This window comes from Physella acuta, unplaced genomic scaffold (assembly GCF_028476545.2).
Source record: "Physella acuta isolate Inbredline_101_S28 unplaced genomic scaffold, ASM2847654v3 ptg000516l, whole genome shotgun sequence".
In the NCBI taxonomy this organism is placed as follows: domain Eukaryota; kingdom Metazoa; phylum Mollusca; class Gastropoda; family Physidae; genus Physella; species Physella acuta.
This window is the reverse complement of record NW_026732035.1, coordinates 810425-882424: the sequence shown is the minus strand read 5'-3', so window position 1 is coordinate 882424 and position 72000 is coordinate 810425. Positions and strand designations below refer to the sequence as shown.

Sequence of the window (72000 nt, the reverse complement as noted above, 5' to 3'; positions counted from 1 at the left end):
TGTCGTGAACCAGACATTGGGCTAGAGATGACGATGTACTCTTGACGTCTGACCCAGCATTCAGCTTGAAATAATTTGATGTCGTCTGCTCCATTAGCACGTGCCTACAGGGTAAACAAGCGAGTGGAGCTGAGCTAAACAGGAGCTAAATTAAAGAGTTATTTGGTGCACTCAAAATATTATTTTACATCCGTGGTCCCAGTTCTGGGACTTAGAAAGTTGTTTTAGGTCGCCATCATGGCTGGTAATTTGTCGTCCAACATGCAAACTCTCGCGATATTAGTCGTCTAACATGCCAACTCGCGATATTAGTCGTCTAACATGCCAACTCGCGATATTAGTCGTCTAACATGCCAACTCGCGATATTTGTCGTCTAACATGCCAACTCGCGATATTTGTCGTCTAACATGCCAACTCGCGATATTTGTCGTCTAACATGCCAACTCGCGATATTTGTCGTCTAACATGCCAACTCGCGATATTAGTCGTCACACATACAAACTTTCGCGATATTGGATGAACATTTCCAGGCTAATGAACTTTTCGAATTAAAAACAAAATGAAATAAAAATCAAAATAACGCGAGAATGATTTTGTTGATGGATGGAGAATTTTTCTAGAGTTTTCTAAACAGAGTTGTAAACGTTAACGTTTCTTTTTAAAAATACAACAGTTTCCTGTGTCGCGCATTAAAGAGTGCTTGACAAAAGTTCAAGTTAAAAAAAAAAATTAAAAAATTGAAAATGTTATTTAACCAGAAATTTTCTGCAGAGCGGAAAACCAAAACCTTTAACATAACCTGGTTTAGGATTAGGGCTGGGTTTGTGGGTGAACGGGAAAAAAGCCACAGGAAAAAAAATATACAAAAAAGTCAGTTTTTTTACTAGGAAAAAAAAAATCACATATTAAAAATTTTATCGGGAAAAGTCACAAAAATAAAGTCACTGAACAAAAGTCACAAAAATCTTCTAAGAAATATTTTGATTTCATTGTTGAGAAATTTCAAAATTTAGGATATTTATAAATGTGGGTGGGTTATTTGTGCTAGGATATTAATAACGAGCCGACCCGCTAATTAGTTGTTGTTTTTTCTACTTTTCAGTTATTCATAATTTGTGAATTCGACACTACCAACGCTGCCACTGAAAATATTTCTTTAAAACACTGTAAGTAGCTCGTTAAGGACGATAACCCCCCCCCTCCTTCCCCCCACCCTCCGTTAAAGTAAACTCCACTTATTTACCCCCCTCCCCTACGTTTAAAATCGTTTCAAACTAAATTATCTGCCCCTAATAGTCGTCACTAAACCCGGCTCTGTTTGTAAACATTTAGAGTGAACCACAGCTCACCAGACCATGTAGGGGTGGGGGTGGTAGGAAGCGCGTTTACAGCTTGTTTTCTAGCGTCTCCCAGAAGAGAATTATATATATATAGATATTATAACGATAATAAGTAAAAATACTATAAGATAATTTACAAAACAACCTACAATCGGGTTGGTGTGTAGCTTATGGTTTCGTAATGCTGATAAAAGTTGGTTTGGATTAGAATTAATGCGTGTGCGATGGTCAAGCCTGTGTGTGGGTTAGGTTATGAATTAACCCAATGCTCCCCAACACTCAATGGCTCCTGTACCACGTCTGTTAATGTATTGGAATAAAAAAAATCACGTCGAAACAGTTTTAGGACAAAAAATTGTATAAAATGTTTGGAAAGTTTTAGTTTAGGTCTTGTTTAGTAATACGAGCTTCCACGAGTGTAGGACATGTTTTAATCTCCTGGGTGTTTTAACTAAGTTCCAACTAAAGCCTCAACTATCATACATACATACATACATACATACAAACAAACATACATACATACATACATAAATACATATCGAATCCTCTTTTGGGTATATTTTTATGAGCCTTTTTCTTGCAACGCTTACATCTTAACTTGGTGACGGCGGGGGTGTGGGGGGGGGGGGGGGCAGGGCGATATCTGATCTACTTCTCTTTGAATCTTGGTTAGTAAAAGATCTTTGTGAGCCAGGTTTGTGTGGAAGTGTGGTTGTGTGTGTATTGTGGTGGGGGGGGGGGGTGAGTGAGGCCATATCCTATGTCCCTGTGTCTGTAGCCTACCAGGGACCTCCAGAAGATTCTGGTTCGCTTTGAACTGGTCACGGTCAGGCTCCGACACCAATCGCCATCTCCCATTATCCATGCTGACCCGTACATGTCCGGCTACATGCAGGCACAGGGTGGGGGGTGGGGGATCGGTTGATGGATTGGACGAGACTTGTGTACAGCAGGGGATGCGGCACATGGGTCATGGGTCAGATAAACTGGACGAGGGTCATTTAGACGGGTCACGGACCATTCAAATCATCATCATCATCATCATCATGATCATCATCATCACCACCACCATCATTTCATTAAACCCCCTAATGAGGTCATTGGCACACCACAGCTGACCTTATGATGTATACAGTTTGTGATAAAATACAACAGTTATATCGTATATTTCTTATATTCTATTATCCTGTTATTTCAGACTGCACTTTTGATAAGTCGGAATATAGTTTTTTTATAATGAAAATTTGATTTAATCGAAATTTTCAGCGACACAAAAAAAAAAAAAAAAATCTCGAAGAATTAAAAAAATCACAAGATAATAAAATCAAATCACAAATAATAAAAAAAAACATCACAAAGTAATTAAAAATAAATAAATCACAAAGTAATAAAAAAAACACCAAAAACACCACAAAGTAATAAAAAAAAATCAAAACACCTCAAAGTAATAAAAAAACCCACCAAAACATCACAAAGTAATAAAAAAACACCAAAACATCACAAAGTAATAAAAAAACACCAAAACACCTCAAAGTAATAAAAAACCCACCAAAACATCACAAAGTAATAAAAGAAACCACCAAAACATCACAAAGTAATAAAAAACCCACCAAAACACCACAAAGTAATAAAAGAAACCACCAAAACATCACAAAGTAATAAAAAAAACCCACCAAAACATCACAAAGTAAATGTTTACCCTGAAGGTGGACTAGAGGTCTCTGATTGGGGGCTTGTTATATTTGAACATGTGACCAGGTTTTCAGATTTTTAATTAAATTTTAATTGGCAAAAATATCTCCACTCGTTACATTACAAAGGTTTCTTCTTCCTGTTCGCTGGGAATTAGTTGAACTTTACCAGAAACAGATTTTTTGTATTGACAGCGAGAAAGTAGAAAAAAAAATTTGAAACCGTCGACTCGTTAAGAAAGTTGGGGAGAGTTGGGGAAATGAAAAGATTACCGACAACTCTTGCCGCATGTCGGGATTCCCACTGGCTGGGAGACTTAACGCCCCTGGCGGTTCCTACGGAAGTCCTAACAAAGATGTTTCCGTTACCCTCCACCGCACCCCACGGGCTACACGACACCCCACCCTAATTATAGTCTACACCCCGCTTCACCCCACCCCATTTAAAGCCTACACTCCTCCCACACCAACCTATATCTGACCATGCCTAGACTTTCCACCCAACCTACAACCTACACCCCACCCCACGCCGACCTATATCCACCTTCCCACTAAAAGCCTGTAACTGACCGTGCCTAGACTTTCCACCCAACATACAACCTACATCCCACCCCACCTAACCTACAGCTTAAACCCACCCCACCCCGACAACAGACACCCCCTCCCCACCTTACTTTAATATTTGTACAAAAACCCTAACTAAATGAAATAAACCAAATCCCATTTACATTTGGAAGAAAAACGAAAAAAAAAACGCGCGCAAAAACAGTGTCAAGAATTTGTGAAAACTGCTCACAACAAAGCGTCAGTTGAAAGTTCAAATGTTACATGGACAAAACCAGTAGGCCAACATAACTATAGTAGGCTTTAGTGGGCTTACAAGGCCAACATAACTATAGTAGGCTTTTGTGGGCTTACAAGGCCAACATAACTATAGTAGACTTTAGTGGGCTTACAAGGCCAACATAACTATAGTAGACTTTAGTGGGCTTACAAGGCCAACATAACTATAGTAGGCTTTTGTGGGCTTACAAGGCCAACATAACTATAGTAGACTTTAGTGGGCTTACAAGGCCAACATAACTATAGTAGGCTTGTAGTCGGCCATCTCTACCCTGAGATTTACTGTGTGATCCATCATCAGAGAGATTACACGACACCCAAGTTATGGATTTGAAGATCGCGATCTAACCCTTTCTAGTCAGTTCCACAGCTTAAGAGAGACTTTTTTGAACGCTTTTAGCACTCAGTACCACGATAGAAAGTCCAATATCTCACGTAAGTACACAATTTTAAAAGCTAAGAGCTAACACTTTTTAATATTTTAAAGTTTCACAGTAAACGTAGTCGAAAGCTAACAGAATTTTTTTTAAACAAAAGCTTTTTAGCTCATCAAACTTGTGATATATTATAAGTTGGTTCTATTTATGGATAGTGGCAGAGTAAAAGGTTTTAATAATTGCGAGGTTCGTCTAAATTCATCGCTGATTGGTCAGAATTCCCCACAATTTTGGTGTAATTTTATATCTAGAGCGCTAACATTTATTTCAAGAATGTAGCTCTAAAAGTAGATATTTTAAGAAAATCATTAAAGATATCTGAAATAAAACACAAACCGCCTTTTTAAAAAGCCGTATTTAGAGAATAGAATTCGACTTTCAGATGACCTCAGATGCTATACACAATACTGAATATATATATATATATATATATATATATATATATATATATATATATATATATATATATATATATATATATATATATATATATATAAATATATAAATATATATATATATATATATATATATATATATGAGTGTGTTGTGTGTGTGTGTGTATGTAAATATATGAGTGTGTAAGTATGTGTGTGTGTAATAGATGACAATAATGTCATTAATGATGTCAACATCCTACTAAAACCCCCACATACAACATCAATGACAACGACAGACAACTCGCGTGACCAAACATCTCACACAATCACAGCCGCTCTAAGAGTGGCGTCATTAGGATCAGTGGTGCTCAAAAGTTTGTGTTTTGGATTAGCACAACTGTCAACAAACTCCTTAGTATCCAGACGAGGTCATTGTTTTCTTCACTTGTTTTTTAATACCATGTTTGAGAGGAAAGTCTGGGGTCATAGTTAGAGTTATCCAAGGTTTTAAAGGCTAAAGTTAATACTGGCACTCAAAGTGCGATGTGAAACCTGGTGACCTTTTGGTACAAACTTGTGACCTTAAGACCTATAAATAAACTTACGACCTTTAGACCTATGTACAAACTTGCGACATTTAGACCTAGGTACAAACTTGTGACATTTAGACCTAGGTACAAACTTGTGACCTTTAGACCTAGGTACAAACTTGTGACCTTAAGGTACAAACTTGTGACCTTTAGACCTAGGTACAAACTTGTGACCTTTAGACCTAGGTACAAACTTGTGACCTTTAGACCTAGGTACAAACTTGTGACCTTAAGGTACAAACTTGTGACCTTTAGACCTAGGTACAAACTTGTGACCTTTAGACCTAAGTACAAACTTGTGACCTTTAGACCTAAGTACAAACTTGTGACCTTTAGGCCTAAGTACAAACTTGTGACCTTTAGACCTAGGTACAAACTTGTGACCTTTAGACCTAAGTACAAACTTGTGACCTTTAGAACTAACTACAAACTTGTGAGCTTTAGAACTAGGTACAAATTTGTGACCTTTAGACCTAGGTACAAACTTGTGACCTTTAGACCTAGGTACAAACTTGTGACCTTTAGACCTAGGTACAAACTTGTGACCTCTAGGTACAAACTTGTGACCTTTAGGTACAAACTTGTGACCTTTAGGTACAAACTTGTGACCTTTAGACCTAGGTACAAACGTGTGACCTTTAGACCTAAGTACAAACTTGTTACCTTTAGATCTAGACACACCACTTATCTTAAGAGCTATTTCTGGATGTCTATAACCCAGTTTACAGAGGTGAAGTTACTGTATAATGTACAACAAAATAGCATATAACCCACCATATTGTGTTAGTCAACACAAAATAACATATAACCCTCTATATCATATGTTAGTTAACAAAAACAACATATAACCCTCTATATCATATATCAGTCAACAAAAATAACATATAACCCTTTATATCATTTGCTAGTCAACAAAACATAACATATAACCCTCTATATCATGTTAGTCAACAAAAATAACATGTAAATGCTGTGCAACGAATATAACATAATATGTGGTATTGTAAAATCAAACACAAAGTTACCTTTCTGTGAGAAAAAAATCCCCACACAATTTAACTCATAGAACAAAGCTTCACTTGGAATTAGACAAAACTTTTTTAACTTGATGTGAATCGCGTCCAAACGGGCAGTAAGCAAATAATTCAAAATGAATTGCTCATGGTATATTCTGATAGTCCTGTTGGAGACGAGAACACTACCGTTGTGGCATGTCTGCCACTCAACTTTGGCTTGATGGCGAGCGCTCTGTCCTGGCCACAGCTACGTCACCGAGAGGGGAGCTGACTCGCTCGCTGGGGCCTCGTTTCCACATGGTCAAGATGGAGTCGTGGTTTGTTTGGTGGCTGTGAGCAACTCTCTCGCTGTTTGTTGGTCGGTCGGTCAGCTAGAAGTGGCTTTTTGACACGTCATCAAACGGTTAGGGTTATAGGTTTGCGGGTTAGGTCATTGTTCAGGTTAAAAACTCGACAGTTTGGAGTAGATCTTGGACGGTAAAAGTAAAGAATCCTCTCCAGACCTAGCGATCAGTTGGGCAGATGAAGTAGAGTTCATGTTTCTTGACCTCGGTATATAAATGGATAACGCGGTCAGCACTTTGCCTAGCTACTTTACCTAACATGAATTAGGTACCCATCAGAGCTGAGTGGACTCAGGGACGCTCTACTGCTTAGGCCACAGCGTCCCATATACGTGAAGTAGGTTGAGGGTTACATAACTTGCTGTTAGGGTTTTAAGGCTAGAGAGTACTAGAAATATCGGGTGTGTTTGGATGTAAAATCTTTCCCAGCGACACCAAATTTTTCCAGTAAAACTTGGCTTGGAATCCATTGTGTTGCTGACTTTGAACAGACGACAAGATGGCTAATGCTCTCACAGGGGGCGGGGACTTCCGGTTACTCTCCAGGTATCCATTGATCCACAGGTGTCCATTGATCCAGTTTATTCTGATGGAGTAGAGTTTCCTTGATGGGCTAGCGATGTACCTAACGACCAGAAACTTTTTTCTGTATCAGTATGTGGGTGTATGTGTTTGGGTACATTTTAATCGTAACATCTTGTATGTACACGTATGTGAGTCTATGTGTTTGGGTACATTTTAATCGTAACATCTTGTATGTACACGTATGTGAGTCTATGTGTTTGGGTACATTTTAATCGTAACATCTTGTATGTACACGTATGTGAGTCTATGTGTTTGGGTACATTTTAATCGTAACATCTTGTATGTACACGTATGTGAGTCTATGTGTTTGGGTACATTTTAATCGTAACATCTTGTATGTACACGTATGTGAGTCTATGTGTTTGGGTACATTTTAATCGTAACATCTTGTATGTACACGTATGTGAGTCTATGTGTTTGGGTACATTTTAATCGTAACATCTTGTATGTACACGTATGTGAGTCTATGTGTTTGGGTACATTTTAATCGTAACATCTTGTATGTACACGTATGTGAGTCTATGTGTTTGGGTACATTTTAATCGTAACATCTTGTATGTACACGTATGTGAGTCTATGTGTTTGGGTACATTTTAATCGTAACATCTTGTATGTACACGTATGTGAGTCTATGTGTTTGGGTACATTTTAATCGTAACATCTTGTATGTACACGTATGTGAGTCTATGTGTTTGGGTACATTTTAATCGTAACATCTTGTATGTACACGTATGTGAGTCTATGTGTTTGGGTACATTTTAATCGTAACATCTTGTATGTACACGTATGTGAGTCTATGTGTTTGGGTACATTTTAATCGTAACATCTTGTATGTACACGTATGTGAGTCTATGTGTTTGGGTACATTTTAATCGTAACATCTTGTATGTACACGTATGTGAGTCTATGTGTTTGGGTACATTTTAATCGTAACATCTTGTATGTACACGTATGTGAGTCTATGTGTTTGGGTACATTTTAATCGTAACATCTTGTATGTACACGTATGTGAGTCTATGTGTTTGGGTACATTTTAATCGTAACATCTTGTATGTACACGTATGTGAGTCTATGTGTTTGGGTACATTTTAATCGTAACATCTTGTATGTACACGTATGTGAGTCTATGTGTTTGGGTACATTTTAATCGTAACATCTTGTATGTACACGTATGTGAGTCTATGTGTTTGGGTACATTTTAATCGTAACATCTTGTATGTACACGTATGTGAGTCTATGTGTTTGGGTACATTTTAATCGTAACATCTTGTATGTACACGTATGTGAGTCTATGTGTTTGGGTACATTTTAATCGTAACATCTTGTATGTACACGTATGTGAGTCTATGTGTTTGGGTACATTTTAATCGTAACATCTTGTATGTACACGTATGTGAGTCTATGTGTTTGGGTACATTTTAATCGTAACATCTTGTATGTACACGTATGTGAGTCTATGTGTTTGGGTACATTTTAATCGTAACATCTTGTATGTACACGTATGTGAGTCTATGTGTTTGGGTACATTTTAATCGTAACATCTTGTATGTACACGTATGTGAGTCTATGTGTTTGGGTACATTTTAATCGTAACATCTTGTATGTACACGTATGTGAGTCTATGTGTTTGGGTACATTTTAATCGTAACATCTTGTATGTACACGTATGTGAGTCTATGTGTTTGGGTACATTTTAATCGTAACATCTTGTATGTACACGTATGTGAGTCTATGTGTTTGGGTACATTTTAATCGTAACATCTTGTATGTACACGTATGTGAGTCTATGTGTTTGGGTACATTTTAATCGTAACATCTTGTATGTACACGTATGTGAGTCTATGTGTTTGGGTACATTTTGAAGGTAACTTTTATGTAAACTATGCTAGCTTCAAAGTAATATTCATATGTTAGCATGTATTATTTTGTAATACTAATACAAGCTGTATTTAATGCATGGCCTGCTACTTGAAATACATGCAGAGTTATGTCCCTGGAAACCATGGCCAGTTACCTCCCATTGCCAGTTACCCCCCCCCCCCCCCATGGCCAGTTACCCCCATTGCCAGTTACCTCCCATTGCCAGTTACCCCCCCCCCCCACCCACCCATGGCCAGTTACCCCCATTGCCAGTTAACCCCCCCCCCCATACCAGAACCATGCCGTCTGCTCCAACAACCTACAGACGACAGCAACCATCGGAGCTCCATTTAATACGCCCCCAAAGACAAACTTGCGTGTGAGTGAGTTTACGGGGTGAGGGGGAGGATGGAAAGGGGGGGGGGTTAATGTAGCCAGCACTTGGCGAGACGAGGCTTACACTCTGACATCTGATCACGTGGTCTGTTTGATCACGCCATACCCTCGTCATCGGTGGTGAGTGGGGGGGAGGGGGTCGGGGGACTTGAACACAATTAGTTATATTTTACAGACAGAAGGCAGAAACTACTGTCCTCCTATACGGCCATTTTTTTTTTTGACGGTCAGAATTTTTTTAAAATGATGCTGTGCTCAATTACCTGGGGTGTTGTCACTTGTTGGTGGTGACGCAGTGTCGGGTCATTTTATTACGTCATGTCTGGTCATCACATTACGTCATGTCTGGTCTCTACAATGACCCTCTACCCTAAAATGACCCTCTACCCTAAAATGACCCTCTACCCTAAAATGACCCTACCCTAAAATGACCCTCTACCCTAAAATGACCATCTACGCTAAAATGACCCTCTACCCTAAAATGACCCTCTACCCTAAAATGACCCTCTACCCTAAAATGACCCTCTCCTCAACAATGACCCTCTACCCTAAAATGACCCTCTACCCTAAAATGACCCTCTACCCTAAAATGACCCTCTACCCTAAAATGACCCTCTACCCTAAAATGACCCTCTACCCTAAAATGACCCTCTACCCTAAAATGACCCTCTACCCTAAAATGACCCTCTACCCTAAAATGACCCTCTACCCTAAAATGACCCTCTACCCTAAAATGACCCTCTACCCTAAAATGACCCTCTACCCTAAAATGACCCTCTACCCTAAAATGACCCTCTACCCTAAAATGACCCTCTCCTCAACAATGACCCTCTCCCCTCTATAAATCCGCTTCTTTATGTTATCTTCCAAGACTCTAATTCTAGAGACCCGCAACAATTAGATGCCAAAAGCTGTACACGTCTCAAATTACCTGAAGATAATGAGACATGATTTGATATCGATCGGATTTTCTCTAGGTATCGATTGAGTTAAGACCGCGCTAATTACCCTCCACATCCTGATTGGCTAGATTGTTACAGCGCCAAAATGTGAAACGAATTAACAGATGTCGTCTGCTTCTAGAGAAGTGAAATAATTATGACAAGAAAATTAAACTTTACGCTTATTTTTCGACACGAAAATTTCCTAAAATAAAAAACATAATTTTGACGTTTAGGGTAGATAGATGTGAGAGAAAGTACACGAAGTTACTGAAGGTGTGGGGGTAGGGTGTGGGGGTAGGGTGTGGGGGTAAGGTGTGTGGGGGTAGGGTGTGGGGGTAGGGTGTGTGGGGGTAGGGGGTGTGGGGGGTAGGTGGTAGGGGTAGACATTTTAAATAAATATTTCAAATTAAGGGGGGGGGGGGGTCGTGTGTCAGAACGTCAGACGATATTTTATAACGGATGTTCTTGTATCAATATATAACAAATTCTAATTTTTACTGGGCAGTAGATAGAAAACTTACGAAAAGTATTTCACATTTTTATGTAACCATGACAATATGTAGTTTGCGGGAAAATCTAGATATATAAACCCCTAATAAAATAATGTATGCCCTGAAATCTGCCTCACCTACACCAAGTCACTAGCGAACCCGTCATTCCACTAGAGGTCTGTCTCTAGACACGAAATGTTTCACCACATCTGAGGCGCCATCGGTGGATGTAGATATCCTTTGTTTAGGGGGGTGGGGGAGAGGGCATCACATCCATCCCTCACACACATCCATCACACACATCCATCACACACATCCATCACACACATCCATCACACACATCCATCACACACATCCATCACACACATCCATCACACACATCCATTACACACATCCATCACACGAATAAATCACACACATCCATCACACACATCCATCACACACATCCATCACACACATCCATCACACGAATAAATCACACACATCCATCACACACATCCATCACACACATCCATCACACACATCCATCCATCACACACAACCATCACACACAACCATCACACACATCCATCACACACATCCATCACACACATCCATCACACACACACATCCATCACACACATCCATCACACACATCCATCACACACATCCATCACACACATCCATCACACACATCCATCACACACAACCATTACACACATCCATCACACACACATCCATCACACACATCCATCACACACATCCATCACACACATCCATCGCACACATCCATCACACGAATAAATCACACACATCCATCACACACACACAACCATCACACACATCCATCATACACATCCATCACACACATCCATCACACACATCCATCACACGAATAAATCACACACATCCATCACACACACATCCATCACACACATCCAACACACACATCCATCACACGAATAAATCACACACATCCATCACACACATCCATCACACACATCCATCACACACATCCATCACACACATCCATCACACGAATAAATCACACACATCCATCACACACACATAACCATCACACACATCCATCATACACATCCATCACACACATCCATCACACACATCCATCACACACACATAACCATCACACACATCCATCATACACATCCATCACACACATCCATCACACACATCCATCACACACATCCATCACACACATCCATCACACACTTCCATCACACACATCCATCACACACTTCCATCACACACATCCATCACACACATCCATCACACACACACATCCATCACACACATCCATCACACACATCCATCACACACATCCATCACACACATCCATCACACACATCCATCACACACATCCTTCGCACACATCCATCACACGAATAAATCACACACATCCATCACACACACACAACCATCACACACATCCATCATACACATCCATCACACACATCCATCACACACATCCATCACACGAATAAATCACACACATCCATCACACACACATCCATCACACACATCCAACACACACATCCATCACACGAATAAATCACACACATCCATCACACACATCCATCACACACATCCATCACACACATCCATCACACACATCCATCACACGAATAAATCACACACATCCATCACACACACACAACCATCACACACATCCATCATACACATCCATCACACACATCCATCACACACATCCATCACACGAATAAATCACACACATCCATCACACACACACAACCATCACACACATCCATCATACACATCCATCACACACATCCATCACACACATCCATCACACACATCCATCACACACATCCATCACACACTTCCATCACACACATCCATCACACACTTCCATCACACACATCCATCACACACATCCATCACACACAACCATTACACACATCCATCACACACACATCCATCACACACATCCATCACACACACATCCATCACACACATCCATCCATCACACACATCCATCACACACATCCATCACACACATCCATCACACACATCCATCACACGAATAAATCACACACATCCATCATACACATCCATCACACACATCCATCACACACATCCATCACACGAATAAATCACACACATCCATCACACACATCCATCACACACATCCATCACACACAACCATTACACACATCCATCACACACACATCCATCACACACATCCATCACACACATCCATCACACACATCCATCACACACAAACATTACACACATCCATCACACACACATCCATCACACACATCCATCACACACATCCATCACACACATCCATCACACACAAACATTACACACATCCATCACACACACATCCATCACACACATCCATCACACACATCCATCACACACATCCATCACACACATCCATCACACACATCCATCACACACATCCATCACACACATCCATCACACACATCCATCACACACACATCCATCACACACATCCATCACACACATCCATCATACACATCCATCACACACATCCATCACACACATCCATCACACACATCCATCACACACATCCATCACACACAAACATCACACACATCCATTACACACATCCATCACACACACATCCATTACACACATCCATCACACACACATCCATTACACACATCCATCACACACATCCATCACACGAATAAATCACACACATCCATCACACACATCCATCACACACATCCATCACACACATCCATCCATCACACACATCCATCACACACATCCATCATACACATCCATCACACACATCCATCACACACATCCATCACACACATCCATCACACACATCCATCACACACAACCATCACACACATCCATCACACACATCCATCACACACATCCCTCTCACACATCCATCACACACATCCATCACACACATCCATCACACACATCCATCACACACATCCATCACACACATCCATCACACACATCCATCACACACATCCATCACACACATCCATCACACACATCCATCACACGAATAAATCACACACATCCATCACACACTTCCATCACACACATCCATCACACACATCCATCACACACAAACATTACACACATCCATCACACACACATCCATCACACACATCCATCACACACATCCATCATACACATCCATCCCTCACACATATCCATCACACACATCCATCACACACAACCATCACACACATCCATCACACACATCCATCACACACATCCATCACACACATCCATCACACACATCCATCACACACATCCATCACACACATCCATCACACACAACCATCACACACTTCCATCACACACATCCATCACACACATCCATCACACACATCCATCACACACAACCATCACACACATCCATCACACACATCCATCACACACATCCATCACACACATCCATCACACACAACCGTCACACACAACCATCACACACATCTATTACACACATCCATCACACACATCCATCACACACATCCATTACACACATCCATCACACACATCCATCACACACATCCATCACACCCATCTATCATAAACATCCATCACACACATCCATCCATCACACACATCCATCACACACATCCATCACACACAACCATCACACACATCCTTAAAACACACACATCCATCACACACATCCATCACACACATCCATCACACACATCCATCACACACACATCCATCACACACATCCATCACACACATCCATCACACACATCCATCACACACATCCATCACACACACATCCATCACACACATCCATCACACACATCCATCACACACATCCATCACACACATCCATCACACACATCCATCCATCACACACATCTATCACACACATCCATCACACACATCCATCACACACACATCCATCACACACATCCATCACACACATCCATCACACACATCCGTCACACACATCCATCACACACATCCATCACACACATCCATCACACACATCCATCACACACATCCATCACACACATCCATCACACACATCCATCACACACATCCATCACACACATCCATCACACACATCCATCACACACATCTATTACACACATCCATCACACACATCCATCACACACATCCATCACACACATCCCTCACACACATCCATCACACACATCCATCACACACATCCATCACACATCCATCACACACATCCATCACACACATCCCTCACACACATCCATCACACACATCCATCACACACATCCATCACACACATCCATCACACACATCCCTCACACACATCCATCACACACATCCATCACACACATCCCTCACACACATCCATCACACACATCCATCACACACATCTATCATAAACATCCATCACACACATCTATTACACACATCCATCACACACATCCATCACACACATCCATCACACACACATCCATCACACACATCCATCACACACATCCATCACACACATCTATTACACACATCCATCACACACATCCATCACACACATCCATCACACACATCCATCACACACAACCATCACACACATCCATCACACACATCTATTACACACATCTATCATAAACATCCATCACACACATCTATTACACACATCCATCACACACATCCATCACACACATCCATCACACACATCCATCACACACACACATCCATCACACACATCTATTACACACATCCATCACACACATCCATCACACACATCCATCACACACACATCCATCACACACATCCATCACACACATCCATCACACACATCCATCACACACATCCATCACACACATCCATCACACACATCCATCACACACATCCATCACACATCCATCACACACATCCATCACACACATCCATCACACACATCCATCACACACATCCATCACACACATCCATCACACACATCCATCACACACATCCATCACACATCCATCACACACATCCATCACACACATCCATCACACACATCCATCACACACATCCATCACACACATCCATCACACACAACCATCACACACATCCATCACACACATCTATTACACACATCTATCATAAACATCCATCACACACATCTATTACACACATCCATCACACACATCCATCACACACATCCATCACACACATCCATCACACACACACATTCATCACACACATCCATCACACACATCCATCACACACATCCATCACACACATCCATCACACACATCCATCACACACATCCATCACACACATCCATCACACACATCCATCACACACATCCATCACACACATCCATCACACACATCCATCACACACATCTATTACACACATCCATCACACACATCTATTACACACATCCATCACACACATCCATCACACACACATCCATCACACACATCCATCACACACATCCATCACACACATCCATCACACACATCCATCACACACATCCATCACACACATCCATCACACACATCCATCACACACATCAACCACACACATCCATCACACACATCCATCATACACATCCATCACACACATCCATCACACACATCCATCACACACATCCATCACACACATCCATCACACACATCCATCACACACATCCATCACACACATCCATCACACACATCCATCACACACATCCATCACACACACATCCATCACACACATCCATCACACACATCCATCCCTCACACATATCCATCACACACATCCATCACACACATCCATCACACACATCCATCACACACATCCATCACACACATCCATCACACACATCCATCACACACATCCATCACACACATCCATCACACACATCCATCACACACATCCATCACACACACATCCATCACACACATCCATCACACACATCCATCCCTCACACATATCCATCACACATATCCATCACACACATCCATCACACACATCCATCACACACATCCATCACACACATCCATCACACACATCCATCACACACATCCATCACACACATCCATCACACACATCCATCACACACATCCATCACACACATCCCTCTCACACACATCCATCACACACATCCATCACACACAACCATCATACACATCCATCACACACATCCATCACACACATCCATCACACACATCCATCACACACATCCATCACACACATCTATTACACACATCCATCACACACATCTATCACACACATCCATCACACACATCTGTCACACACATCTATTACACACATCTATCATAAACATCCATCACACACATCCATCACACACATCCATCACACACATCCATCACACACATCTATTACACACATCCATCACACACATCCATCACACACATCCATCACACACAACCATCACACACATCCATCACACACATCTATTACACACATCTATCATAAACATCCATCACACACATCTATTACACACATCCATCACACACATCCATCACACACATCCATCACACACACATCCATCACACACATCCATCACACACATCCATCACACACATCCATCACACACATCCATCACACACATCCATCACACACATCCATCACACACATCCATCACACACATCCATCACACATCCATCACACACATCCATCACACACATCCATCACACACATCCATCACACACATCCATCACACACATCCATCACACACATCCATCACACACATCCATCACACACATCCATCACACACATCTATTACACACATCCATCACACACATCCATCACACACAACCATCACACACATCCATCACACACATCTATTACACACATCTATCATAAACATCCATCACACACATCTATTACACACATCCATCACACACATCCATCACACACATCCATCACACACATCCATCACACACAACCATCATACACATCCATCACACACATCCATCACACACATCCATCACATTTAAGAAACTGTTCCTCTCTTTCCAATGGACGCGAGCGAGAAAACTCTCAAAGGTATTTGAGAGGCCCATTAATTAATTTAAAAATCATGCACGGCGTAGTTACAATTAATATGGTTATAAAATATTTTCGGTACCTAAATAAAAAAAAAAGAAAAAACAATTTGGTTTTCACGTGTAATGGCGACATAAACAATGGCGTCCTGCTATTCAATAGGCTGCCATAAATTTTATTGTACACATTGTAAGCTAAAAAAAAATTAGGTCATGGGGTTTAAATTTGCATTTCATTTAAAAACTTGATCAGCAAAGCTTTGTAAACAAATAATTATCGATCACGGAGTTCCTGTACAGCCAATCAATATTTGTCTTACGAAAGTAAAACATCCGGTTATAACTTAGGCTTGATAAAAATAAGTAGAAATGTAGCCTTAAACTCAACAAATTATTTTCAAGTTCTCTGGATTTGCAACTTATAAAATATAAAATTTCTAAATTAATTTTAGGTTTAAGTTTTTAATTTTTATTATTTTTACGATCTAAATCTGAAAAGCACGTTTTTATTCCATGTCAACAACATTATGGAAGGATTCTTGTCAACTCGCTGGTGTCCATTGACGAAACGACCTCACAACTATAATTACATTATCATTAATTAAAATTACGTCATACAAAAACATTAGCATATCAGCGCACAAACATTCGTTCTATCTCGTCCTCTGCTGGAATCAGAGAAATCCAAGTTGTACAGCATGCTAGTTGTTTGTTGTATGTGTCTGAATTATGTGTGTTGCGATTGTATCCTGCTGCTCCACCAAAATGTTGCGTTGGTGAGGGGGTTGAACTACCTGGTTCGCGAGCATATCAGACACCATAGACAGTCATTGTGCCATTACATATCCAGACGAGACAGGTGACAATTTATTGACAAGATGAATATAGGTTTTCTCTTCTGATATTTATTCTGGTACTGGAGTCATATGCACCCTTTCACCAAGACGATAAAAACAAGACTAACTCACACACAATACACAGCAACAAGTCTCCACACAAAACGTCACTATCACACTATACGCGTCACATCTTCATTCGTTCAACATGCATGCGCACCAATTTCCATTCGTACCAACCTGTATTGAGAACATGCATCAGAACAATGTGTTTGTTGTATGTGTTTGTTGTTGTGTTTAAGGATGTTTTTGATGTTGTTTTTAAGTGATGTATGTTTGATAGATATTTGGGTTCTGAATGGTATAATGTGTAACCCTACGATACGCGTTTCACGGAAAAATATGAATTTGTTGCTTTAAATATGTAATCGATTGAATTCACTCCTTCTTTTATGTAAAACGAAGCCATCTTTGTTTATTAAATTTGGAGTTTATAAAAAAAAAATGATCAGGGGAGAAAATCTAGAAATATTTTCCTGCGACACATCCTGTCTCGTATTTCAAGTCCGAATACATTTATCTTGCTAGTTCATCTCTAGTTTCTAGATGTATCCTGTGTCTAGTTTTTATCATGTGTCTAGTTTTGATGCAGTGTAAACAATACTTACACAATACAGATGAAAACTGACCTCTCTCGACGGTTTCATTACAAAGCTGGACATATGAGCAGAGTTTCTTCCAGGCATCTCTTCGGGGGGGGGGGGGGGGGGGGGGGCGAAGAAAGTCTACCCCTCCCAGAACGAAATAGAATTTATATAGAAAACCTATACTTTTACCAGTGTCCGCCCCCCCCCCCCGGAAAATGTTGACCGCCCCTCCCGAAAATATCAAGGCCCCCCCCCACCCCGAGAAAGTCTGGAAGAAACACTGCATATGAGGTGTGTGCAGGGCAACATACATCTCATACTAGAACATAAAGATCCCAGTTTGAGAACCGCTGACTATAAGAAATGACCACTGTCGGAAACAGCCTACACCCACAATAAAACAGCCACACACACACACACACACACACCACCTGTACACATTTTATGAAGTGTCTGGCCTGTGTTTACAAGTTGCAAGTTTTCAAGCTGTTCATTAACCTGTTCATTAACCTGTTTATTAGATTTTAATTGCTTAGTTTTATCCAGCAATAAACGTATCAATTAAATTAGCATCGCTTTTTTAAAATTTAGACCTACATCCTCCCCCTTTTTCCAACATCCTCCTCTCCCCTACACCACCCCACACCACCCTACTCCCCCTACTCCCCTTCTCCAGTCGCCCCAGCCACCAACTTTAAGTCATGCCCAAACCCTCCACATCCACCCTTGTCTGAGACCAACTTGAGCGAGTTCTCTCAAACCAGATCTAACTAGTCAAATAAAAGAAGACATTTTCAGACACCTGACTAGAAGCAGCCCCCCCCCCCCCACTGGAGGAAGCTTCCAGTAATTACCGTTTTAATTCGACAGACTCTCCCACGTGTCGCTAGTGTCTTGTGCATGGGGTCTATGACGTCAGTCGTCTACCCCCACAACCCCCCCCCCCCTAGACAATACACAACAGGGAGTAAATTGGTTGACCTTGACCTATGCGACGGTCGCTAACAAGACGACCAGCAGAGGGCGCTGTTCCGCCAGTCACACGCGCCCCCGTGGGGGATCTGGGTTGTACCTAATCACCATGGCAACGCTTCGCATGTCCCCTGGAAAAGCAGAAAAAAATATTTGTCACGAGTTTTATGTAACGCAAGACAGCTGCTGTCCTTATGCAACAAGTTATATAATCATATGAAAAAACAACTTTTTTTTGTAATTACAAAAATGTACATCAGAAAAATTCGTTCAGCTCAGGGCCATGAGAAGTGCATAGAATAATATCAACTTTTACCTTTATTACGTAAGCTGGATTTTTTAAAGTCGTACTATATATATATATATATATATATATATATATATATATATATATATATATATATATATATATATATATATATATATATATATATATATATATATATATATATATATATATATATATAATCAGCGGTACTTAACCTGGGTTCAATGGAACCCCCAGGGGTTTGGTGAGTCATACTCTGGGGTTCGGCGGAGGTCAAGACACACCCAACTCATACGATTCACGATCGGATTTTGTCAGCACGGTCTATAATCTATAAAGAAGGGTTCGGTGAATGCGCATATGAAACAGGTTGGGTTTAATCCCGTGGCGCCCCATGTTACAAGCTATGACGTACATTTCGGGGCCTTTTGTTGCGGCTCAGTCAGCCTACGTTTTTTATCCGCCTCTAACAATAGCATGTATAGAGCATAGTGCATGTCTATTACGTTTGAGATGGGAGTGTGAAATATTAGGCTAGTCATCTTTAAATGATGAACAGAGCACCTAACGGAGGTTTTTGTGAATGGTGACCGGAGCAACAATAAACAGAAAGAAAACATTTTGTTGCGACCTGGTCGATTTCAGTCACCGTGTCAAACGTGTGTTGATGTACTTACCTGAATGAGTCGAGTTTACCTGCACTGGTTCTACAGAAAATTGGATTAAAATATGACACTCGATATACATCACAATTTATTTGCAGAAATAAGATTAAAGTAGGAGTTGACAATCTAAAAGAAATAAAATGTGGGCGAAACAATAGATATTAGGAACGAAAGTGCATGGGTCAGCTTGATGCAACTTATCACACATTTTCCGACCCCCGGAAATTTCAGTTCGCCCCCCCCCCAACCCGCGGTGAATGTTTGAAAGAAACACGACACGCAACACACACTGCCCTTAACTTATTAACAGAAACTCTACCTTCCAACAAACCTCAGTCTCTCAGTTCTTCACTGTGTCACTCTCTCCCTCTGCCTCTCTTGGTTGTCTCTCCCCCTCTCCCGACACATCATGACACACCACTTGTGTCATGACAGACCAGCACTCATCTTCTGTCATGTCATATTTCTTCAACTCTAACGCATAAATCGTGTCTTCCTAATAACATTTTTTTTTCTTCTCATAATCGAAAAATAATTACTAAAAAAAATGATTTGCACAAGCCTGTCTCATCAAGCTAAATATTTCCAAAGATCGACTTCCGACCCCCTCACCCCTACCCCAATCTGCAGATGTAATGTAGTCACCCCTCCCCCATCTGCAGATGTAATGTAGTCACCGTGAGAATTAAAACCTGGGCAGCTCAAGAAACATTCACGAAAAGCACGCGCCGCTATGGTGAGCGAAATAAAAACAAGTTGTGTACGGTCGGGGATCTGATTACTGGCAGACAAAAGGCAGACAAAAGTCAGACTAAAGACAGACAAAAGTCAGACTAAAGACAGACAAAAGTCAGACTAAAGACAGACAAAAGTCAGACAAAAGACAGACAAAAGTCAGATTAAAGACAGACAAAAGTCAGACAAAAGACAGACAAAAGTCAGACAAAAGACAGACAAAAGTCAGATTAAAGACAGACTAAAGACAGACAAAAGTCAGACTAAAGACAGACAAAAGTCAGACAAAAGACAGACAAAAGTCAGATTAAAGACAGACAAAAGTCAGATTAAAGACAGTCTACAGAGTGACTAGAGACAGAAAATAACACAAGCAGACGATAGACTAAATATTTTTAAACTTAAGAAAAACTAAAGACAGACTTAAACAGACTTGTAAAAACAAATGACAGACTAAAAGCTACTAATGATCCAAGCGGTTTGGAGCCAGCAGAAGACGTGTCTGTGCACGTGGCACACGACCAGCAGACGACCAACAGACGACCAACAGACGACCAACAGACGACCGGCCTGCACTAATTAAGACTTTTATTTTCCACTCCATAACACCACAGGCGATACACGTCCGCGGCTGGCAGTAAAAATGTGGTTCTAAGTGGGCTGTTTGCTTCATAACAAATGTGGTACCTAGTGGGCTGTTTGATTCATAACAAATGTGATTCTAAGTGGGCTGTTTGCTTCATAACAAATGTGGTTTTAAGTGGGCTGTTTGCTTCATAACAAATGTGGTACCTAGTGGGCTGTTTGCTTCATAACAAATGTGGTTCTAAGTGTGCTGTTTGCTTCATAACAAATGTGGTACCTAGTGGGCTGTTTGCTTCATAACAAATGTGGTTCTAAGTGGGCTGTTTGCTTCATAACAAATGTGATTCTAAGTGGGCTGTTTGCTTCATAACAAATGTGGTTTTAAGTGGGCTGTTTGCTTCATAACAAATGTGGTACCTAGTGGGCTGTTTGCTTCATAACAAATGTGTTTCTAAGTGGGCTGTTTGCTTCATAACAAATGTGGTTCTAAGTGGGCTGTTTGCTTAATAACAAATGTGGTACCTAGTGGGCTGTTTGCTTCATAACAAATGTGGTTCTAAGTGGGCTGTTTGCTTCATAACAAATGTGGTACCTAGTGGGCTGTTTGCTTCATAACAAATGTGGTTCTAAGTGGGCTGTTTGCTTCATAACAAATGTGGTACCTAGTGGGCTGTTTGCTTCATAACAAATGTGGTTCTAAGTGGGCTGTTTGCTTTATAACAAATGTGGTACCTAGTGGGCTGTTTGCTTCATAACAAATGTGGTTCTAAGTGGGCTGTTTGCTTCATAACAAATGTGGTACCTAGTGGGCTGTTTGCTTCATAACAAATGTGGTTCTAAGTGGGCTGTTTGCTTCATAACAAATGTGGTTCTAAGTGGGCTGTTTGCTTCATAACAAATGTGGTACCTAGTGGGCTGTTTGCTTCATAACAAATGTGGTTCTAAGTGGGCTGTTTGCTTCATAACAAATGTGGTACCTAGTGGGCTGTTTGCTTCATAACAAATGTGGTACCTAGTGGGCTGTTTGCTTCATAACAAATGTGGTTCTAAGTGGGCTGTTTGCTTCATAACAAATGTGGTACCTAGTGGGCTGTTTGCTTCATAACAAATGTGGTTCTAAGTGGGCTGTTTGCTTCATAACAAATGTGGTACCTAGTGGGCTGTTTGCTTCATAACAAATGTGGTTCTAAGTGGGCTGTTTGCTTCATAACAAATGTGGTACCTAGTGGGCTGTTTGCTTCATAACAAATGTGGTTCTAAGTGTGCTGTTTGCTTCATAACAAATGTGGTACCTAGTGGGCTGTTTGCTTCATAACAAATGTGGTTCTAAGTGGGCTGTTTGCTTCATAACAAATGTGGTACCTAGTGGGCTGTTTGCTTCATAACAAATGTGGTTCTAAGTGGGCTGTTTGCTTCATAACAAATGTGGTACCTAGTGGGCTGTTTGCTTCATAACAAATGTGGTTCTAAGTGGGCTGTTTGCTTCATAACAAATGTGGTACCTAGTGGGCTGTTTGCTTCATAACAAATGTGGTTCTAAGTGTACTGTTTGCTTCATAACAAATGTGGTACCTAGTGGGCTGTTTGCTTCATAACAAATGTGGTTCTAAGTGGGCTGTTTGATTCATAACAAATGTGGTTCTAAGTGGGCTGTTTGCTTCATAACAAATGTGTTTCTAAGTGGGCTGTTTGCTTCATAACAAATGTGTTTCTAAGTGAGCTGTTTGCTTCATAACAAATGTGGTTCTAAGTGGGCTGTTTGCTTCATAACAAATGTGTTTCTAAGTGGGCTGTTTGCTTCATAACAAATGTGGTTCTAAGTGGGCTGTTTGCTTCATAACAAATGTGGTTCTAAGTGGGCTGTTTGCTTCATATCAAATGTGGTTCTAAGTGAGCTGTTTGCTTTATAACAAATGTGATTCTAAGTGGGCTGTTTGCTTCATAACAAATGTGGTTCTAAGTGAGCTGTTTGCTTTATAACAAATGTGATTCTAAGTGGGCTGTTTGCTTCATATCAAATGTGGTCCTAAGTGGGCTGTTTGCTTCATAACAAATGTGGTTCTAAGTGAGCTGTTTGCTTTATAACAAATGTGATTCTAAGTGGGCTGTTTGCTTCATAACAAATGTGGTTCTAAGTGAGCTGTTTGCTTTATAACAAATGTGATTCTAAGTGGGCTGTTTGCTTCATATCAAATGTGGTTCTAAGTGGGCTGTTTGCTTCATAACAAATTAGGTTCTAAGTGGGCTGTTTGCTTCATAACAAATGTGGTTCTAAGTGGGCTGTTTGCTTCATAACAAATGTGATTCTAAGTGGGCTGTTTGCTTCATAACAAATGTGGTACCTAGTGGGCTGTTTGCTTCATAACAAATGTGGTTCTAAGTGGGCGGTTTGCTTCATTACAAATGTGTTTCTAAGTGGGCGGTTTGCTTCATAACAAATGTGGTTCTAAGTGGGCTGTTTGCTTCATAACAAATGTGTTTCTAAGTGGGCTGTTTGCTTCATAACAAATGTGGTACCTAGTGGGCTGTATGCTTCATAACAAATGTGTTTCTAAGTGGGCGGTTTGCTTCATAACAAATGTGGTTCTAAGTGGGCTGTTTGCTTCATAACAAATGTGGTACCTAGTGGGCTGTTTGCTTCATAACAAATGTGTTTCTAAGTGGGCTGTTTGCTTCATAACAAATGTGTTTCTAAGTGGGCTGTTTGCTTCATAACAAATGTGGTACCTAGTGGGCTGTTTGCTTCATAACAAATGTGGTTCTAAGTGGGCTGTTTGCTTCATAACAAATGTGGTACCTAGTGGGCTGTTTGCTTCATAACAAATGTGGTTCTAAGTGGGCTGTTTGCTTCATAACAAATGTGGTACCTAGTGGGCTGTTTGCTTCATAACAAATGTGGTTCTAAGTGGGCTGTTTGCTTTATAACAAATGTGGTACCTAGTGGGCTGTTTGCTTCATAACAAATGTGGTTCTAAGTGGGCTGTTTGCTTCATAACAAATGTGGTACCTAGTGGGCTGTTTGCTTCATAACAAATGTGGTTCTAAGTGGGCTGTTTGCTTCATAACAAATGTGGTTCTAAGTGGGCTGTTTGCTTCATAACAAATGTGGTACCTAGTGGGCTGTTTGCTTCATAACAAATGTGGTTCTAAGTGGGCTGTTTGCTTCATAACAAATGTGGTACCTAGTGGGCTGTTTTCTTCATAACAAATGTGGTTCTAAGTGGGCTGTTTGCTTCATAACAAATGTGGTACCTAGTGGGCTGTTTGCTTCATAACAAATGTGGTTCTAAGTGGGCTGTTTGCTTTATAACAAATGTGGTACCTAGTGGGCTGTTTGCTTCATAACAAATGTGGTTCTAAGTGGGCTGTTTGCTTCATAACAAATGTGGTACCTAGTGGGCTGTTTGCTTCATAACAAAAGTGGTTCTAAGTGGGCTGTTTGATTCATAACAAATGTGGTTCTAAGTGGGCTGTTAGCTTCATAACAAATGTGGTTCTAAGTGGGCTAAGCTTCATAACAAATGTGGTCTAAGTGGGTTGTTAGCTTCATAACAAATGTGGTTCTAAGTGGGCTGAGCTTCATAACAAATGTGGTTCTAAGTGGGCTGTTAGCTTCATAACAAATGTGGTTCTAAGTGGGCTGAGCTTCATAACAAATGTGGTCTAAGTGGGCTGTTTGCTTCATAACAAATGTGGTTCTAAGTGGGCTGAGCTTCATAACAAATGTGGTTCTAAGTGGGCTGTTAGCTTCATAACAAATGTGGTTCTAAGTGGGCTGTTAGCTTCATAACAAATGTGGTTCTAAGTGGGCTGTTAGCTTCATAACAAATGTGGTTCTAAGTGGGCTGTTAGCTTCATAACAAATGTGGTTCTAAGTGGGCTGTTTGCTTCATAACAAATGTGGTTCTAAGTAGGCTGTTAGCTTCATAACAAATGTGGTTCTAAGTGGGCTGTTTGCTTCATAACAAATGTGGTTCTAAGTAGGCTGTTAGCTTCATAACAAATGTGGTTCTAAGTGGGCTGTTAGCTTCATAACAAATGTGGTTCTAAGTGGGCTGTTTGCTTCATAACAAATGTGGTTCTAAGTGGGCTGTATGCTTCATAACAAATGTGGTTCTAAGTGGGCTGTTAGCTTCATAACAAATGTGGTTCTAAGTGGGCTGTTTGCTTCATAACAAATGTGGTTCTAAGTGGGCTGTATGCTTCATTACAAATGTGGTTCCAAGTGGGCTGTGGAAAAAAAAAGATTTCGACTGGCTTGTTTGCTTCACTAAAAATGTGATTCCTAGAATTGTACATTCCTGTCACATTGCTTGACATTTTTATGGAAAGTTCTTCAATTTATGTAACAGGCCACAATCATGGTTAGAGGCTAGAAATGACTTGATCTGACTGTAAAGTTACAAGCTAGACTTGATCTGACTGTAAAGTTACAAGCTAGACTTGATCTGACTGTAAAGTTACAAGCTAGATATGACTTGATCTGACTATAAAGTTACAAGCTAGACTTGGCTTCACCAGATCCTATCCAGATTTTATGACCAGCCTGTGGTCAAGAGTGTTAGCCTGATTCTGATTGGCTGGACACTCAAGTACGTCACAGACCTGATGTCGCTAATCAGTTTTCCAGCAGAGACTAATCCCCGGTACTTGTCCGGGAAGAAATCGATGAATATTTAAATCAATTAATCTGTTCTTTATTAGGTTCTCGTCTTTTATTGGCCGATAGGAGTCATTGATTGGTAACACACAATCAACTTATGCCAATCACAATAAAGTAATCTCAGTTACACAGTCACAATCAGATAGTCCCATTGAAACAGCCACAATCATATAATCCCATTAAAACAGCCACAATCATATAATCCCATTAAAACAGCCACAATCATATAATCCCATTATAACAGCCACAATCAGATAATCCCATTAAAACAGCCACAATCATATAATCCCATTAAAACAGCCACAATCAGAAAATCCCATTAAAACAGCCACAATCAGATAATCCCATTAAAACAGCCACAATCATATAATCCCATTAAAACAGCCACAATCAGATAATCCCATTAAAACAGCCACAATCAGATAATCCCATTAAAACAGCCACAATCAGATAATCCCATTAAAACAGCCACAATCATATAATCCCATTAAAACAGCCACAATCATATAATCCCATTAAAATAGCCACAATCAGATAATCCCATTAAAACAGCCACAATCAGATAATCCCATTAAAACAGCCACAATCATATAATCCCATTAAAACAGCCACAATCAGATAATCCCATTAAAACAGCCACAATCAGATAATCCCATTAAAACAGCCACAATCAGATAATCCCATTAAAACAGCCACAATCAGATAATCCCATTAAAACAGCCACAATCAGATAATTCCATTAAAACAGCCACAATCATATAATCCCATTAAAACAGCCACAATCAGATAATCATAAATAACCTAGACTAGAGCGGCTTGCTGTCATTACTAACACCTCATAACGTTCTTTGCTACAATTTTACAGCTGTAATTAGTCTTTGTACGATATTTTACAGGAAATATGGGTATTATCCTACACTGCATTGTCTGTTTTTGTGTTTGGTGTTGCGTCTGTAATGTTTGTTGGTGTGTCTGTTTTGTTTGTTGTGGTTTCGATTTCTATATTTTTACTTTCTCGTATATACGAAGTAGGCCTATAGAGAAAGTCTTGTACTCGTGCAAAAAAAAAAAATCAAGATTTTTACAAATCTCGACGTTTTACACCTCCCTGAGTCGGAAAAAGATATTTTGGCAATCTTGTCCGTATGTATGTGTGTATGTCTGTGTATGTGTCTGTGTCTGTTAACACGATAACTTGAGTACCGTTAAAGCTAGGTTGATGAAATTTCATATATAAGTATTTTATCATTTATAAAAATCGTAGATCCGTATCAACGTTTGAGCGAATTCCGATAACCGGAAGTGGTACTTTTTTCACTTTGAATTTCAAAATCCTATAACTTGAGTACCATTTCAGATAGATAAATGAAATTTCACATGTACGTAAAAGATCTAATCCTCTACCTTCTATCAAATTTTGAGTAATTTCCGTTGACCGAAAGTACTAATTTACGCTATTTCCGATTTCTCAAAAAACGCATGTAAATTTATAAAGTACTAATAATATTCCGCACTATTATGCAGATTTTGTTTTGGCGTTCGCTTGGTGCGCAATTATTTTTTTCTATGAGATTCTATTCTAGTTTAAAAAGTTTTAGTATTTAAAATGGATTAAAAATGATAACTATATCCCGAGTTCCCATCCCCTGTTGTTTTATAATTATAAGAATATACGAGAAAGTTTAGGGGAGATCACTCCCGTTTTATTTTTTAATGTCAAAAGGAGAAAATTCAGAACTAACAAATCAAGGAGTTGAAATAGTCGAGTTACCCCTCTTTCGATTGTCCAGAGACCAAAATAAACCTTACAACGATGATACATGGATTTATATATCAAAATTAAAATAGTTGGTCAGTGTAGCACGTTCAACGTTTAATAAGAGACAACTATTTAGCCAACTTGTTTTCGTTTATTCAAGTGCGACTGTGTTCGAAATGTCTTAACAATTCTTCATGAGCGACCCATGAGGAAAAAAGATTGATTTTGTAATTTAAAGGGAAATAACTTTTTCCTCGGTGTGCGTGTAGATTAAAAATATGTGCTTTGTTTTTTAATAGTTGAGAGCCTTTAACTTAATATTAAAGAAACATTTAATAAGGTATTAGCCCGTTGTGTTTCTAAATTATTTCAACAAAAAGAATTAATTACATTGTAACATTAAACACGTGCACAGTGTTTTATAAAATATGTAGGTAGGTGTGACGTCACAGTGGCCGACCCACACGTCATTACCTCACCCACGGGTAATGTGTTATCTATTTAAAATATGTCATTTTACTGTAAGTTGTTTTGTTTTTATCGATTTTGTTCTAATTTGACAAAATCGTTGTTTGTACATACGTCATATATTTTTAAATTAGATTTTAATTTGATTTTATTATAGTTGGTGTATGAAAATACACACACACGCATACACATACATTGTCAAATACAAATATAGAAGTACACACACAAACTTAGATAATCAAAACGATCCACTTATCTACGCATACACACACAAACACACGTACACACACCACAGTGACCTAGTTTAGATTTCCGGTCGACCTATCAAAGCCTCGGTCAGCTGAAGTATCGAGATCTACTGGTATCGGTCAGATGTTTGCGTTATCGTTGGCCATCGATTACTTATCTAAACGTAATCATTGTTTTTTTTGTTTCGTTGATTAGATTTTGAACTTTGAACCTACTCGAATAAGTAAGGCAAGTTTGTCCCTTCGTGTCAGCGATTTCAAGATTTAAAACTGCTAGATTAACACATCTAAGTGTGCTAATTTGGTTGGGTAATATCTGTAGAATTGTTTGATTCTAGCATCCACATGAGTTTTTATTAATGTGGTACTTAATACATGTGCACTTAACCCAACAAAAGAATATCGTCAACATTGAACCTGTTTTGGGTTCAACGACACGTAGTCGATTCTTTTGTTTAACCGATAACCAAAGTTCGATATTTCACACTTAACCGTAACTAACTAGCGTTGTAGATAGGGTTAGGTTTATGGTTAGGTTGATGGTTAGGTTGATGGTTAGGTTGATGGTTAGGTTGATGGTTGTGTTCAGTGACTACTTCAAAATAGATAAGATCAAACCTTAATCTACCATAAAAAATGATTTTATGTATGTTCGATGATTGCAATTAAATCGTAACCTTAGCACAACTATAAGCCTAATCTATGCTAGTTATTTGATTATGGAGGTATAAATAATAGAGAAAAACAGCACAATTTGATATTTGTAACGTTAAAGAATGTCAAATAAAAGCCAGTAAGTTTATGAGATGTTTAATGCAGGTTAAAAAATGAGTTTATCTGACAGGGGTTGGGGTCATGAATTTATCTGACAGGGGTTGGGGTCATGAGTTTAGCTGACAAGGGTTGGGGTTATGAGTTTAGCTGACAGGGGTTGGGGTTATGAGTTTATCGTCGGGCGGGGACGCAGGGGTCAACGATATGCTCGCAGACGACCCTGTGCAGAGCGTTGTAGTCAGCCGTGGTGCAGCCAACGATGGGGAGGAGGGTCTTGAAGGTCTCCAGGGTGGAGCAGGCGGTGGTGGGGTCGCTGCTACCGTTGGCCTGAGCTGTGGCCGTGTTCCTACAGGATGCAGACGACAGGTGGCTTATGACGCAGAGGACGTCACTCTTGAGCGTGTCCTGGGCGGAGGTCAAGGCCAGTAGGCAGACGACGGCAAGGGCGAGTACTTTCATTGTGTGTGTGGTGGGTGGGCTAAAAATAGAATCACAAACAGTTGAGTTAGAATTGAGGGTTATGTTTTCATTGTATGTGTTGTGATGTTGTATGTGTTGTGATGTTGTATGTGTTGTGATGTTGTATGTGTTGTGATGTTGTATGTGATGTGATGTTGTATGTGTTGTGATGTTGTATGTGTTGTGACGTTGTATGTGTTGTGGTTTTGTCGTGTTGAATGTGTTGTTGTATGTGAGCGCTTCATTGATAGGACACACACTGAGGGCAGATGAGAGGACTCGCATTGCAGACAAGCAGCATACTAAGAACATCATTCCCCTTCCACTCTGACCAAATGTTCCACGGTTCAAACCCCTCATGCACCTTAAAGTTTGTTACACCAATTAAGAAATTAAAAAAATACCGATTTGCGTATTTTTGTTCGAATCAACTTTCCTAACATTTTGGAAAGTTAAAACCGCGAAATAAAATCTCTGTCTCCCCCCCCCCCCCCCCCCCCCATTTCTATCATTGAGCTTTGACATAGCAGATCCATCAAGTAACAATCTAAAACCGTTAAATCGCAAAAAAAAGTTCAAAAAAATTTAAAGACAAGGTCAAAAAAATATGTGTCAAATCAAATATTACAATCATTACAGTAATTAAGATAATGAAGTTAATCTTCGAGATTGGCATTTTTTAAAATTGTAATATCTAGAAAAAAAACACGTGATATTTATAAGTAATGTAGGTGTTTTTTCAAATTGATGAACAATCAAACAATCAAACAATCAGCAATACATGACACGTTCAGACTTATCCGATATGCAGGTTACTTAAATAAAAAACAACAACAATGAAACATAAAAAACACAAGTATATATATATATATATATATATATATATATATATATATATATATATATATATATATATATATATATATATATATATATATAGTATTGTAAAGTTTCTATCACAGATAGTAAAATAAAGGGCAACAACTTACGTGGAATAGGGCTGAAGAATCTTGTCTTTCTTGTGAAATAATTAGAGAACAAGGTTGTAGAAATGTGTGTTTTTATACCAAGTTTTATCTCAATTTTTAAAAAGTTAAGTTAATTTAAGAAAAGTGTTGATTAAAAAGTTAAGTTAATTTAAGAAAATTGTTGATTAAAAAAGTTAATGTTCAACCAGCTTAAATCAACACTAATGAGAAAAAAGCCAGCTGTTTGCCTAAAGTGGGCCAGGGTAGGTAACTGAGGTGGCCTGATGTTCCAGGATGGTATGATGCCGTTGCACCAATCATCGACCGGTGGATATCTGGGAACAACTGGCCACCAGTTCAAATCATTAAAAATGTTACAAGGTTAATTTTTAGTACACACATTTTAAAAAAACAACATTGGTAATACATCTAGTTAAGGGCTCTTCACACACAGAACCGTGATTCTAATTTAACTAGAACGTTTTGAGATGGGGGATGTAGCTAATGAAGGACAATAAATGGCTTGTAGAACATCATGGGCATGTAGGGCTACTGGCTTACATAGGACATTCAAGGTTGTGCAGTTTCAGCACAGTTAGGACATGTTTGAGCCAGTAGGACAATTAGCTAACACAGGACATTTTGAGCCTCTAGGACTTGGTGCATTGGTACATTGTGAAAGACTGGCAAACACAGGACATTATGAAGCCTTCAGGATTCTGTTGCGTGTTCTTTACGTCGTTGGTAGGAAAGTCGCCAATAAAAGGTCCGTGTGTAAGTTGTATCAACGGTGTAAGTTTAATAACGTCAGGTAAGTTGTATCAACCGTGTAAGTGTAATGACCTCAGGTACGTTGTATCTACCGTGTAAGTGTAATGACCTCGGGTATGTTGTATCTACCTTGTAAGTGCAATGACCTCAGGTATGTTGTATCTACCTTGTAAGTGTAATGACCTCAGGTATGTTGTATCTACCATGTAAGTGTAATGACCACAGGTATGTTGTCTCTACCGTGTAAGTGTAATGACCTCAGGTATTTTGTATCTACCATGTAAGTGTAATGACCTCAGGTATGTTGTATCTAACGTGTAAGTGTAATGACCTCGGGTATGTTGTATCTAACGTGTAAGTGTAATGGCCTCGGGTATGTTGTATCTACCTTGTAAGTGTAATGACCTCAGGTAAGTTGTATCTACCATGTAAGTGTAATGACCTCAGGTATGTTGTATCTACCGTGTAAGTGTAATGAGCTCAGGTATGTTGTATCTACCGTGTAAGTGTAATGACCTCAGGTATGTTGTATCTACCTTGTAAGTGTAATGACCTCAGGTATGTTGTATCTACCATGTAAGTGTAATGACCACAGGTATGTTGTCTCTACCGTGTAAGTGTAATGACCTCAGGTATTTTGTATCTACCATGTAAGTGTAATGACCTCAGGTATGTTGTATCTAACGTGTAAGTGTAATGACCTCGGGTATGTTGTATCTAACGTGTAAGTGTAATGACCTCGGGTATGTTGTATCTACCTTGTAAGTGTAATGACCTCAGGTAAGTTGTATCTACCATGTAAGTGTAATGACCTCAGGTATGTTGTATCTACCGTGTAAGTGTAATGAGCTCAGGTATGTTGTATCTACCGTGTAAGTGTAATGACCTCAGGTAAGTTGTATCTAAAAACGTGGTCATCATACGTGCATCAACCACTGTTTGAGAAAAGTGAAAATATTCTAATTACATCAAAAGATTGAATTACATTTGCAGTTGCAGACATTTGTGTTGGGATTCTATTTTTTTTATTATAGACTATCTTAAGTAAATAACTTTTTACATAAGCTTTTCTTTAGTTCAGTGTGCTTAAGTAGATATTTGTCTTTTAGAGATCTTAAGCTACCGTTCGGGGCTTAAAGCAAATTTTAAATCATGTTTGGTTTCGATTTTACTATTAACCAAATGCTAAAAAGTAGAAAATAAATTTAACTAAACAATTACAATAATAAGCATTTAAATGACTTCTTTAATAAAAGCAATGTTAGCCTTAGAAAAGTAATATATGTTTTAGAGATTAATGCTTTTATAACAAAAATCAAGTTTGTTTTATTATTTTTAAATTTTCAGTACATTTAAAACAATCTATTATTACAAAGGTTTTTTTTATTTGTATTATTTCTTCGCAGATTTAAACCTAAGTATTTATGGCTTAAAGACACTTTAGCTTTATCGTTCACATTGTAGACATAGTACATGGTGTACAGATTGTAGACAGTGAATCCGTTTTATTTCTGTACCACCAAAACAAGCGACACCAAATATTTAGTTTAGACACGAATAGAGCTCATCATTGTTGCATGGATACAACTCACTGCACCAAACAACACAACACAACATGAACACACCACCACATGAACACAACACCACATGAACACAACACCACATGAACACAACACCACATGAACACAACACCACATGAACACAACACCACATGAACACAACACCACACGAACACAACACCACACGAACACAACACAACACCACACGAACACAACACCACACGAACACAACACAACACCACATGAACACAACACCACATGAACACAACGCCACATGAACACAACGCCACATCAACACAACACCACATGAACACAACACCACATGAACACAACGCCACATGAACACAACACCACATGAACACAACACCACACGAACACAACACCACACGAACACAACACAACACCACATGAACACAACACCACATGAACACAACAACACATGAACACAACGCCACATGAACACAACAACACATGAACAGAACACCACATGAACACAACACCACATGAACACAACACCACATGAACACAACACAACACCACATGAACACAACACCACATGAACACAACACAACACCACATGAACACAACACCACATGAACACAACACCACATGAACACAACACCAAATGAACACAACACCACATGAACACAACACCACATGAACACAACACCACACGAACACAACACCACACGAACACAACACCACACGAACACAACACAACACCACATGAACACAACGCCACATGAACACAACGCCACATCAACACAACACCACATGAACACAACACCACATGAACACAACACCACATGAACACAACACCACATGAACACAACACCACATGGACACAACACCACATGAACACAACACCACATGAACACAACACCACATGAACACAACACCACATGAACACAACACCACATGAACACAACACCACATGAACACAACACCAAATGAACACAACACCATTTGGTCAGTAAACATGTTTACTGCATAGATACAAAGTGTAATACATTACATAATCAATTATACATTCCCTCTTTACATTCATGCAGATCAATATTCCTTTCATTTTAACTTTTAAATTTTTCAAATAACCTTCAACTCATCAAGGCAGAGCGTTGGCATTTTTTTTTTAGAAAAAATATACTAAAACATTCTGACTGTTTTTAATCCTCTATTTCTTTTCAATCATTGACTCCCCTCCTCTCTTGGCCCATCCCTCTCACGCTCCACCCCTCCCCCTACACACAGACACACACCTACACACACACACACACACCGTACAGTCAATTAAAACAAAACTATTTTATTTAAACAAGTAAAAAATTTATTGAGTAAAACAATAAAAAAATAATTTAGAAAAAAAAATGGATTGTAAAATTGTGTTGGATGACTACTGACTAATTAGGTCAGTTACCGAGAAACGTGACATAAGCGGTGTGGTTCAGTAGGTAGAACTAACGGAAACATTTTCACAATCTTTTTTTTTTTAAGTTTGACCTTTTTGATAAGATATAATTAAATGAAAAAGACATGATTTAAAATAATTGATCGAACTATAATAAAACAGAAAACACTACATTTAGTTAACCCATCTTTATGTAACAACATTTTTCTAAAATATAAACCAACCAACAAAGTGTGACGAAACAAACTTAAAAGAGTTCACTAAACAGCAGGGGCGCAGGGTACATCTTTATGCTCGCAGACGACCGCGTGAAGTTTCTTGTAGTCGTCAGACGAGCAGCCGACAAAGGGAAGTAAGTACCGGAAGGTTTCGAGCTTTGAGCAGGCGGACTTGGGGTCGTTGTTGCCGGAGGCGTTGGATGCGGCCGTGTTCCGGCACCGTCTGGAGGACAGACTGGGGATGATGCAGAGGACTTTGTCCTTCATGGGGTCCTGGGAGCAGACGGCTGCAGCCAGACACAGGACCACGAGAGTCAGGAGTAGAGGGGTGTTCATGATAGTCTGCTCACGCGGGAACCTGCAAGCAAACACAGATGGTATTTTCATTAGGGGATGGATGGCTAAATACTGATGGTATTTCTTTAGGGGATGGATGGCTAAATACATTTTTACAAAAAAAAAGGTCTTATATTTCAAGGAAAATAATCATGGCCTTGCTAAGTTTAATCTTAAAGATGTCAAGATATTTTAGGACAATGTCCTTATTGTAGGGTCCAATGTTCATATTTTAGGAGCCAAGTTTGGCCTATAGCTTTAAGTGGTCAGTCAGTGTAATACTATGATTGGCTATTGTCAAGTTTTTCGTTCAGAGGTCAATAGTTAGCTGTTAGTCAGTGTTGTTTCGTTGAATAGTTCAATATACAGCTTTAATATATATATATATATATATATATATATATATATATATATATATATATATATATATATATATATATATATATATGGGATCAATGTACATGGGTCAACATCCAGATTTCAGCGGTCAATGTTTGTATTTTATGGGTCACTGTGCTCAGATAACAGAAAACAAAAAAAAAACATAATGTACTATCAAGACTTTCACTGACATAAAAACGAAACCGGAAGCTTAGTTTTATCTGCCCAGATAAGTGCACCAAATCCCGCCACATCTAACGTTTTATCTCGTTCCCTATGTCACACTGTCATTGTACACATTTGATAGACTTGGGTTGACCAGTGATAGCAGCAGATCAGGGGTGGGCTGGGTGTGGCCAGGTCAGGGGTGGGCTAGGTGTAGTCAGGTCAGGGGTGGGCTGGGTGTGTCCTGGCCATGTCCACCCCCACCCTAACCAGTACCATTCGGCTCTACTCACTAAGATGTTATTACAAGACAGTAAACTGTCACATATCTAAGTCGTTACATTCTGGGTTACCACATATTTGATCCGTCACATTATGGCTTGTCACATTATCTGAACCGTCACAATCCAAACAATGTCACACAGCAGCTGAAGGTGTATAGCCACTGAAGATGAAATGAACTGTGACAGGTATGAAAACAAAAACCGCAAAATCCAGAATATAAACCACTTCATCCATCTACTCACACAGAAGTAACCGGTTCTTTGACTTAAGACACAGACAAACTCATGACACAAACTATTTCCTACCTAGCTATGACTTAAGACACTAACAAACTCAAGACACAAACTATTTCCTACCTGGCTTTGACTTAAGACACTAACAAACTCAAGACACAAACTATTTCCTACCTGGCTTTGACTTAAGACACTAACAAACTCAAGACACAAACTATTTCCTACCTGGCTATGACTTAAGACAAACTCAAGACACAGAACCTCACCTACCTGGCTATGACTTAAGACAAACTCAAGACACAGAACCTCACCTACCTGGCTATGACTTAAGACAAACTCAAGACACAGAACCTCACCTACCTGGCTATGACTTAAGACAAACTCAAGACACAGAACCTCACCTACCTGGCTATGACTTAAGACAAACTCAAGACACAGAACCTCCCCAACCTGGCGACAACACAGGTAAAAACACCTGGACAAAAGATTTATGCACTGGTAAATAAACGACTGTGTAAAAATAACACTGTGACGTCACAGTAATGCGTGCTCATCTGTTATAATTGCTTTGATTTGCATAAATTAGTACGTGTCATCCTAGTTCAAAACAAGACTGAACATCCGCAGAAGTTCATTAGAAAGTATTTTAATGGAGATATGTACTACGCTAGAGTACCAAACACGATTATTTAATTACAAAAAATAAATTAGCCTAAAATACTTACTAAATTACCTGTGTAAATATTAAGTGTAGGCACTGTGAAACTATCTCAGCGACAACCAGCAAATGACAACCAGGAAATGACAACCACCAAATGATGAACCTTATGTATTAGTGTAGATCACAACACAACCCAGCCAAATCCCATGTGTCTCGTCCACTCTACTCACCCTACCAATTTATACACGTCCGACAAAGAGGAAATTAATTTAAAAAATAGGGCGGACGAAGTGCGCAATTAAATTATTTCAGAGGTTCTTACAATATTCTAACATGAAGTCAAACTTCAGATGGTGTTAACTGGTTTAATTTGTAATTTTAAGAGCCGCTAATAGTAACGCCGACCTTAATTTGAGAGAAGGCACTAATGAAACGCGATGTTTTGTCATTTCGGAGTGGACTTGTGGACTTGTTTCAAAGGTCAAGTGATTTAAATTAAAATGTTGACATCTGATGAACGATTTTTGTGTGTGTTTGTTTCAGTGTTAAACTATTTATGATGCACTGAGTTTGAGAAACAGTTGACTTAGTATTTCATTAGTTCATTCATATTGCTTGCACACATTTAATTCTTGGAATAAAGGCTCCAAGAAAACTGTCTACAGCACAGTCAAAGTGTGAGCGACATTTTTTCAAAGGCGTCTGCTTTTATAACTTGCTGTATACAGGTTTGTCTGCAGGCTAGGTCATCGTGGCAGGTTTGTCGGCAGGCAAGGCATATCATGTCTGTTAAACTGGGATGTGTATTGTAGTAACGAGTGATGCTATTTAAAAACCACGTGACCCACTTAATTAATAGCTCGAACTCCGCATAAGACCTAATTAATTTTAAAGTTAATTTTCAACTTTGTAAATTTAATTATTTTCTCAACACTTATTTGCAGTTATGTAATTGAAACAGTAGGGAGGGGGGGGGGGGGGGGTCGTTGGGGGGGGGGGGGGGGGGGGGAGGGGGGGGGAGGGGTGTGATCAAGTGTTCGCATGTTTACCAAAAGGGTAGTTCCGCACAAAATGATTAACATTTCTGTCATGTAAGCCCAAAAATATAGGTCCAATTTTAAAGAAACCACCTCGCTTTGTTGTTGATTTTTTAAACAATGGCTTTTATACAGATAAGTTTCACGACAATACAAAATACCAACACAACTCGTGCTCAACACCACGACACCCCCTCCCCAGCTCTGACCCCTGACCTATTAGATTGACCCCACGACCTCAAACCAACGAGTTACGACACATGTTATCGCCCTTTATCAACCTTATTATCTAACTTTTACTTCCCCTTATCTGCTAGGCCTTGAACGGATTAGATAAAAAAAAAGAATCAAAATGGAAACGATTTCACATTTGTAAAGACAATGAACAAACTCACATTTATAAAAACAGTTAACAAATTCACATTATAACAGAGCAAAAAATTGTAGATCTACATCTTTCTGACAGATATCACACACACACACATACAAACACACACAGAAAATTAACGAAATGCAGACAAGCTAGGCCTATAACATAATGAACACATTACTGTTTTTTGTTTGCTAGCAGTTGCCAATTTATAATAGAATGATCTTCAACACAAACCTAACCCCAAACCTGAGGTGGTTTCTGTAATTCCCACCAATCAGCCCAAAAAATCATCATTCCTATAATTAGCATAAAAACCTTACAGGGCACGCATTAGTTGAGTAACGAGCTCGCTAGACATGAGAAGATGGCGGTGACGTCAACAAAAATTTTAGCTCGTGACTTACGGTTTAGAAAACAACAACCGGCATATCCCATAATTCCTGTCCAGAAATAACACACGGACGTCCAAAACAACTGACAGGACACTCCCCCCCCCCCCCCACCCCTAGGACTCTAACAGATAAATAAACTTCTCACCTAAATAACACTAAGTCAGTGGGTCTCAAGTTCTCGCGGAACCAGGGGTTGTACATATAAATATATAAAGTATTGGTAGTTTAATAGGCAAGCAATGCTAGTTATTATAAAGTAAAATTTCGAATTAAAGAAAAAAAAAAAAACATTCCTAGACCGATAGGACAATACTAAATACTGTAAGGGTGAATTAAAAAGTAAGCAACAAAAACGATGCTTGTGAATCCACTTCAGTCTTCTTTTAACAAAACATTCGTGCTTAATTAAATTTGCTTAATTATTATGTACTGCATTTAAGAAAATGTAATTATAAATTATTTCCTATCTAAACGATGACGGACAAAATAAGAATTGCAAAATTAGTCTTGAGATTACGTCTAAAATCACATAAAGACATCTTGATTAGTAGCACCAACAGATCATATCGCCAAATAAAAATATTAAAAGCGAACTCGAGTTAAAATGCAAATTGTCCTCTCTGAACTTCCATATCAAAGGTCGTCAGAGGTTGAAGCTTCGTACTTTGGTGATTAACACCTTAAAGCTGCATTTGAAAATGTGACAAGTTAATTGCATCGAACTTTCTCGACGAAGTGTTTAAAATTATGTCAGATCTGTTTATTTTAAATTTAATTGAATTGAATGTCAACAAGTAGTTTGAACACATTGAAAACAGACGGTAAAGTGCAGCAATTAAATTAAAGCTTTCAATGTTTCATTTGATGTTAATTTTGTTGCGTTGTTTGTTGACACAAACACATTGTTTTATGGCGAGGCACGTCAAATGTCAAATAGTGTGTCTGTGTCTCTGTGTGTCTGTGTGTATGTGTTACTAAGTTTCTGTGTTTCTATATGTGTGTGTATCTCTGTGTGTGTGAGTCTGTGTGCATGTGTCTGTGTCTGTGTCTGTGTGTGTGTCTGTGTGTGTGTCTGTGTGTATGTCTGTGTGTGTCTGTGTGTATGTCTGTGTGTGTCTGTGTGTATGTCTGTGTGTGTGTCTGTGTATATGTGTGTCTGTGTGTGTCTGTGTGTGTCTGTGTATATGTGTGTCTGTGTGTGTCTGTGTGTGTGTCTGTGTGTGTGTCTGTGTGTGTGTGAGTCTGTGTGCATGTGTCTGTGTCTGTGTCTGTGTGTGTGTCTGTGTGTGTGTCTGTGTGTATGTCTGTGTGTGTGTCTGTGTGTATGTCTGTGTGTGTGTCTGTGTATATGTGTGTCTGTGTGTGTCTGTGTGTGTCTGTGTATGTGTGTATCTCTGTGTGTCTGTGTATGTGTATATGTCTATTATGTGTGTGTCTCTGTGTGTGTATGTGTGTGTATGTCTGTGTGTGGTTACGGGATGTCACGATAAATTATTTGTATACAATGGCTGCTCTATTCAAGAAAGGGGGGGGGGGTGTTACAAAAATTAACAAAAACGTTTATTTTGACACCGATTTTAAAAACTTAAGCATTGTATAAAGAGGATTGGAAACATTCTAAGGACATTTATTTGAGAGCGTCGGGTTTTTTTAACAAACTAAAATCACAAAACCAGATTTTGGAAATGGTAGTCGTTTTGTGAAAGATAAATTTGTGAAAGTTTGGTAGCTCGTACAATAGCTGGTACTGAAACACGTGTAGTAGAATTGTTAGATGGTGAACATCTACGGGTAGGGTTAGAGTTAGGTTTTTTGGGTAGGGGTGGTTTTACAGGTAAGGTTAGAGTTAGTGCTTAAAGTAGGATGGTTTTGATTTGCATCTCCCGCTAAATGATATGTTCTTTCGGTCATAAATATTGTTTTAAAAATATAATAAATAATATATTAGACTGTTGGCTATTATTCATGTGGAACAGAATAAATCGTGTCTAAACAGCCGTGATGTTTATACTAAACTCTGTATCCACACTTGACTGTTGTTCATACGTGTATATTGTTGGTTAAAAAATTGATTGTACTACAACTTTTCAGGTTCGAATCATCTTACGGTATAAAAACTCACCCAATCAACTGTAGCAGGTTGACCAATCAAACAATCAACAAAATTTTGCTGTATTTCAGCTGCTCTATCCACGGACTGATATTGCGACAGGATTGCGTCCCTTTTATCGTCTATTACTGACTGTCCTGTTATCATTAAGCCAAAAGCGTCGCTCATGTCAACATTTGGTTTCCCGTTCATGTTTCTTGCACACTTCACCAGCACACCTGTCTACAATCGTAGTTTTTGTGTAACGTTGGTGCTGGATGATGTTGAACAATTTGTTCATGTTCTGTGTCGTGTGCTGACATCACTGGACGTGTCACCTGGGTCACCTGGGTCACCAGGGTCACATGGGGTAACGAAGATAACACACTGACCAGCGCTTTGATACACAAAGAACAGACATTGGTAAACTCGACCAACTTATCTGAAACTTAACATCACATAAACAAAGTCTAGTCACGTTTGGAAATAGCGGTCAAAAAAATTAAACCAGGCTTCTAAAATAAAGAAAAATTCTTTTCTGTTGAAGAGGCTTTGTTCTTATCCTGCAACTTAACTTGCTTAGTTTTGTAGATGATAAAAAAATCATTACGGATAGATTAGACATTAAAATTTGTCTTCCAATATGCATCACGTGTTTTGAACTGTGAGTAAATTGTTTTGATGACCTCGTCCATTAGGACTTTCAGGAAAGAATTTGTTTCATAAATCATTCAGTTTTTTCTTAGCACATATTTCTATTGATAACATTATATTGCGACGCTGAATTTTAAAAATTGAACAGCAGTAATATCGAAACACAAGCTCGCGTTAACAGAAAAAAAAAACTAATGTTAAATCCAAGCATTACTGCTCCAAATACATTCTTGTTTTTTTTTCATCTTAGTTTTTCTGGGACTTTTCAGAATACTTGGCCATAAAATCGGCCAATGTCCTAACAATTGTCTTAATGGCCAATGTCCTACCAACTCTGTCTTAACGGCTAATGTCCTACCAACTCTGTCTTAACGGCCAATGTCCTACCAACTCTGTCTTAACGGCCAATGTCCTACCAACTCTGTCTTAACGGCCAATGTCCTACCAACTCTGTCTTAACGGCCAATGTCCTACCAACTCTGTCTTGCAATGTCCTACCAACTCTGTCTTAACGGCCAATGTCCTACCAACTCTGTCTTAACGGCCAATGTCCTACCAACTCTGTCTTAACGGCCAATGTCCTACCAACTCTGTCTTAACGGCCAATGTCCTACCAACTCTGTCTTAACGGCCAATGTCCTACCAACTCTGTCTTGCAATGTCCTACCAACTCTGTCTTAACGGCCAATGTCCTACCAACTCTGTCTTAACGGGCAATGTCCTACAAATTCTGTCTTAATGGGCAATGTCCTTCCAACATTAAAAAATACAGGAAAAGGGATTTACATGAGACGACGTAAAATGGCGTCCCTAGCAACGCCTTAGACTGATGATTCTTTAGAGCTGTAGACAGAAGACTTCGGACAGATGTAGACGGCTGACCCTACGGATGATAGAAGCTCACACCACACAAGGTGTCCTAACTTAACTCTGTCTCATTGTTACATTCTATTTTTGCCAGGCATAATTAAACTAGTTTTTTAGATAACGAACAATGACCAGGGGAAAAAAGTTGACAAAGAAGGTTAGCTGTGAGATAAGCTGTGACGGTCATTTGAGTTGTCTTTATTGTCAGGTCCCTGTACACTATGATCCCTGTACACGATGGTCCCTGTACACAACGGTCCCTGTACACAACGGTCCCTGTACACAATGGTCCCTGTACACAATTGTCCCTGTAATGGTCCCTGTACACAACGGTCCCTGTACACAATGGTCCCTGTACACAACGGTCCCTGTAATGGTCCCTGTACACAATGGTCCCTGTACACAATGGTCCCTATACACAATGGTCCCTGTACACAATGGTCCCTGTACACAATGGTCCCTGTACACAATGGTCCCTGCATACAATGGTCCCTGTACACAACGGTCCCTGTACACATTGGTCCCTGTACACAACGGTCCATGTACAGAACGGTCCCTGTACACAATGATCCCTGTACACAATGGTCCCTGTAATGGTCCCTGTACACAATGGTCCCTGTACACAATGGTCCCTGTACACAACGGTCCCTGTAATGGTCCATGTACACAATGGTCCCTGTACACAATGGTCCCTGTACACAATGGTCCCTGTAATGGTCCCTGTACACAACGGTCCCTGTACACAACGGTCCCTGTACACAATGGTCCCTGTACACAATGGTCCCTGTAATGGTCCCTGTACACAATGGTCCCTTTACACAATGGTCCCTGTACACAACGGTCCCTGTACACAATGGTCCCTGTACACAATGGTCCCTGTACACAATGGTCCCTGTAATGGTCCCTGTACACAATGGTCCCTTTACACAATGGTCCCTGTACACAACGGTCCCTGTACACAATGGACCCTGTACACAATGGTCCCTGTACACAATGGTCCCTGTACACAATGGTCCCTGTACACAACGGTCCCTGTACACAATGGTCCCTGTACACAATGGTCCCTGTACACAATGGTCCCTGTAATGGTCCCTGTACACAATGGTCCCTTTACACAATGGTCCCTGTACACAATGGTCCCTGTACACAACGGTCCCTGTACACAATGGTCCCTGTACACAATGGTCCCTGTACACAACGGTCCCTGTAATGGTCCCTGTACACAATGGTCCCTTTACACAATGGTCCCTGTACACAATGGTCCCTGTACACAATGGTCCCTGTACACAACGGTCCCTGTACACAATGGTCCCTGTACACAATGGTCCCTGTACACAATGGTCCCTGTAATGGTCCCTGTACACAATGGTCCCTTTACACAATGGTCCCTGTACACAATGGTCCCTGTACACAACGGTCCCTGTACACAATGGTCCCTGTACACAATGGTCCCTGTACACAATGGTCCCTGTACACAATGGTCCCTGTAATGGTCCCTGTACACAATGGTCCCTTTACACAATGGTCCCTGTACACAATGGTCCCTGTACACAACGGTCCCTGTACACAATGGTCCCTTTACACAATGGTCCCTGTACACAATGGTCCCTGTACACAACGGTCCCTGTACACAATGGTCCCTGTACACAATGGTCCCTGTACACAACGGTCCCTGTAATGGTCCCTGTACACAATGGTCCCTTTACACAATGGTCCCTGTACACAACGGTCCCTGTACACAACGGTCCCTGTACACAACGGTCCCTGTACACAATGGTCCCTGTACACAATGGTCCCTGTACACAACGGTCCCTGTAATGGTCCCTGTACACAATGGTCCCTGTACACAATGGTCCCTGTACACAATGGTCCCTGTACACAACGGTCCCTGTAATGGTCCCTGTACACAATGGTCCCTGTACACAATGGTCCCTTTACACAATGGTCCCTGTACACAACGGTCCCTGTACACAGTGGTCCCTGTACACAATGGTCCCTGTACACAATGGTCCCTGTACACAGTGGTCCCTGTACACAATGGTCCCTGTACACAATGGTCCCTGTACACAGTGGTCCCTGTACACAATGGTCCCTGTACACAAATGGTCCCTTTACACAATGGTCCCTGTACACAACGGTCCCTGTACACAACGGTCCCTGTACACAATGGCCCCTGTACACAATGGTCCCTGTACACAATGGTCCCTTTACACAATGGTCCCTGTACACAACGGTCCCTGTACACAGTGGTCCCTGTACACAATGGTCCCTGTACACAATGGTCCCTGTACACAGTGGTCCCTGTACACAATGGTCCCTGTACACAATGGTCCCTGTACACAGTGGTCCCTGTACACAATGGTCCCTGTACACAAATGGCGTACGTGAACTGAACATATGTCGAGCGGATGTGGTGACAAATCACAACGAGTGATGCGGTGTGGTCAGGTGATAGAGCGCTCGACTGTTAACCCGAAGGTCTCGAGTTCGGATCTCGATCAGGACTCGAAACTGAAGAGAAAGTAAAACGTGTCTGGGCATAGCCTAAATCACTTTATTACTTTATTTGCCCCTCCCCCCCCCCCCCCCCCCCCCCCCTTAAGCATTATTTAAATACGAAATTATGTTTTGAAATTAAAAACATTGCATTGCAAATCATGTTAAAACAGGTGATAAAATTAATGACATTACGATAGGCAGAACCCCAGAAAAACAAAGCTATAATTGAATATCATGTGTTCCAATAGTTCCTCCAATATGTGGAGGACAATTTGTGTGTAGGCTTTGAATACAATGGTTGACAATGTTATGGTTTTGACTTGAGTATTTCCATCTGTTTTCGTTTGTTAACTCGGTCGTATAGCTATTTTAATTAACTATTTCTTTAATTAAGTTACATCTTTTTCTACTTAACTGAAATACTTTCTTGAACTTAAATGTCAATACTTTGTTCCGAGGCTTGAATTATTTTCTTGCTCTAGTAAAATGACGTATCAAAGTGTTGAGCTCCCAGCAGCAGCGGCGTAGAGCTGAGACAAGGAGATCGATCGATCAATCTAATAATACGATGTGAGCTTATTTTTTGACCTATTTTTGTGAGCTTAACGTGGAAAGGTTGACGTGGAGTTTCCTGAGCTATTCTTGTAGGGATAGTGCATCGGATTCGGAGATTAGATGAGCTAACAAAATACAGTTTCTTGTTGCTGATGTCAGAAGTACAACCTGGGGGGAGGGGGGGGGAGGGAGGAGATCGAGGGGGGAAGGTGGGGGGGGGGGGTGATGAACCTTGCGAGAGGTTGTTTACTGTGGATGATTAGATTAGTGAGAGGCTGGTTGCTTAACTTTACCTGGGATTAACTTTACCTGGGATTAACGCTTCGATAGCACGCCCGCGAGAAATCGAAAGACGACAGTTAAGAAAAATATTGGAGGTAAAGTGTGGGTGGCTAAGTAAATAAAGTTACCCAATCGAGCCTAGCGGTCAATGGGGCATACAAAATAGAGATAACCTGTTTTTTGTGAAATTGGCACATGAAGAGATTGGTCAGAACTATACCTAGCCCCCTTAACTTTCCCTAATGTGAGCCAGGTACCCATCAGAGCTGGATGAACTCAGACGTCATACAGACACAAGCCCGGGATTCTAACTAGAGATTTTCGGGTCAGAAGTTGAGCCCCTTACCTGTCGGCAAATATCGTCCCTTGGGGGGAGGGGGGGGGGGGTGATGAGTATGTGTATATTTTAAGGAATGGTGGGGGGGGGGGTGCAGATTCAAAATGACATGGAACAGATCAGGGGGAGATACGGGGGGGGGGGGGGAGATGCTGGAATGACAGTGCTTGAGGGGAAGAGAAAAAGAACATCAACAAACTAGGTTTTTTGTGAACTGTGGTCTCGTCCTTATGCTCCCCATAGAATTAGAACGCCCTTATGCTCCCCATAGAATTAGAACGCCCTTATGCTCCCCATAGAATTAGGACGCCCTAATTACTTTTATGTTCTCTATGGAACTAGAAGAATGTATGGTATTTCGAGATTGGATGTTGCATCGATTACAACCAACAACACTTATTTGGAGGCACCTAAAATATTTTGGCCCAGGCTGAAACCATGCCACTAAAAAATAATAATCCGCCACTGCAATTTAAGTTGTGACCTTGTTGTTGTTGCATGAAGAGTTACTAAAGCGGCGATCATGGTGCTGATCATTTAATGAAAAAAACATTTATATTTTCATGATACTTTCGCTCACTAAAAGATATTTTTCAGAGTGTAAGACATCTCTAGGTAGTGCAAGACCTATTTAAGTCCTGTACCCGGTCAAGGATAAAAGCAATTTTCTTTAGACTCTTTCAGTAGGTTTGTTATTGAGTGGCTAATCTATAAAAATAAATGATTACCATAATGCGAGATTAGCCAGGATATGTTTCAGCAGACAGAGTTATGTTGCGTAACTTTGTTGCAATTAAAATGTTCTCGCCCACTAGAGTGACATTTGCGTACTTAACTTGATAGCATGAAGAAAGTAGGCCAGCACGTGCTTGTGACATCTACTTTTTTAGCTGACCTAATCAAAACAGCTACTGACCTACTTAGATTCGGGTCTTCTAAAAATAGCTTCCAAGCAGAACTATTTGTGTTGTAGTAAACTAACCTTTGAATAGGGAAAAAGAGCTTTGTCCGACACCGGTTATGTTTATTTTCACCCACAGAAGGGATTCTCTCTCCCTCTCTCTCTGTCACGATGGAACACCTTGAAGGAGTTAATGCTAAATGAAAGCTACACACAATCGCATTAAAATATGTGTGTTTCTTTCGGCATCTCTTCATCTACCCCCCCCCCCCTTGAACGAAAGATAATTTATATAGAAAATATCTACTTTTACACTTTTACAAGCGTCCGCTACCCCAGGAAAATTTAATCCGCTCCCCCAACTCCCCACGGTAAAAAAGTCTGAAAAAAAACCCCACTGCTAACAACATAATTTAATCAACTATAATTTTAAATGTAATAGATTGAGTTAATTGTGAGGTCAAGGGAACTCACTCTCTGTATTAGTATTATATTTATATTGTTATCTTGAGTGATGTCCCTTACATGTTGTTATCTATATATAGTTGTCTCTGGCCACTTCCCTCTCTCTTTGCAACATGGCGTCTGTACATAATAAAGACTGTTAACAACCAACGCGGCTTCTCGTCAGTCATTACAATCCACGTCATTTGGCGACGAAGGATAAACATCTACTAGAAAGAGCACCTACTTACGCAAAAAAGAGGTTTGCTAGAGCTTATTAGCTAATTATTTCTAGAATTATGGCGCTGTATGGCCAAATAAAAGAATTTGATGCGAATGATGAAATCATTCAAGATTACCTAGAGAGGTTAAGCTTTTACCTAGAAGCAAACAACGTGACGATAGAAGCCAAAAAGAGAGCTGTTTTGTTAACAGTCATAGGGCCTCAACAATTTAGGCTACTAAAAGACTTATGCGCACCAGCCAGTCTAACTACCAAGAGCTTTAACGAGCTGAGCAAATTGCTAACAGACCACCATGCGCCTACCCCATCAAAGTTTTTATGTAGAGCTAGATTTGACAGTAGGACTCGTCAACCAAACGAGTCAATATCAGAATATGTTGCTGCTTTACGTCATTTAAGTAGATTTTGTGAATTCGGCGATACGCTGTCTGACAGACTATGTGAAAAGTTTGTGACAGGTGTAAACAGCCCTGATATTCAAAGAAAGTTGCTGCTCGAGTCAGATCTAAAATTGGAAAAAGCAATACAACTTGCAACTTCATACCAGCAGTCATCAGATGCGGCGAAATCTCTAACGCCTTCAGGGATCCACGCAGTAAACAGCAGGTTAGTCGATAAACATCAACCCCAACAGAGCATTCCAACTTATGCTAAACAGCCTGCTCGTTCAAATCCTAGATCTAAATCTAGTAATAATTATCAAAAATGTCATCGATGCAAAGGTCCCCATGCATCTCATCGGTGCAAGTTCAAGTCTGCAACTTGTTATAAGTGCGGTAAGCAAGGTCACATTGCCAAGGCCTGCTTTGCAAAGTCTTCGTCTGTTGCTAAATCTAGCCAGTCAAGACAGTACCGCAACCAAAGGCAGCACTATGTTAACTCTCACCAAGACTACCTAACCCAACCAATGAACCACTCTACCTGTGAAAATGCTCAAACTGATTCGCAGCCGGATTTCAACCTGTTCTCTGTGAATTCAATAAGTCATGCTCCCATCAATGTACAAGTTAATATCAACGGTAAGAGCATCAGCTTCCAACTTGACACTGGAGCATCTCTAACAGTCATAACAAAGAAAGATTTTGACGCAGTCACAGGAGGATCAGTGCCTCTACAGCCATGTCACAAGTGTCTAACAACATACACTGGTGACAATGTTCCGGTAATAGGAGAGTGTATGGTTCATGTAAGTTATAATGGTCAAAGTGTTAAACTTCCTCTTCTTGTGGTTGAAGGAAATGGACCGCCATTACTAGGTAGGAACTGGTTAAGCGATCTTAAGTTAAATTGGGAGAGTATTTGTTCATTGAAGAATGTAAAAGAATCTAGTCTTACTTCACTAGATAAAGTTATATCTGAAAATAAATGTGTTTTTGGTAATTCAGGTTTACTAAATGATAGAACAGTGAAGTTAAGCATTAAAGACACAAATCCAAGATACTGCAAAGCTAGAGTTCCACCTTATGCAATGAGGAATAAAATTGAAAATGAGCTAAGTAGATTGGAATCTAATGGCATTATAAAGAAGATAGACTATTCCGATTGGGCGACACCCATTGTGCCAGTGTTAAAGAAGGATGGTTCTATAAGAATTTGTGGAGATTATAAAACTACACTGAATAAGCAAATAGAGCTAAATAGGTACCCTATACCTAACATTGAGGAAATTTCTTTGAATTTGGCAGGAGGAGACAAATTCACTGAATTAGACTTTAGTCATGCTTACACTCAACTAGAACTGCATCCAGATTCAAAAGTCTATACGACAATAAACACACATAAAGGACTCTACCAATATGAAAGACTATGTTTTGGCATATCATCCAGCCCTGGAATTTTCCAAGCTGTCATGGACAGTATTTTTAAGGACATTCCAAATGTTTGTGTGTACTTTGACAATGTGTACATAACTGGTAAGAATGACACTGAACATCTTAAAACACTAGATAAAGTCTTGAAAATTGTTGGTGAAAAAGGTTTAAAGATAAACAAAGATAAATGTCAATTCATGCTGACAGAAATTAGTTTTCTTGGTTATATATTGAGCAAACAAGGCATCAGGCCTCAACCTGAGAAAACAAAAGCCATTAAAGAAGCACCCAAACCTGAAAATACCCAACAACTAAGAGCTTTTTTGGGCTTGATAAATTACTATGCAAAGTTCATAGGGAATCTGTCTGGTAGACTATCACCACTGTACAAGCTGCTACAGAAAAATGCAACTTGGCACTGGGGTAAACAACAAGAAGCTGCTTTTAACACAGCAAAAGAGGCTTTGTCTGCTGACACCTTACTAACTCACTATGACCCAGGGAAAAGACTTATATTAACATGTGATGCTTCACCAGATGGTGTAGGAGCAGTCTTGTCCCACATGGATGAGAAGGGTGACAGACCCATTGCTTTTGCCAGTAGATCTTTGAACCAGGCTGAGAAAAATTATTCTCAGTTAGATAGGGAAGGCTTAGGCATCATTTTTGGTGTTAAGAAATTTCATAAGTTTCTGTTTGGTAGGAAGTTCACCATCTTTACAGATCATAAACCATTGCTAGGTTTATTTGGAGAAAACAAAACCCTACCTGAGCATGCCTCACCAAGAATTCAAAGATGGGCTATCACACTAACTGCATACAATTATGAATTGAAATACAAACCTGGATCTGAGAATAGTGCAGATAGTCTGAGTAGATTACCTTTAAAAAACCAAAGCCTGAGCTATGTACCAGAAGATGTATTTGTTCTCTTCACTATCATGGATAACTCCAATATAAATGTGAATGATATTAAAAGAGAAACACAAAAAGATGAGTGCTTAATAAAAGTATATGAGTACTGTAAGAATGGTTGGCCTAAAGAGTCAGTGAATGATGACTTAAAGCCATATTAAATAAGAAATAAAAACCCTTTGTGAAGATAATATAAAAGATGGAGAAGATGCAGTCCATTATCAGTCAGAGTTGCCTAAACAAAGTACTTGTAACTTAATAAATGATTATGGTGATATGGCAATTTCAAATGTTTTAAAGAAAATACATTAGTAAGAAGGAATGTGATCATCAAACAACTTTGCTAACATCATTAGCACTTACAGAAACTAAAAGGGGTAACATCAAAAGAAAAGAGCAAAGATTTTTGCCATTTAATACACCCATTTCAAATACAATATCACAGTTGCAAAGTGATATTGTCCAGAATATTACTTTAAACAGTATTTTTGGTTACCAGGAAAGCACTATCAGATTACCTGAGAAAATTGATCAATCAAAGAAATCTATGTCAATTAAGAATCTGAATAATAGCATAATACTTTCAGATGCCAATTCAAAAATAGTTCCATTAAATCATGACAACTCATGCATTGAAAGAGAATTTGGTGTTAATAAGAATGTGTATCTAAGAAATTATGGGAGAAAGGAAAAATGGATACCAGGTCAAATTGTTCAATGTACAGGACCTGTGTCTTATAAAGTTAAAAATAACTTGTGCAGATAATAAGTGTGAATCTATCAATCCCACCAAATCTGAACAGTTCACACCAACTCAGTTGTTCCACAACCAAGTTCTGTTGATATGAGTGAACCAAGTTGTCTAGAGTCAGAAAATGTAAATTCTGGAGTTAATGATTTAAATCCTAGACCTCCTGAGATAGAGAATCCAGATGGTCAGAATATTGAGTCACCAAATCAAAAGCCACTGAGAAGGTCAAGCAGGACAATCAAGGTCCCAAATAAGTTAGACCTATGATTCTAAAGGTCAAAAGGACTTTGACATTATTGTTTTGTGTCTTGATTATGTTGTAGCATATTGTGCATTGTTTGTAAGTATGTAATCTACCATAGTGTTCATGTTACAATATAATTGGTGATTTTAGGATACTATCAATTGTTCTATTGAGAGATGTGTTATTGTGTTCTAAGGGTAAAGGGATGTAATAGATTGAGTTAATTGTGAGGTCAAGGGAACTCACTCTCTGTATTAGTATTATATTTATATTGTTATCTTGAGTGATGTCCCTTACATGTTGTTATCTATATATAGTTCTCTCTCGCCATTTCTCTCTCTCTCTTTGCAACATGGCGTCTGTACATAATAAAGACTGTTAACAACCAACGCGGCTTCTCGTCAGTCATTACAATCCACTTCATTAAATAACAAAGCTTGTAAGTTCTTGTATAAACTACCAAGTTTAACAAGTTTAAAATACAATATGAAAATATTAAGTTCACTTTCGAACTTGTCACTCCATGGGGCAGGTCAAGTGTAAATATCGTTTAGTTAATAATATATATATTTAGGTATTGGTTTCTTTAAAAATTATTACTATTTGGCGATAAATTACATACTAGATCTATATTAAAAATAAATTGAGAAAATTAGGCCTACAAAATCTTTTTTTTTTAATTTCGTTCTTTATATGGTTTTAGTTTAACCGCAAGTGTTCTTTACAATTATTGTGCATTCCGCTATTTAGTAAAATATTTATTATTGTTTTTCTTAAACTTCATTTGAAGAGATTACAAACAATACATAAATAACTTAGGCCAAGTAAAAAAAGTAAAATAATAATAATATAGATAGCCTATAGACTATAGAATATAGATCTAGATTTAAGATCTTAAATATAGATCTAGGCCCTATAGATTTAGATTATCAAATAATCACTAGTCTGTAGTGTGTGTGTGTAGTCAAGTGTAGTATAATCATAGTGTGTAGCCTATACTAAGTATACTATTACTTAGCTAATGGCTAATGAATATCAGAATAATGAATGATGAACTGATCAATTACTAATTTTTAGTAATTACCATTCATTATTCGCTCTAATTAAATCTATACTAATCTAATTAATAGATCTAGTAGAAAGAATATTAATTAGGCATCAGTTTAGTTACTAATTTAGCAGTCCACATTGCTATTCAACTATCAATGACAATTTAAAATTCGCATAGAACAAATCAGGCAGGTGAAATAGGATGTCCTTTTTAATCAACTAAATTCACAGTTTCCATTACACTTTTCCCAAGTTGTTTTTTCTCTTACCAAAAATCTAAGGGACAGGTCATTTTTTTTATCCAGATATATGCCATTAATCACGTCACAAATGATTAAAAAATTAACAAACTTAGGCTTTTGATGGGTTTGTACCCACACCTTCCGGAACAGCAGCCACCCACATTTCCACCCAACCACACTACTCATTTATGAGAAAGTGTTTTTAACATTTAATCTATGAAAAACAGCCATGACTGTGAATAGCTTAAATACGGCTATTCCCAGTTGACTGGGAATAGACACTTCGAAATGTTATTTTCACAAAATGTCACCTCACAACAAAAATCATAAGTATGATAATAAGATCTAGAGTTAGATCTAGTTTAAGTTTAAAAAAAAAAAAAGAAACCTGTTTTCTTTAACATTAAACTATAAACTAACTACATCTAGTACTAGTACTAGGTAGTAGATCTATTCTAGTTCCAGAGAGGTAGGCCTATTAAATTGCCATGTTCCTGTCAAAATCAAGATACTAACTACTATTGAGTAGTCTAACTACTAACTAACTAGATACAGTATGAATACTGTTGAGTACATTGTCTGTAGAAATTTATTTAAAAAGTAATGCCATTATTCGTACTTTTAAAACTACAAATCAGATCAAAATGGTTAGGATTTGACACCATGTTATTATAATTATATTAATCATAATTAATTTGTTTGTTGTCCTCTCAAGCTAAAAAAAAAGGATAAAACTGTAAAACAGATTTATTTGTCTGTTTGTTTTACCACCTAACAGCTAAGCGACTGGTATTTTGTATTTTTTTCAACTGCATCAAGTAGGCCTATTTAAGCAGTAGATGACCTGATATAGGGCTATTTATTATTGACTCATTTTTGAAGTGTGTGTAACAGTATAATCTGTAATACTCCTTTCCCTTGCAGTGTAAGGTCTATTTACCAGGACCAAGAATCTTCAATAATACATTATTGTTTTTACCTTATTCCTGTTTGTTCATTATTATCAATAATTACATTAAGATCATTATTATGATATTTAATCAAAGCAGGCTAAATTTAAAGCCAACTTTTATGTTGGACTGAGAAAATACCATCACAGATAAAACTTCAATGCAAACCTGACCAAAGTGCTGACTTGCTGAAGTCTTAGAGTACACCAAAATAGTAAGTGCATCAGTTAAGAGACAAAATATTAACTTGATATAAACTCTTGCTCGCTTATTGATAAATTATTATATTGATTAAATAACTAATTAATTAAGTGGGAGTAGTTACTAATTTTCATCAGTTTTGTGTTCTAGAAAAACATTTTTAATGAATGAAGAAATTGTTGTCAGACCATGTCAGACACTGAATCCTGTAGTACAACATGCCCAGTAGAGTCGCCACTACCCCAGAGGTCGTTACAGAATCTGGCCATCAGGTTCCCAGAGCTCCAGCCATCTCGCCATCTGATGGACCTGAGTCGCTGGCCGATCTTCTCAATTTTAGATGTGGACATGCTCGCTTCTGTCAGGAAAATATTTGTGTTTGGGAACTCGGGAAATGAAGCTATTTACATCACAGCCTCAGATGATGTTTACGCTTTTGGCTCCAACTGCAGCAACTGTCTAGGGATAGGTAAACAAATCTCTCTCTTTCCCTGTGGTACACAATCTTTCTTATTCCTTGTATGATAAAGTAGCTGTAATTATTTCCAATTGACTTAAAAATATGAATACTTTTTAAAATTTTGTTTTAAACAATACTGTAAACTGATTGAAGTGCATAGATTTCAAAACAGGAAAGTTTTGTGGCAAAGACTAAAAAAATCCAGTTTCCCTACACTACAGTATACTCCTCTTAATGTATATCTGTGATTTAGTTTATTTTTTAAAATCATCCCCCCCCCCCTTAATTTGTTAGCTGTCATATTTAGGAGCATGTGAAATAAGAAAAATTTCTTCTGCAGGAAAAGCTTATAAACAATATTTCAAGATTTTGCTCTCAGTTTTTTTATCTTATACAGCTGAGAAGTTTATTTGATGAAAATCTTTCAGGAGACTCACACAGCAGCTTTGAGCCCCGCAAGATTGAGAACTTGTGTCAGAAGAATGTCATTGATATTGCTTTTGGTAGTGGACCCCATGTTGTGGCTCTCACTCAAGGTTTGACATTTTCCTGGCATTACACTGAAATGCTTACAAAATATTTTATCTCTCAATTGATTCATTTTTGCTTTTTGTTTGTAGGTAATAAAATGTAAGATTTTTAAAAACATACTAGAGATGGTCTAATAAAATAAAAAAGTCTGTCTAAAGAAAAAAAAATATTTCTACATATATGTATTTATTCTAACCAAATGTAAAGCTTGTGTTGGGTCGCTAGGGATGGATTCAATAACAAGTTGAGTACTTTTACTTTTAAACTCTTCCAGCTGGAGAGGTTTACACATGGGGACATAACGGCTACTGCCAACTGGGCAATGGAGGCTCAAGTCCTGGCTTCTCTCCCTTCCTTGTCTCAACTAATTTGTCTAACAGAATGGTGATCAAAATTGCCTGTGGGAGTCACCACACAATGGCCTTGACCTCAGACGGGGAGGTGAGTAAATGTCATTAGCCTGATAAGGGCTGATTAGATTTCCATGAGTAGCCCAGACTGGGCAGAGTGTTAGTTTTCTTTAAGGTGATCACTGAGCTAGTAGTTCCATGAGTAGCCCAGACTGGGCTGAGTGTTAGTTTTCTTTAAGGTGATCACTGAGCTTGTAGTACATACAAATCTGGCTACAACAGGAATGTTTTATCTTGTTCAACTTGGATTCCTGTTTGTGTTATAGAAATAATAAAGTGTTCATAATAATGTAAATTTACCCATTCCAGATTTTTCTGGTAATTTAGGCAAGCAAATAATAATCCTTATAATTAATTAGGGTATATAACAATTATACTTGCAGATATTATCTTAATGTATCTGAAATAAGAATTGTGTCATGACCTTGACCCTGTGTACCATTCAGATTTATGCCTGGGGACAGAACAACTGTGGCCAGGTTGGGACAGGATCAACAGCCAATCAGCCCGCGCCCAGAAAAATAACTGCTGTCATTGGTCAGATATTTATAGCATCAGTTTTTTAAAACTCCCCCAACAACAATATTTTTGGTAGAAATTTTCTACATTAGAAACTTTACTTTTTATACACACTTAACTACTCAACCAAGATACCAGATATCTTAAGTTTCATTACAAACTTTTGTTGCACCAGGTTCTAGGCTAGCCGTGGCTATAGCCTGTGGTCAAACATCTTCTGTGGCTCTCCTGGACAACGGAGAGGTCAGTTGTTTGATTGATTCCTTCATTAAGTTTGGTTACCTAGTTAGTTATACATTGTTTATTACTCTCTAATGTTGTCATTGGAATGATATAACTATTGCAGAATGTTTCATAAAGAAATTTTTCCCATTTTGAAGGTGTATGGCTGGGGCTATAATGGCAATGGTCAGTTAGGTATTGGCAACAACGTGAATCAGCCCAACCCCTGCCGTGTCCATGCCTTGCAGTCAATCATCGTCAATCAGGTAACGAAGATTTCAGATTAGCCAACTATTTAACATCATATAGAAAAATGTGATAATACCACAATATTTTTATATTGTATATAAATTTTACATAAATCTTTGTAAGATTTGACAATCACTGTTACTCAAAGTAGAGAAAATTTGAGGATAAAATCTTTGTTATGAAGATGTGTTCCAATCTTCAAATGTGTTCCTGTCTTCAGATAGTTAACTGTGTTCCTCTCTTCAGATAGTTAACTGTGTTCCTATCTTCAGATAGTTAACTGTGTTCCTATCTTCAGATAGTTAACAGTGTTCCTATCTTCAGATAGTTAACTGTGTTCCAATCTTCAGATAGTTAACTGTGTTCCTATCTTCAGATAGTTAACTGTGTTCCTATCTTCAGATAGTTAACTGTGTTCCTATCTTCAGATAGTTAACTGTGTTCCTATCTTCAGATAGTTAACTGTGTTCCAATCTTCAGATAGTTAACTGTGTTCCTATCTTCAGATAGTTAACTGTGTTCCTATCTTCAGATAGTTAACTGTGTTCCTATCTTCAGATAGTTAACTGTGTTCCTATCTTCAGATAGTTACCTGTGTTCCTGTCTTCAGATAGTTAACTGTGTTCCTGTCTTCAATAGTTAACTGTGTTCCTATCTTCAGATAGTTAACTGTGTTCCTGTCTTCAGATAGTTAACTGTGTTCCTATCTTCAGATAGTTAACTGTGTTCCTGTCTTCAGATAGTTAACTGTGTTCCTATCTTCAGATAGTTAACTGTGTTCCTATCTTCAGATAGTTAACTGTGTTCCTATCTTCAGATAGTTAACTGTGTTCCTATCTTCAGATAGTTAACTGTGTTCCTGTCTTCAGATAGTTAACTGTGTTCCTATCTTCAGATAGTTAACTGTGTTCCTATCTTCAGATAGTTAACTGTGTTCCTATCTTCAGATAGTTAACTGTGTTCCTATCTTCAGATAGTTAACTGTGTTCCTATCTTCAGATAGTTAACTGTGTTCCTATCTTCAGATAGTTAACTGTGTTCCTATCTCCAGATAGTTAACTGTGTTCCTATCTTCAGATAGTTAACTGTGTCCCAATCTTCAGATAGTTAACTGTGTTCCTATCTTCAGATAGTTAACTGTGTTCCTATCTTCAGATAGTTAACTGTGTTCCTATCTTCAGATAGTTAACTGTGTTCCTATCTTCAGATAGTTAACTGTGTTCCTGTCTTCAGATAGTTAACTGTGTTCCTATCTTCAGATAGTTAACTGTGTTCCTATCTTCAGATAGTTAACTGTGTTCCTATCTTCAGATAGTTAACTGTGTTCCTATCTTCAGATAGTTAACTGTGTTCCTATCTTCAGATAGTTAACTGTGTTCCTATCTTCAGATAGTTAACTGTGTTCCTATCTTCAGATAGTTAACTGTGTCCCAATCTTCAGATAGTTAACTGTGTTCCTATCTTCAGATAGTTAACTGTGTTCCTATCTTCAGATAGTTAACTGTGTTCCTATCTTCAGATAGTTAACTGTGTTCCTATCTTCAGATAGTTACCTGTGTTCCTGTCTTCAGATTGTCTGTGGCTATGCTCACACTCTTGTGTTCCTGTCTTCAGATTGTCTGTGGCTATGCTCACACTCTTGTGTTCCTGTCTTCAGATTGTCTGTGGCTATGCTCACACTCTTGTGTTCCTGTCTTCAGATTGTCTGTGGCTATGCTCACACCCTTGCCTTAACAGACGAGGGCATCATCTACTCCTGGGGTGCCAACTCTTATGGTCAGCTTGGGACAGGCAACAAGGCCAATATGGTGGCGCCTGCTAAAGTCATGTCTCAGGGGGAGATGTAAGTAGGGGGGTCACTGGTCAAACTCTGTATGGGTGGTTACTGGTCAAACCCTTTAGTGGTGGTCACTGGTCAAACCCTGTAGGGGTGGTTAAACTAACTATAGATAATTTATAGAAAAAATTTCTTTTTACCTGTTAAAATTTTGACTGAATGTTTGATTCTTGTGCTCAGACTATCTGATATCTTGTCGCAGGTTTGTGGAGATAGCAGCCAGCCACTACAGCCATATTTCTGCAGCCATGTCGCAGACTGGCAAGGTGTGCATGTGGGGTCAGTGTCGGGGTCAGTCTCTGATCGCCCCCAGGATTACAAGATTCTCCTCCACTGATGATGTCTTTGCTGCGTTCTCCGCACCCGCTGTGTCCTGGAGGATCTACTCTGTTGGTGGGCTGGCTTCAAACTTTTCATCCATTTTGTTAGCTTATCAATATATTGATTTTACATTCTAGGTTAACACTAGCTGCTCTCAACACTGGGTGTTCCTGTTTACCAACATCTATCACAATTTAGATCTAGTTCTCACCATTCTAACACAGGATCTAGTTCACACAATTTTAACACAGGATCTAGTTCACACAATTCTAACACAGGATCTAGTTCTCACCATTCTAACACAGGATCTAGTTCACACAATTCTAACACAGGATCTAGTTCACACAATTCTAACACAGGATCTAGTTCACACAATTCTAACACAGGATCTAGTTCACACAATTCTAACACAGGATCTAGTTCACACAATTCTAACACAGGATCTAGTTCACACAATTCTAACACAGGATCTAGTTCACACAATTCTAACACAGGATCTAGTTCACACAATTCTAACACAGGATCTAGTTCACACAATTCTAACACAGGATCTAGTTCACACAATTCTAACACAGGATCTAGTTCACACAATTCTAACACAGGATCTAGTTCTCACAATTCTAACACAGGATCTAGTTCTCACCATTCTAACACACCATCTAGTTCTCACCCTTCTAACACACCATCTAGTTCTCACAATTCTAACACAGGATCTAGTTCTCACCCTTCTAACACACCATCTAGTTCTCACCCTTCTAACACACCATCTAGTTCTCACCCTTCTAACACACAATCTAGTTCTCACCCTTCTAACACACAATCTAGTTCTCACCCTTCTAACACACCATCTAGTTCTCACCCTTCTAACACACAATCTAGTTCTCACCCTTCTAACACACAATCTAGTTCTCACCCTTCTAACACACAATCTAGTTCACACAATTCTAACACACAATCTATTCTCATCTTACTTAGATACACATTGTCTTTAACAATTTACCTTTGGATTAGATAAATCCATGAACTAAATTTCCCCCTGTAGATTTGATAAAAGGATCTCGAATAGCTGACGCGGTGGCAGATGCCTTTGACAACCAGGTTAGATCTAAACATTATTTGTAATTTAATCAGTCTGAGCATTTTATTTGCTCACATTTTTATTTTTTATTGTTGCATAACATATCATGTTGAGTCAACTAAGACAAGGTTGTTATAATCATTTTTGTGTGCGATAGTTTTAATATCTAGATAATAATTTTGTGTGTGATAGTTTTAATATCTAGATAATACTTTTGTGTGTGATAGTTTTAATGTCTAGATAATAATTTTGTGTGTGATAGTTTTAATGTCTAGATAATAATTTTGTGTGTGATAGTTTTAATGTCTAGATAATAATTTTGTGTGTGATAGTTTTAATGTCTAGATAATAATTTTGTGTGTGATAGTTTTAATGTCTAGATAATAATTTTGTGTGTGATAGTTTTAATGTCTAGATAATAATTTTGTGTGTGATAGTTTTAATATCTAGATAATAATTTTGTGTGTGATAGTTTTAATATCTAGATAATAATTTTGTGTGTGATAGTTTTAATATCTAGATAATAATTTTGTGTGTGATAGTTTTAATATCTAGATAATAATTTTGTGTGTGATAGTTTTAATATCTAGATAATAATTTTGTGTGTGTGTGATAGTTTTAATTTCCTGTGGTTTTAATGTCTTGTGTTGAATGTTGGCAATCTATGTCTCAAGGAAGCCAGTGACATCAAATTTGTGGTTGAAGGGAAAGAAATTCACGTACACAAAGCTATCCTCAAACTCAGGTTGGTTTTTATTTGATTGTGTTTATATCTTCCATCCATCCATCACTGTGTACCAAACTTCAATTGCGTGGCATAGTGGTAGAGCATGGAAGTCTTGAGTCTGAATCCAGTTTCAAGTCAGTATAACGTCCGTAAGTCCACCCAGCTCTGAGGACATTAAGGAAAATAAAGCTGCTGGGCATAGTGTTGACCACACTATCCCTTTATATACCAAGGTCACAAAAACAGGTGAACTCAACATCACTTGACCCATGGACTGTGAAAGAAGCTTTACTTTTACCTATTGCTTTCCTACTAATTAAGTTTTCAAGTCTTGTGCAGAAGTTAAGTATCAGTGTTGACAGATGTCTGATGGTGTTAACAATTTGATCAGTGTTGACAGATGGTGTTAACAATTTGATCAGTGTTGACAGATGGTGTTAACAATTTGAATGTTGTCGCAGGTGTGAACACTTCAGGTCCATGTTCCAATCCTGCTGGGATGAAGGCAGTAAAGAGTGAGTCATTTTTTTCTCCTGCCTGGTGTTGTTAGGGTGTCTGAGGTCAGTCTAAATAACAATATCCACACTAAACAGTACAAAAAATCCTTAAGTCTGATGACTGGATAGATTATTTCATTAACAAACAATTCTCTACCAATACATATACAAATATTCACTTAACCAACTTTTCTGTGTGAAATATTTCACCAATAAGCCCCTTACAACCTGACATATTTTCTTACAACACAAAACTAAAAAGGCTTCTTAGTTTACACATCCCATGTACACTGCTCTGTTGCCAATTATAGAATAACTAGGCATGCTGCCCAGCTTTGCTTAGGCTTTCGAAAACATTGAGAATTTGAATGCTTAATTAATTCGCCCGAGGGTCGGTCTACGACCTCAGGAGTCATGAAGAGGTTCATCCGTGGACATTTGTTTTCGATTTATAGCTCATATAAGGCGCCGGTCAGTCGAGGTCAGTTTTTGACCCTATCATCGTAGACTTTTCGGCCAACCGGCCCCCGTGTTCTGTCACCCCAAGGCAAGATCTGCCAAATTTGAAGCGCCTGCGGCGCCGGGAAGTGCCCTATTGGGCACCCGACAACTTTGCTTTATATATTATAGAGATTAGCAAATTGCATAGATAAACAAAGATTTCAATAAAGTAACTAAGGCCTGAAATACTTTAGTATAGAAATGTATTATTTGAATAGATGAATCTAGAATATCTAGATCTAGAATCCAAATAAATAAAATAAATTTTATGAGTTTAGGCCGGGAAAATTTGTATTGTATACATTTCATGGTGTACGTAGATCTAAATCAAATTTGAATGAAATAGTTCATTTCTTTTTATTCTAAACACGGCAGATGACGTCATTAGTTAATGTATAAGCAATAGTGACGTCACAGTTTTATGCGTTCTTTTTCACATCTATTAATGCTTTTCCGGTTGCATAAATAATACTGTTTCTCTACATTCGAATACGAGAGAGAGAGAGAGAGAAGTGCGCACATGGGGAATTATATATTAGGATATTCCTAACATTGCAATAACATTTTTAAATTTAACAGAAAATGTTTCCAAAACAAAACTAAAAACAAAAATATTTTGCTTTAGACCTAGGCCTATAGCCTATTTTATCTAAATATTGATTGCTTTCTTCTACATTCAAATATTATTTTATTAAAATGTCTTATCAAGTACTTTTGTTACTAAATGGTCAAATAACCACTGTGTCTGCTATTGTCACTTAAAAAAAATAACAGTTAAAATTATTAGTGTGTAAACCATTAGTCCAGGTGGTGTTGGTCTAGCGCAGGGGTCTCCAAACTACGGCCCGCGATGCCTCTCATTCGGCCCGCGGAGATATTTTAGTCCACGGAAAAAAACGTTTGTTGGTGATGGCTGAGGAACTTTGCCCAGAAAAATCAAAGACATGCCTGGAAGAAACTGGCCCCCGAACTGAAATTTGATAGTTAATGCGGCCCTCGGACTGAAAAGTTTGGAGACCCCTGGTCTAGCGCAATAGTTGTCTGAGGTCAGCCTAAATACCAGCTGGTGTGTGTAAACCATTAGACTGAGTTATGTTTGAAACTGTTTCAGGTCCATAGAGATCACCCAGTACCCCTATGTTGTGTACAAGGCATTTCTCAAGTACCTGTACACAGATGATGTAGACTTGCCACCTGATGAAGCTATAGGTAAGTAAAACCTGCCTCGGCAGTTACAAATATTTTAAATCAACAGAAGTCTATGTTTAAGTATAATGTATTTCGATTGAAGGAGATTCCTTAGAGACATAAGAAATTAACAATTTTTACATACTTTAAAATTCTTGTTTTTTTAGTATTCAAAAATACATTGTAAATTTTAAAACAAAATTAGATTCTTATGTATTCTAAGTCTCCTTTCTTTTAATTGTTCATTTAGGTCTCCTAAGACCTTTCCAATAATGGTTCTTCTGTATCTTATAGATCTCCTGGACCTTTCTGTGAACTGGTCTCATGTATCTTGTAGGTCACCTGGACCTTTCATCTGGTCTCATGTATCTTGTAGGTCACCTGGACCTTTCATCTGGTCTCATGTATCTTGTAGGTCACCTGGACCTTTCATCTGGTCTCATGTATCTTGTAGGTCACCTGGACCTTTCTGTGAACTGGTCTCATGTATCTTGTAGGTCACCTGGACCTTTCATCTGGTCTCATGTATCTTGTAGGTCACCTGGACCTTTCATCTGGTCTCATGTATCCTGTAGGTCACCTGGACCTTTCTTCTGGTCTCGTATCCTCTAGGTCACCTGGACCTTTCATCTGGTCTCATGTATCTTGTAGGTCACCTGGACCTTTCATCTGGTCTCGTGTATCTTGTAGGTCACCTGGACCTTTCTGTGAACTTGTAGGTCGCCTGGACCTTTCATCTGGTCTCATGTATCTCGTAGGTCACCTGGACCTTTCATCTGGTCTCGTGTATCTTGTAGGTCACCTGGACCTTTCATCTGGTCTCATGTATCTTGTAGGTCTCCTGGACCTTTTACCTGGTCTCATGTATCTTGTAGGTCACCTGGACCTTTCAATCAATTGGTCTCATGTATCTTGTAGGTCACCTGGACCTTTCAATCAATTGGTCTCATGTATCTTGTAGGTCACCTGGACCTTTCAATCAACTGGTCTCATGTATCTTGTAGGTCACCTGGACCTTTCAATCAATTGGTCTCATGTATCTTGTAGGTCACCTGGACCTTTCAATCAACTGGTCTCATGTATCTTGTAGGTCACCTGGACCTTTCAATCAATTGGTCTCATGTATCTTGTAGGTCACCTGGACCTTTCAATCAATTGGTCTCATGTATCTTGTAGGTCACCTGGACCTTTCAATCAACTGGTCTCATGTATCTTGTAGGTCTCCTGGACCTCTCCAATGCCTATTGTGAGGAGCTGCTGAAAAAGAAATGCGAGGCCATCATTCGCCAGGGAATCTCTGTAGACAACGTGGCAATGTTGTACGCGGCCGCCATCAAGTTCGGAGCTCAGGTGAGTGTACCTGGTCAGGTGGGTTGTCTTGTAGGTCATTAGGTCATGTGTTTAATGACAGATTTAATGTACGTCATTAGGTCATGTGTCTTGTACCATGCCAATGTAGGTCATTAGTTCCTGTGTTTAGCTACCATGGCACTATAGGTCATTAGGTACTGTGTTTAATGACCCTAACCAATGTAGGTCATTAGGTACTGTGTTTAATGACCCCTATCAATATAGGTCATTAGGTACTGTGTTTAATGACCCCTATCAATATAGGTCATTAGGTACTGTGTTTAATGACCCTACCAATATAGGTCATTAGGTACTGTGTTTAATGACCCCTATCAATATAGGTCATTAGGTACTGTGTTTAATGACCCTACCAATATAGGTCATTAGGTACTGTGTTTAATGACCCTACCAATATAGGTCATTAGGTACTGTGTTTAATGACCCTAACCAATGTAGGTCATTAGGTACTGTGTTTAATGACCCCTATCAATATAGGTCATTAGGTACTGTGTTTAATGACCCCTATCAATATAGGTCATTAGGTACTGTGTTTAATGACCCTAACCAATGTAGGTCATTAGGTACTGTGTTTAATGACCCCTATCAATATAGGTCATTAGGTACTGTGTTTAATGACCCTACCAATATAGGTCATTAGGTACTGTGTTTAATGACCCCTATCAATATAGGTCATTAGGTACTGTGTTTAATGACCCTACCAATATAGGTCATTAGGTACTGTGTTTAATGACCCTACCAATATAGGTCATTAGGTACTGTGTTTAATGACCCTAACCAATGTAGGTCATTAGGTACTGTGTTTAATGACCCCTATCAATATAGGTCATTAGGTACTGTGTTTAATGACCCCTATCAATATAGGTCATTAGGTACTGTGTTTAATGACCCTACCAATATAGGTCATTAGGTACTGTGTTTAATGACCCCTATCAATATAGGTCATTAGGTACTGTGTTTAATGACCATACCAATGTAGGTCATTAGGTACTGTGTTTAATGACCCTACCAATATAGGTCATTAGGTACTGTGTTTAATGACCCTACCAATATAGGTCATTAGGTACTGTGTTTAATGACCCTACCAATATAGGTCATTAGGTACTTTGTTTAATGACCCTTACCAATATAGGTCATTAGGTACTGTGTTTAATGACCCCTACCAATATAGGTCATTAGGTACTGTGTTTAATGACCCCCACAATTATAGGTCATTAGGTCCTGGGTTTAGTTTGGTAAAGGGACATTACCCACTCTATTCATGATCCCATTTCCCCACTGATTAGCTACCACTCCATCCAGTTGTTCAACCCTCCATGTAACCACTGTCACCCCTATGCTCTGGTCTTTAGGACTTGCTTACAGTACAACAGAGACATGATGTTAAAATTTATTTATTGAATTTGTGTCTCTGTTCTTTTGATAACACCTTATCATCATAGATACAGGAAAAAAAAGTTTATTTTTAGTTTGTTGTTAAAGATCGCAAATCATTCTATTTTCGGTATCTTACATATTTCTGTTAAATTAAATACTATAAATATTTTTATTTCCAGCAACTTGAAGATTTCTGTTTCCGTTTTTCCCTCAACCACATGACCTTGGTGACCCAAAGCGAAGCCTTCGGAAAACTGGACGACGCCATCGTCAAAGATTTTATTTTCAAGGCTAGCCAGGCTGGGGCATTTAAAAACTGACTATGACCTCGGGAGACTTGTAAAAATGTGTTGCCGTGTCTCCTGGATACTACAATCTTTGCATTTTTTGTCTCCTACACAAAATTGGTCCTGTCTGTTTTAAAACATTTAATTTGTGATAAACTTCACAATATACCAGTGGTAGAGTTGTTGAGATAACAACACATTTTTTTATCCCGTCCAGAAAATGTAAAAAGCCAAGAGTTATTTGCATATCTGAGTAAAACTTTTCACAACTGTTGCACAATAGCGCAATAGCTGTCCTGTTGAACTATGGACAGCACTAGATCTGTCCTGTTGAACTGTTGACAGCACTAGAGCTGTCCTGTTGAACCATGGACTGCACTAGAGCTGTCCTGTTGAACTGTTGACAGCACTAGAGCTGTCCTGTTGAACTGTTGACAGCACTAGAGCTGTCCTGTTGAACTGTTGACAGCACTAGATCTGTCCTGTTGAACTGTTGACAGCACTAGAGCTGTCCTGTTGAACTGTTGACAGCACTAGAGCTGTCCTGTTGAACCATGGACAGCACTAGAGCTGTCCTGTTGAACCATGGACAGCACTAGAGCTGTCCTGTTGAACAGCTGACTTCACAAAAGAGCTGTCCTGTTGAACCACGGACAGGGCTATAGCTCAGCCAAACTCCCTGTTGATGTAGTGGCATTAAGCTATACATTTTTTGTTTACTTTGTTGTTCAACTTTTCTTCTATTTTGATTTAGTCATCGTAGTACATGATTGGGTTCTTTTATTTAAATTTGCTGCCTCAAGTTGAATGTTCAATTTCTGTGTTTGTTTGTGGTTCGACATTTCCAATACCAGATCAGCCCATGATTGGGTTCTTTTATTTAGTTGTGCTGCTGCCTCATGTTAAAAGTTAAATTGTTGTGTGTTCATAGTTAGAGATTTACAGTTTCAGTACATTATTGGGTTCTTTTATTTATCTGTGTTGGTACAAAGTCTACCTGACACGAGTACCACACCAGTTCATCAATGGAAGTTTTTGGCTTTCCACTGTTGTTTCAATAATGTTAATTATCTTCTCATTCCTTATATACATTTATGTATTTTTACGTCCACGTACACAAGTGTATGTTCACACACAGTGAAGTTATATGTTAACCACTGTAAATACCTGCTCATAAAAGATGCCAAAATAAGCTGCCACATTTAGTACTGCTCACATAAATTTTTATATTGTCATGTATTTTAATTATGGGAGATTTTAATTCTTTAAATATTTAATTATTTCTGTAACTACATATATTGACTGTGTGTACAGCTTTAAATCATTAGCTGATATATTTTTCTTTAATCATGTTTTAAACATACCTTAGAATTTGACTGCTAATTCATTTCATATGAATATAATCACAGCGGCATTTAAAACCATATCATGTGATATCTGAATACAAATTGAAATCAAACAAAGCACTAGATATTTATACAGGAATTCATGAGAGAAAGTTATCAGTTTCATAGTTCGACTTGAAGTAGTTCAAGTTCATGTTAGTTGATGTTGACAATGGTCATTGATAATTGCTGCATCACGTCTGATTCAATTTTTAAAAAAAATAATTTTAAACCATGTTGGTCATCTAAGTTTTGATTGGTTACTTTATGTCAGCTGGTGTTTATTTATAGACACCTGCGCCTGCTGCCTGAAGAAATCAGGTTGATGCTTCCAGAATGTTCAGCTGCACCAACCTGCCACTGTTGAACAAACCACTTTACACAGCTCGCAGCAACACATTTTTAAGCTGCTGTTATCTATGAGGTACAAGAATGGTTTTAATCAGTGATCTATTCACAATTTTTACACCACATTTTCTACAACAATCTACTCCGGCTAAAGTGAAAGAAATTTTATTTTCTAACTAGCCAGGTTGAATATTTCTTGGTTGTTATAAAAAATGTATTTTTAATTTTTATGCTGTCATAAAATGGCTAGACAAGTTTGAAATAGTTTCAATGATGGCAATATAGTTTGCCAAAGAAACAAAGCCAGTGGCCACAACTTAGTTGTGAACTTTGACCTCACCATTATGTGAGTTACCCAGTAGCTTCTTCAGTGTCATGCACATAATCTGTGATAATCCATCAGGGTTGTACTTTATGTCAACAAAATGTGCTGTGTGTGTCATATATATTTATTGTATACACATTTCTTGATATTTTATGGATGTCAAATATTTTAATATTATTTAAAATTTATTATTTATTGTGTAAACTGTTGTCATTGCTATGCAACCATCAGTGGCGTAGGTGTGTGGGGGGTGTTAGGGGGCTAGAAACCCCCACCCTTCCCACTGTCCCCCAAAATGAATGCTGTCTGACATGTTAAGTTACTGCTACTGGCAACAGTTTGATCCTCTAGTTCTGTTTACAATTTTTAAATTTGTCAATGTCAGAAAAACAATTTAATATTTTAAAAGTGTCACTTTATAAAATTTACCCCCCCCCCCCCACTCATGACAAATTCCTGCCTATGCCACTGACAGGGAAGCTTGTATGATGTTGCTATGCAACCATGTTGTGTAGGCTTTGGTTGACTCTGTGCCAATGAATATGTTCATACAAATCTTTGAGACACTTGTTGTTTTTGTTGGTGCAATAAACTTGTTGTTTTCTCTGATGGGCCTAGTTCAGTCTTTGTTGACATTCATGCACTCCTATAAACAGCCGTACTAGACAATTTAGTGTGAACAGCAGAGGTATATAGAGGACTTAAGTTTGGTGTGTGGGACAAACAGGTATGTTTGTAGGACATGTTTGGAGTCCTGAATAATTTTCTGTAGGAAACATATAAATAATTTATTCTTTTACATTGTTTTTTCTTGATGTGGAAACTAAAGGAATACATTATTCAAACTAAAGATAATGGATACTCTGTATAAAAAAAAATGCTTATTACTTAGTTTTTTAAATTAACGCAAACATAAGGGGAGAGAACTGTGTTAAAACTAAATGAAGTCTAATTCATGAGTTATCGTTCTTCATCCGCTGAGTAGGAAAGTTACTCTATCCAATACAATATGGAGTGCTGCCCCTACCTTCCATACTTGGATATATTTTTCTACACGCTCCCGGTACCGACAAGGCGTTGCTCTCGCCGTCACGTCGTCTTGTTTATTAAAAAAATATAGGTCTGTTTATATTCATAACACGACGTAAAATGCTCACTCAGTTTTCTTGAACTGGCCCAAAATCTGGTCCCTGCAACTTGCCCGTTAAAATATAGCCCCCCCCCCCCCCCAACACACGAGGTCCCAGACGAGACCTGCTTACAACAAACCTTCCACTCCTGCCCAAATTAAAGCCAAACATTTTTCTTCAGCTCTCACGGGCAAGCCAATTAAATTGCTTTTGGGGGAGAGAAAAGAAAATCGTAAACAAAGCAGTTAATTACTTGATCGATTTTTGACCCTAAGCCGACAGTATCGGCACATAGGCAACCTTCTTCAGCAAACCTGCTAGGTTGTTTGACGTCACTGATTTTTAGTTTCTATGTTATTTCATAGCTAAATCTTAATCTACATGCTAATCTAATACTTAATCCAGCCTTAAAGCTAGATCTAACGTAAAAAATTCTCTAGATACTCCCGCGTGTAATGGTTTAAAGACGAAACTAATTGTGATTTGTTTTTTTTTGTTTTGTTTACAGAGTATGGGATCATTTCCGTTAGGCGTACCCTCTCATATTCTAGTAATAATGTGAACCCAGGGGTCTGTGTATTCATGTACACTACTCATATATGTACATCATGGGGTCTGTTGTACATAACCCATCTATTATCTCCAAAATAGTTGCTTAAACTTATACGTACACAAACCTCATCATCAAGGCGTCTACTTGTGCGGACGTGTCCTTTAACATGATGTTACTGGTAGTGTGTACATGATGGTAGTGTTTACATGATGGTAGTGTGTACATGATGTTAGTGTGTACGCCTCTCTGCGACTTTTGAAGATTTCTGTTGAGTGGGCTGAAATAAAAGTTGAAATTGTTGCATCGATCCAACTGCTGTCTCCACCATCACATTTTGGCCAACGAGCTGGTGACATGTGCTAAGCTGCAAACGTTGGTGGTCCTAATTAGGGCAGATTGAAAGTTAACAATTTTCTAGTTAGGGCAGATTGAAAGTTAACAATTTTCTAGTTAGGGCAGATTAAAAGTTAACAATTTTCTAGTTAGGGCAGATTTACAATTTTAACAAAGACAGACGTATTTTTATGTGTTCATATACAGAAACAACAGTGTTTTCCACAGAAGATACTTTGTACTATTTCCACCAAAACTCCAGAAAAAAATAAGTTTAATAAAAAAAAACTTGTACTTCCACAAAGTCAATGCACATTTAGTGATCCATCACGAAAAAGATAGTTATTTTCAGTCAGAATTTTTCAGCTGGAGTGGGTGCGTCCGCCCCAGGCGACACCCGACTTAGAGACGCCATATCTGAAATGAAACAACTAAAATAAAACTTTAAATGTTCAGAAACGTCTTCACAAGACGGAGATTGGATAATTTAGATGATAACGATTATTTTTTGTGAAGCTCAAAACGCTTTAAACCAATCCAATGTTTGTAACTTATCGATAGAATCTATAGACGTATTGAACACAAGCGCGCGGATAGCCTAATTACCATCAGTAATTGAACGTCAGCTTAAACTTTCCTTAAAGATTTACGATCAGATGTGGTGGTGTGGGGGTGGGGGGAGGGGGGGGGGGGTGTCCAACTTGACCACACACTAGGAGCGTGCCCTCTTGGCTCATGTCAGAGTCACGTGACCGGTGAGTTGTAGGTCATATAAAAGATTGGAGTGTGTGCCTCCGGCAGCGTTCCATAGTGTGTCCTCGTCCTTTCGGCGCGTGCGGACTCACTTGCTCATCCGGCCAGATCGTACACGATGAAGGTGAGTACAGGTCTGACACGTGGCGACATCTGGATGTCAGTCATATGACAGGTAGTGACACCTGGACGTCATGACAGGTAGTGACACCTGGACGTCATGACAGGTAGTGACACCTTGACGTCATGACAGGTAGTGACACCTGGACGTCAGGACAGGTAGTGACACCTGGACGTCAGGACAGGTAGTGACACCTGGACGTCATGACAGGTAGTGACATCTGGACGTCAGGCACATGACACAATGTGCCATATGGAAGATGGAGACACCTGATAACTGTGTGTCTTTTTACCTGGTTGACTATAAATAGATTGGCTGAAATGTCGAGTCAGCTAATTGTGGACATACAAACTTTCGACATATTAAAAAATAACATTAAAACAATAAAATGCTATTAGATACGATACATTGAATTAATACTGAAACAGATTTATGATTTATGATAGTCGCTTTTAGCTGAAGCAAATTTAGAAAAATTATTTTGTCAAAATTTTTGAGTATTTGTAAACTTAAACTTTAAATACACATTTTAAAAATAAATAACATATTTTTCAGTCGTTTTGTTTTAGTTTTGTGAATGATTTTAATTTAGTTTTAGGATTGTGAATGACGTTATTCAGTGCTATAATGGATGAGTCATTGACTTCAAGAGCTCTATGAGATCCGTTCAAAGGATTATTTTTAAAATGTGTGTTTATTCTAGTATAAATATT

The 72000-nt window shown here is 38.9% G+C and overlaps 2 protein-coding genes and 2 long non-coding RNA genes across 4 annotated transcripts in view; 2 read left to right on the top strand and 2 right to left on the bottom strand.

The window, feature by feature from the left end:
* Nucleotides 1-30505: 30505 nt before the first annotated feature.
* Nucleotides 30506-32141, bottom strand: LOC131944953 (uncharacterized). Its single transcript, XR_009387102.1, has 2 exons — nucleotides 31934-32141; nucleotides 30506-30963 (listed from the first exon to the last, which is right to left on the bottom strand). It is a non-coding gene; the product is annotated as an uncharacterized LOC131944953 (long non-coding RNA).
* Nucleotides 32142-35215: 3074 nt separating this feature from the next.
* On the bottom strand, nucleotides 35216-38181 carry LOC131944938 (uncharacterized). The gene is made up of 2 exons (XR_009387097.1): nucleotides 38002-38181; nucleotides 35216-36226 (listed from the first exon to the last, which is right to left on the bottom strand). It is a non-coding gene; the product is annotated as an uncharacterized LOC131944938 (long non-coding RNA).
* Nucleotides 38182-54656: 16475 nt separating this feature from the next.
* LOC131944956 (RCC1 and BTB domain-containing protein 1) lies at nucleotides 54657-69003 on the top strand. Its single transcript, XM_059305876.1, has 15 exons — nucleotides 54657-54780; nucleotides 54954-55236; nucleotides 55656-55763; nucleotides 56033-56199; nucleotides 56615-56705; nucleotides 56863-56930; nucleotides 57068-57175; nucleotides 58859-59001; nucleotides 59198-59388; nucleotides 60359-60414; nucleotides 61069-61139; nucleotides 61583-61636; nucleotides 63231-63328; nucleotides 64527-64657; nucleotides 66232-69003. Exons 2-15 carry the CDS (start codon nucleotides 54957-54959, stop codon nucleotides 66370-66372), a joined length of 1707 nt encoding a protein of 568 aa, XP_059161859.1. The 5' UTR covers nucleotides 54657-54780; nucleotides 54954-54956; the 3' UTR covers nucleotides 66373-69003.
* A 2128-nt stretch (nucleotides 69004-71131) lies between these two features.
* LOC131944936 (uncharacterized) overlaps nucleotides 71132-72000 on the top strand; it is a 5621-nt gene continuing 4752 nt past the window's right edge. The window contains exon 1 of the mRNA XM_059305840.1: nucleotides 71132-71290. Within this exon, the coding sequence (XP_059161823.1) occupies nucleotides 71285-71290 (6 nt within the window). The 5' untranslated portion in view covers nucleotides 71132-71284. The remainder of the gene's footprint in view (nucleotides 71291-72000) is intronic.

Bases quoted from the DNA above. Each gene is read 5' to 3' on its own strand.
- LOC131944956 (XM_059305876.1), top strand. From the start codon at position 54,957: ATGTCAGACACTGAATCCTGTAGTACAACATGCCCAGTAGAGTCGCCA. The intron at 55,237-55,655 runs GTAAACAAATCT...AAAATCTTTCAG, and splicing joins CAGCAACTGTCTAGGGATAG to GAGACTCACACAGCAGCTTT. The intron at 64,658-66,231 runs GTGAGTGTACCT...TTTTATTTCCAG, and splicing joins CCATCAAGTTCGGAGCTCAG to CAACTTGAAGATTTCTGTTT.